At 40.4% G+C, this 72089-nt stretch overlaps 5 protein-coding genes and 1 long non-coding RNA gene across 6 annotated transcripts in view; 5 read left to right on the forward strand and 1 right to left on the reverse strand.

Annotated features, from left to right (window-relative positions):
* Positions 1–671: 671 nt before the first annotated feature.
* On the forward strand, positions 672–22846 carry LOC112199624 (protein DETOXIFICATION 29-like). Its single transcript, XM_040518807.1, has 8 exons — positions 672–1357; positions 9875–9893; positions 11092–11198; positions 14342–14458; positions 14598–14654; positions 21835–22192; positions 22277–22363; positions 22475–22846. Exons 1-8 carry the CDS (start codon positions 672–674, stop codon positions 22559–22561), a joined length of 1518 nt encoding a protein of 505 aa, XP_040374741.1. The 3' UTR covers positions 22562–22846.
* A 7153-nt stretch (positions 22847–29999) lies between these two features.
* On the forward strand, positions 30000–31911 carry LOC112199625. The gene is made up of 5 exons (XM_024340606.1): positions 30000–30222; positions 30382–30692; positions 30847–30978; positions 31111–31170; positions 31237–31911. Exons 1-5 carry the CDS (start codon positions 30000–30002, stop codon positions 31909–31911), a joined length of 1401 nt encoding a protein of 466 aa, XP_024196374.1.
* Positions 31912–32279: 368 nt separating this feature from the next.
* LOC112199626 lies at positions 32280–32807 on the forward strand. The gene has a single exon (XM_024340607.1). It carries the CDS (start codon positions 32280–32282, stop codon positions 32805–32807), a length of 528 nt encoding a protein of 175 aa, XP_024196375.1.
* A 10621-nt stretch (positions 32808–43428) lies between these two features.
* Positions 43429–46260, forward strand: LOC112199627. The gene is made up of 4 exons (XM_024340608.1): positions 43429–43486; positions 43850–43934; positions 44323–45269; positions 46124–46260. The coding sequence occupies exons 1-4, from the start codon at positions 43429–43431 to the stop codon at positions 46258–46260; spliced, it is 1227 nt and encodes a 408-aa protein (XP_024196376.1).
* Positions 46261–58950: 12690 nt separating this feature from the next.
* The window catches only part of LOC112196693 (protein DETOXIFICATION 29), a 21593-nt gene continuing 8454 nt past the window's right edge, over positions 58951–72089 (forward strand). Inside the window, exons 1-2 of the mRNA XM_024337112.2 lie at positions 58951–59422; positions 59583–60124. Of these exons, the coding sequence (XP_024192880.1) occupies positions 59051–59422; positions 59583–60124 (914 nt within the window). The 5' untranslated portion in view covers positions 58951–59050. The remainder of the gene's footprint in view (positions 59423–59582; positions 60125–72089) is intronic.
* LOC112196695 lies at positions 63035–66412 on the reverse strand. Its single transcript, XR_005809696.1, has 5 exons — positions 66001–66412; positions 65844–65889; positions 65651–65738; positions 64506–65060; positions 63035–64315 (listed from the first exon to the last, which is right to left on the reverse strand). It is a non-coding gene; the product is annotated as an uncharacterized LOC112196695 (long non-coding RNA).

Consider the following 72089-nt stretch of genomic DNA (forward strand, 5'->3'; position numbering starts at 1 on the left):
CCAAATTTCTCCCATACTATTACACCTGTTAGTTTTTGTATTTCACTCAACACTCCCAAATATCGAAAATCATTACTTTTTTGGCCGCAGAATATTTGGTTGGTGCTATTTTGTTTTCTTTCCTCGTCTTTTTTATTTGTTTTTGGAGAAAATTTTACAAACAGTACCAGAACTAAGGCCAACTCCTAACTTCAGTACCCGACTATGCAAAACTATCACTTTGGTACCCCAAGTTTGAAGCTCGACCCAAGAATGGTACACTTCGTCCATCACAAAGTTAAGTCTTTGCTACGTGGCGAATCATGAGGGCCCCCAAAATATGCCACGTGGTTAGCTAGTTAACGCCGTGATGGACGGCGTGTACCATTCTTGGGTCGGACTTCAAACTTGGGGTACCTCAAAAAAAAAAAAGTGATAGTTTTGCATAGTCGGGTACTAAAGTTAAGAATGAGCCTTAGTTCGGGTACTGTTTGTAACATTTTCTCTTATTTTTCATTTGTTTTCATTTAATACTATTCAATAAAATTCCAAAATGGACCGTTAAGACACTTCTCATTATAGGATATATATATATATATATATATATACACACACACTCGCACACATACATATATATCAATCTCAACCGATGCAAGCAGCAATCCATATTCCAATACTAATCCGATCATAAAATGGAGGAGAACAAACAGCCACTGCTGTCGCTAAGAGACGAGGTGGTGGGAGTTCCACAACATCATCAACCGATGCATGACAACCTAGATTCCATCCCTGCTCCCGCAAACCCTTCTTTCATTTCCAGCACTGCTTTCAATCCCGAATCTGACGACATCCCACCCATCAATGGAGTACGCGACTTCTTCCGAGAGTTCAACCGAGAATCCAAGAAGCTCTGGTTTCTTTCCGGCCCCGCCATCTTTACTTCACTATGCCACTACTCTCTCGGCGCCATCACTCAAGTCTTCGCCGGTCATGTCAGCACCCTCGACCTCGCCACCATCTCCGTCGAGAACTCGGTCATCGCTCGAATTCTGCTTTGGCGCTTTGGTATTCATATTTTATCCAATTTCATCAAATATGTAGAGAAAGCACAACACTATGTAGTGTTGTGCTTTCTCTACATATTTGCTCAGCAAATTCTGTACGGAATAGGACAGACGGTGGCGATATCCAAGGCGGCGGGGGTTTTCTCCATATACATGATACCTCAGCTGTTCGCGTACGCCATGGTTTTTCCGTTAGTCAAGTTTTTGCAGTCGCAGAGCAAGATGATGGTGATGGCGGTGATCACGGCTGTGACACTGATACTGCACACTGTGTTCTGCTGGCTACTGATGTTGAAGCTCGGGTGGGGCTTGGTGCGCACGGTGGTTGACAAGACCCACCCCGAATTCCACCATGGAATCCGAAGTGGCCCTGCGGGACCCACCTTTAAAGGAGATTTGCCAAAAATTTCGGCATAACCTCCCTTAAAAATGGATAACCCAAAATCCTGCGGAAAACAAAATTCACTTCTAATAATCCAACCACAACTCCTGGAGCCACCCTGCTCCCAAATTCCACCAATCCCATCTCAAAGCTAACAACATCAAACATAATCTCCAAAAGGTACAAGTTACTACAATCACCAAAGTTAGGTCATAGACCTCAAATATAATTCATACAAGTTTGGGTCACACATCCCTTAGTAATCAGAGCATTCTAGGAATATAAGTTTAACATAGAGTACAGTAGGCTAAATAAATAACCTACAAAATATGATGACGGAAGCGGATGCGGTCACTATGGCTCACTTCAGAACGCCGAGCAGCAACACTGAAAATTGGGCATTTGAAACTGAAGGGCCCAGGGGAAAGTACATAAAAACGTTAGTGTGAGTGGACAAAAATAAAAGATTTTTAAACCAAATGGATTTTATACTTTCCCATATTTATTTCTTTAAAATTCCCGATGCATGCAATGATTAACGAAAATAAAACAAAAGGAGTCCCACTCATGAAAGCCGACTAGCCCCGCTAGTCACAAACGAATAAAAGAAAAGGTTGAAACTCCAATACTCAAAGAAATAGAACCAGCCCCGCTGGCTAAAATAAATCGGACTAGCCCCGCTAGTCGAAAATAGTATAAAGAGTAGGGGAAGATGATAGCCATACGAGTGAGCCACCTAGGCTCGGGTGATAGCCTCCCAGGCTAAAGTACTCCCAGTACTCCCGTAATATACCCTTACGCCACTATGTGTAGCGATAGGATACCGGGCTTTAGAATTACTGTCACCAAGACAGTAACCAGCGCCACAAAGGCGGAGGGCTTCGGTGATCCCATCACCTCGCCACAAAGGCGGAAGATCAATGCTAGCAATGATAGTAGTCACCCTAAGTAATGCATAAGAAACCCGAAAACCAAGTAAAACCACAAATACATAAAGCTTCCCCATATCCCGTAAAAGAATTTCCCATGACTTGTCCCACACGCCAAGATAATCTAAAGTTCGAAATAAACAGGAGATAAATAAGTATAAAGATTTACTCCATCGAAATCTCATTAAAAATCACAAATCACCGAGTATAAATAAAATATAAATAGTATAAATCCGGAAATCCCATCGGAGATAAATAAATAAAGGAAAATAAGCATAATCCAATGACGTGACCCCGCACGCCATAAAACCTTCAAATATTCAAATAACCAAACCCTTCCTGAAATTAACCATATACTCGGAAATTAATACTATAAACAAATTATAACCTCGGAATCAATTAAATAAATGCATGCATCATTCTTTGAAAAATAAAAGTCCACTCACAATATATGCTCAATCCTGACGTCGCTCGGTATTTTCCTCGTACGAAGACTCCTCTCGTCCTGTACGAATAGCACTCTTAAAAATACATTTATAGGACGACAATTAACTCTACGATAATTAGAAATTGAAATTCATAACGTCCCCCCCCCCCCTCCAAATCCAACTCCTTAATTCACAATAAATCCATCCACAATAATCCATCAATATCCATTCATCGATTAATAAATTCTAGAGTGAATTCGAAAGAATTCCGACGATCGAATTCACGTAAATCGTTAATTAATCAATTAAACTCAATTCGTAATTCCTCCGATTTCCACCAAACTTCATGTATAAACTTCTACAATCGTTAAGGGATTTATGGAGCCAAAATAGAAAATAAATTGCAGCTCCACGCGCCACCCACAGTGGTCGCGCGTGGGGCCCACGCGCCACCGGCCAACCACCACCAATGGCCACCAAATTTTGGCAGCACCTCCTACTCAACATGCCTAATCTCTTTCTCAACTACAACAAGTGCCAATTTTACCTGGAAGAGCTCCAATTAAGCCGGTGAAAATTTTCCAGAAAAATTCAAGAACCCTAGGATCGGGTTCGATCGATTCGACATCCACACTGCAAATTGAGAAGCAAGACCTTAGGGGAAAACATCTCCAGCAAAAACCCGACCTTCGACGCCGGTCTGGTGACTGGAGAAGGCCGGAATCGCCGGAAATCGGCAAAAATCGCAAACTGAAACCATTACCTTCCCGGCGCGAAATCAAGCTTCTCTGGCCAAATCTTCACAAAACACCACCGCCAATGTGTCAAGGGGGAGGAGACGAGCCTGGGGGTAGCCGGATTCCGTCGTGGGTCGGCCGGAGGAGGGAGAAATTGGAGGTAAACCAGTTCGGGCCGAAAGGGGAAGGGGTCGGGGGAGAAGAGAGAGGGAGAGTTACCGGGTTTCCGAAAATGGAAACCTACAGTGGTAACTTTCCATATTTATATTTTTGTTACCATAAACAGTAACTTTCACATTTTAAGCTATAACTTTCACATACGAACTCCGATTTTTACGTACCACATATGCACGCGCTCGGTTTAACGTCCTCTACGACTTTCATGAAGGAAATTTTCTCAAATTATTAACTCATAAAAAGTCAATTTTTAACCACCCCCTAAACGTTAAAATTATAACCGCGAACGGTAACCATAAAGAATTTCATGTAACTCAGTAAAAAGGGTATATCAGATGTTTTTTTTGTCTTCATTTTATAATATTTTGTATATTATTGTAATTTCATGGTAAAAGATAATAACAAATTATTCATATAATTTACTGCTGGGTCTACTAAGAAATTTGTTGGGTATATTTAGAAAGACCCTTTAATTTTATAGTTTTTTTCCAACGTCTTAAGGAATCAGCCAATCAGGGTGGATGTCGTCCTCGATCAAACAGTATAGTCTGGTAAAACAAAAAAAGGTTTTTGTCCATTTATCCCAATTTTAGGGATTTTATTTTTCACTTATCCCATTAATTTTTTTTTAATTTCTCCTTACCCAAAATACTCTAAGGAGGTATTCTCTAATACCCCATTAAGTTTTTATTTTATTTCATTTTATTTTATTTTATTTTATTTTATTTTTTAGACTATTTTACCCTCACTCCTTTGTTACATAAAGAGAGAGAGAGAGAGAGAGAGAGAGAGAGAGAGAGAAAATGGAAGAGAGAGAAGCCATAGGAGACTTCGCTGGATTCCCGTCACCGACCTCCTAATTCAGGCCAACTGTTGCAGGATTCAGGTCACAGCTGTCGCCTACCGGACTTCTCTGAAAACCCCGCCGGAGGTCCCCAAAGAGGTTTTCGGAGATTTCATAGGTCACAGGAAAGGTTTATTGCCCTCAAATAGACCTGTATTTCCCCTAATAAACCTCTATTGCCTTCCAATAAAGGGGCAATAAACCTCTATTGCCCCCAATAGAACTTTCGGTCGCCGGATGGGAACTAATCTCGCTAAAATTAGACAAATAAAACTTTGATTAAAGAAAAAAAAAACGAGGAGGTTACATCAATTCAAGATCCCCAATAGACCTTTAACAGACCTCTATTGGCCCCTAATAGAATATATATATATTTTTTCCAATTTTTTTTCCTTCTAGGCCTTCTGCCCCCATTTTACCCAAAAAAAAAAAAAACGAAACAAAGAAATTGATTTGGGCACCTAGAAAAAGCTCTGGGCACCAAATCATCGTTCTCCTCTGCCATTGGCGCGCCAGATCATTGTTCAAATTGGAAATAGCCATGGAGGGGAGAGAGAGAGAACTAGAAACGAACTCACCAGCGGTGACGTTGGGCCGGAGATTCGAATAGCGTCAGAGATGAGGTGGCTGTTAATCTGGCTTTGAGGCGACGCTGAGGGACTGAAAATGAACTCGACCAACTTGGAAGCAAACGACAAAGGCCAGATCACCGAGAGTATGATGGCGTAGGAGAGAGAGAGAGAGAGAGAGAGAGAGAGAGAGAGACAGAGACGGCGCCGTCGCGAAAGTCGAACTGGTGGCCGGAGAGAAGCGGGCATTGATGACTTCGAAAGTAGCCGGAGAGAAGCGGGCGGTGAGGTCGAGGAAGGGCGGCGGCGTCGTCTACAAGCGTGGATGCCGTTACTACGCCAGATATGGAGATCAGAGAGAGAGAGATCTGCAGGAGGGATGAGAGAGATATAGAGTGGCATTATGTAATTTCTTAATTAGATTAAGGATAAAATAGTCATTTGCTGTTAAATTATATAGGTGGGAACAAAAAAAATCTGTTGTTAGAGTAAGTGAGATAATTTTGGCTCATTTTGGTGCTTTGGGTCAAAGACCTAAAAGAAGAAAAAAAAAAGATTTAGGTTCAATCTCATAATTTTTAAATCTAAAAAGTTTATCAAAAATTGCATACATTTCATGCAAATGACAAAAATCTTATATAAATTGAAATATATTCTTTACTTATTTTGTTGTGTCTATAATGAATATTTTTGGTTTCTTTCTATAACTCAGTGTAGATGGTAAAATTTTGTCCTTGGAATTGAAATATTTTATTTATTTTTTGAAACCTTAGCCTAGGGTATCGTGCAAATCGGTGGCATTTCACCGTGGTTAGTCACCAGTATAGGAAGGACGCGACTGGTTCCTAGGCACCCCCATCGGTGCGTGGAGCGAGATCGAGTTTTCTAGGTTGTTTTGGATATTTTCGCCGATGATAGCGGGTTTGATTTGGTTGTTTCGCCGTCTTAAGTCCTTTAGTCGGCGAGGATAGAGCGCAGCGGAGTGATATATTCTGTGGCTTGGCGTCTATGCGGTAACAGGCTTTGGTGGCGGGGACTTGAACCTAGCAACAAAGTCGGGATCGTTCAAAGGGTTCTGGAGGTGCTGGTGGGTTTTTGGCTGGTGTGATTTTCCTGACTAGTGATTGGCTGAAGGGAGGCGGCGTCAACGATCTGATGTCCAGCTGGAAGTGTCGACTGCTGGAAAGTTGGCCAGCAGCGGCGATGACATGGCAGAGGACCATTAGGGCTTCTGCCTACTTTGCTTGGGTTTGGGTTTGGGCTTGGGCCTGGGGTGCTGGGCTCTGCGATCTGGGCCTTCAAGGAGGGTGCCTTGCCACCCTCATTTATCACTTGATAATGAGGGTGGGCCTAGCCTGAGATGTGACCTATTTGGACTATTTGGGCTTTTCTATTGTTTTTAAAGTGTTAGTCGTAATTCAAATCATGATTTTATAGAATTAGTAATTATCTTGAATTGGATTGGAGGAAGCTGCTTATATATGAGGAATTGACTCCTATTTGTTTGATGGGAAGTAACTTTATTTTCGTACCATAATTGTGTGTCTGGCGGATGGAGGGTTAGAAGATGATTTTCCCTCAGAAGACACGGAGTTGTTTTTTGTTTACGGGTTCGCTTCAATAGCAGGCTCAACTTGACTTGTAATGAGTTTGCATTGCTTAGATAGGAACTTGTTGTTCTATCTTTAAGTGTTTGTAGATTCTGACTTTTTAGCTGGTCATCTAATGCAATAAATCTTTTCTTCAAAAAACAAAAACAAAAACAAAACAAAGCAAAATTATCTTTGTAGAAATTGATACGAGTATGTCTAAATTTACCCATTATTGTGGTCTTGTCAGAAATCTTGTTCAGGAGAATTAAAAGTGATAATATTTATAAATTACACTGAAAAAAAAAAAATAGAACAAAACTTCATATAAATGAATGAATGATTAGACTCAATGAATCATTCGTTCATTCATTTAAGTCTAGTGAATCTATTAATTTAGATTCCTTAAATTCCAAAATGGGTTGATTGAGTCAATTCCTCTTATTACCTGGGTCAAAATCAGGGCCAGTCCTGAGGTTCTTAATACCCAGGGTGAATTTTTTTTTTGGGTGCCTAGGGCCGGTTCAGAGATTTTTTTTTATGACAATTCTGAAATTAATTTGGCTCTGAAAAGTTATGAAAACAAGTTTTTAGAATAATCAATTGAATCACAAACAACAAGCAACATAACTTCTAATATTCATAATTTCAAAATTAAAGAACATCCAATAACTATTTTGATATATAGCTCAACCTGCATCATGAAATGTCAAAAAAAATTGTCTAATCACCGTAGAAGAACTGAAAATAGAGAGGAGAAAGATTGGGAGATGAAAAACAGATAGGAGAATGATTGGAGGGACAGATGATGAAAATGAATTGAGGGATTGAATAACCATTGGAACCACAAATTTGAATAGAAATTTGTTTAATTTCAATGTTATGGAGAGATTGAGAGACTTTGCTATAATGATGCCTGACTTTTTGCAGTTCTTGATGACTTGAAGAGTTGAAGAAGAAAGACCTCAGAAATTTCTCTCTTCCTTGAGAGAAACCCTAAAAACCTAAACACCGGTTTTTCTTCCGTGAGCATTCGACCTCGTTCTGCTGCGACCGACGGGTGCTGGTGTAATGTCCCGTATCTTAATTTACCCATTTACTAGTCATTTGGACAGTAAACGACAACTACTTTCACTTTTACCGTCGTTTCGATACTTTTAGTGGCCCTAAATTGTTGACTTTTTGTTCGGGTCAAAATTTGAGAAAGTTTCTTTCATGAAAGTTGTAGAGGACGTTAAATCGAGCGCGTGCATATGTGGTACATACAAATCGGAGTTCGTATGCAAAAGTTATAAGCGAAAGATTAAAGTTACTATTCACGGTAACTTTCTACAAATAGCCGAGTTATTGTGGTAAGTTTCCATTTTTGGAAACCTACCCGGCTTTTCTCTCTCTTCTCCCCCGACCCTTTCTTCCTCTTTGGACGATTTCTTCTTCCTCTGAATTCTTCCTTCTCCGGCCGACCCACGACGGAATCCGGGCACCGACAGGTTCGTGTCCTCTTCCTTGTCATGCCTGGGGTGGTGTTTTGCGGTGGCTCGGCCGGAGGAGCTCGGAATTGAGCCGCGAAGTTTACTGTAGCCGAACGGAGGTTTCGTCGATTTTCGGCGATTTCGGCCGTTTCCTGCCACCAAACCACCGTCGAGGGTGAGGTTTTTGCCAAGGATCATTTTGCCCCTAGCCTTGAGCCACGATTTGCAGTGTAGAGGGAGAATCGATCAGAACCCGATCTTAGAGTTCTTGGATTTTCTGGGTTTTCTTCACCAGCCGATTTCGAGCACTTAAAGGTAAAATTGGAACATGTTGTAGTTATGAAAATTGTTGGGTCTGTTGAGTAGGTGGTGTTGCCAAAATTTGGTGGCCATCGGCGCGTGGGGCCCACGCGCTGTCACTGTGGGTGGCTCATGGAGGCGTGTAGGGTTGGTTTTTAATTCCTGTTTTAGCCTAATTAAATCCTATAAATGTTGTAGAGCTTGTATGTGAAGTTTGGTGATTTTTGGAGGAGTTTGGAATTGTTTGTGATTTTCCGAAGTTCGGAGTTTTGTGATTGAATTGTGGGAAATCTGGCGGCCGGATTTCCCTCGTTTTCATTGTGGAATATGTAAATCGAGGAATTGGTGTTATGGGTGTGATGTGGGTTGAATCCGAAAAGAATTGGAGAGATGATTTATGAGGATTCGATTTTGAGAATCGTATTTAATTAGAATAGTTATTCACGGATTATATTTATGTACAGGGCGTCGTACCGAGCTATTGCTCGACGAAGGAACTCGTACGCGTGATCGTTGGAATAGTACTGTGAGTGGACTTTTGTTTTCAATAATATTTATTTTGAAATTATTGATTTATTTAATTATCGTTTTATTTATCGAGCATGATATTTTGTCTTGGATTATAATTTGACATTGATTTTTTTTCATGAATTTCGGATATGAACTTATTATGCTCGAATTTGGATTTAGGATTTATTTTTGAGAATATGAATTGATTTCAGGGATTGATTATTATTTGAAATTATGATTATGTGATTTTCAATGAATTATTTTCCGAGGTGATTTTCCGGAAGTATACTATTTAATTATATTTCTATTCGTCGATTTGAGATTTTTAAAGGATTTTCGAAATGGGATTTCGATGGAGTTATATTTCTTATTTATTTATCGACTTTCGATTTTGGCATTGGGAATGCCTTGATGATGATCTTGGAATTAGTTTTGTTTCGATTTATGGAGATTATGTTTTATTATTATTTTCTCTCCTATATATTTATGAACTTGAGATTATCTTGGCGTGTGGGACACGTCATTGGAAATTCATTTGCGAGAGTTGGGGAAGCTTTATGGATTTATGTGGTTTTCGGATTTTCTTTTGCATACTTTGGGTGACTATCATCATTGCTAGCATTGATATGTCCGCCTTTGTGGCGAGGTGATGGGATCACCGAAGTCCGTCCGCCTTTGTGGCGCTGGTTACTGTCTTTGTGACAGTAATGCTGAAGCCCAGTATCCTAATTGCTACACTTAGTGGCGTGTGGGTATATAACGGGAGTATATGGGAGTACTTTAGCCTGGGAGGCTATCACCCAAGCCTGGGAGGCTCATTCGTATGGCTATCTTCTTCCCCTACTTTTATATTATTACTCGACTAGCGGGGCTAGTCAGATTTCTCTTAACCAGCGGGGCTAGTCCGATTTCTCTTAACCAGCGGGGCTGGTATGTTTTTCACGAGTTTTTGAGTTTAAAGAAATACGTTTTTTTTTTAAACGTTGCATGCATCGCGGTTTTATAAATTTAAATCAGTGGGAAAGTAAGACAACCTCATTTCTTTTAAATTATTTATTTGGTTGTTTATTTTTGTCCACTCACGCTGACGTGTTTTTCAATTACTTTCCCCTGGGCCATTCGGTTTCAAATGCCTAGTTTGCAGGCGAAATTAGTTGAGGTCGGGCGTACATGGAGTTGAGGCATAGTCAACAGCATGGCTTCCGCGTTTTCCTTTGAATTAGGTTTTCCTTGTTTATCCTTTTTATTAGAATTGCTCTGATTACCTGTGGGATTAATGTTATTCAAATTGCATTTTGTGTTTTGTGAATTGGGGAGTGGTGTAATTTGGGGAGCAGGGTGGCTCCAGGAGAATAAGGATGGATAATTTAGAAGTGTAAATGTTTTCTGCAGGTTTTGGGTAGTCCATTTTTAGGGGAAGTTCTGCCAAATTTTTGGTAGAATTTCTTCTAAGGTGGGCCCCGCAGGGCCTCTTCGGATTTCGAGGTGTTAATGCTCAAGTCCGGCGGTAGCCGGTTCCTTGTTTAACGCGGGTCCGGTGGGCGGACAGCTACTCCAAGGATTAGATGACTTCCGTTTACTGCAACACGAGAGACAGGGCCAGAGGAAGACCGCGTTGGGCGGTCTTCACTTCTCCGATGCCTAAGTCAGTCACTGTATATGGGTAGCATAACAATAAATGAGTAGTAATTGCGTAATTAATGAGGAGAGAGGAGATGACCTTTTATAGGTAAGGAAGAGGTTGATCCTCTTCTTGCTTCCGATGTGGGACTGATGTGCTTCGATTCCCAGCGTCTGGAGCTTCTGATGCTATCTTGACCCGGCGCGTCAGCGGTGATATGGGGGCGGTCCAGGGCTTGAGCGGTAGGCCGCCTGGCCGTGCCTTCGCAGGTCACCTCCTTGGTGGGAGTCGGTACCTCTGGCGGTACCATGAGCGTGGCTCATTATAGCTAATTATGCTCGTTCCGGCACATGTAGGTACACGGGGTGAAATTCGGGGCTGGTCCTGTCAGCTGGCCTCCGGCCTCACCGATGTCTTAGGGTCTACTGTCGGACGGCTATTCAATTCAATATGGTTAAGGGGTTTCCTTGGATGGTTGCGCTCGACGTAGACGTCGCAGAAGCCTGGGCTTGGTTTTTTTGGTCTCATCTCGACTGGCTACGTGATTGTGCTATGCAAGGTCGACAGCATGGGTTCTGCTTCGATGGTGGGCAGAGGGTGAGGAGGTGGATCGGCGTGGTTTAGGTCGGCGTTTGTTGTGGTGCGGTTTGGGTCGAAGGGTGGCAATAAGGCGGAGCAGAGCGGGTAGGGCAAAGCAGAGCGGGCTGGGTGGAGCCGCTGGGCTTGTGTGTATGACATGTCGTCTGGGGAGGATGGGCTGAGATCAGGTGGGCTTGATGGGCTTTGGAGTTGGACTACTCTTTGGATGCTCTTGGGCTGACTATTTAGGGCTAGGGTTTTTGCCCTGGGCCTTTACTATATTTTAGCTTGTCTTTTACAATAATTTTCTTGTTTTTAGGAACCTAAGCACTGATGTACACCCATTATCTCTCTAGCGTCTGTGAAGCAGTACCGAAGGAGGATATCCGCTAGCTCTACGTATTTGAATGCATAATGAGTTGGACTATATGTACGTACCACTTATGGGTACTACCACTAGCTTCTTGTCTGTCTATGCCCTTAAATGACAGCGGAAGGGTATTTAACGGCCTATTCTGGCTTGTGATGAATATACTTTTCTTTAACTCAAAAAAAAAAAAAAAATTGAAGAAGAAGAAAAAAACACGTAGCTAGTGTGTCTAGAATTGAGAATATACATATATATATATATATATATATTTTTTTTTTTACATTCCACAACATATTATTGTAAATTATATATAATTAAGATTAATTTAAGTTTACCCCCCTGAGGTTTGGGGTGTCATCATTTCACCCCCTCTATTCACAATTTTGAATTTTTACCCTCCAAGCTTTCCAATTTCAGTTAGGCGTGTCCAATTTCTCAGATTCCGTCCAAATTGAACTTTAACTTTGACGATCGGACTCACTTCAAGGGCTAAAATAGTCATTTCAAGACAAAAAAAAAACCACGACAAAAAAAAAATTCTTCTTTTTCTTCCTTGATCCTCCTCTTACAAATCTCTCCACTTGAAATATCTCTTCCTTGAAGCAGAGCACTACTCTCATTCCTAACCCTCTTCACTCTCCTACTCACCAATTTATAGATATGAAATTCAAATTTTCAAAAATTTATAGTAAAGATATAGGTAACAAACCATCAGGATGATAATTTCTCCAACCTAACCTTATTCGACCTTAGCAACAACAACTTCACCGGCCCGTCCCCTCCGATCTCGGCAATGCCACTAAACTCCAATACCCAGAATCTTCTCCACACACTACTTCCATCAAACATTTGGCCCGCAACAAATCTTCATGTATTCTTCTCCATTTCCAGCAACCTCACGGGAAAAATCCCCGATTTCATCAGCTGCAAGAGCCTCTACAAGATCGAATTACAACGAAACAACTTCACTGGCAACATTCCCTGGGACACTAGCAATTGTGAGAAACTTTTGATCTTGACCCTGAGCCTGAACTCACTCGTCATTAGCATCCAACTCAAATTTTGTGTTTTGAAAAAAAAAAAAAATCAAAACGCAAAACACTAAAAATGTCAAAAATTCCAAAATCAAAGCTTGAAACATTAAGATGAAGAAGGATTCAATTACCAAGAGTTACGTAGAGATACTTGGGGTGGGTCCAATTTGACGCCCTAGCCATGGATCTTCTTTGGTTTAGTCGGAACCATGATTCGCGTCGATTCAATCTCGTAAAATCCGACGACACAGGGAAAAGGCTACGTAATCCCTCCGACAGCTTCGGTTAGTTGGTCCTTGCAGTCGGTGACGTAAGTCTTGAGCAGAGCCCGCCGACAGTTCTAAGAGGCTTGCTGGTGTCATATCTGAGAGAGAGAGAGAGAGAGAGAGAGAGAGAGAAGGTTTTTTTTTTGTCGTGGGTTTTCTTTTGTCTTGAAATGACACTTTTAGCCCTTGAAGTGGGCCCCATCGTCGAAGTTAATGGACGAAATTTGAGAAATTGGACACGACTGATTGAACTTCGAAAGCAGGGGGGGTAAAAATTTAAAATTGAGAATAAAGGGGATGTAATGATGACACCTCCAAACTTCAAGGAGGTGAACTGAAATTAATCAATATAATTATATATGAAAATAGTGCCCCACCTTCCCTTGGGCCTCAGCTGTTGCCAAGGCTGCCCTTGGGCAAGGCCGGACCTAGTCAAAATTATGCCAAAACATACACCTTGAGCTTTTCAGAATGATAATTAAAGGGTTAATTTTTAGAATGTTATATTGTGAGTGAACATAAGAAGTTCTGAAGTTCAAATATAAATCAATCAATGGCTTTGATGAGAAATTAAGAGGGGTCAGCTGACCCTTTTCGACCCATGTTGCAAATATCAACTAATCAATTACTTTGATGAGAAATTGAGAGGAGTCGGCTGACTCTTCTCGACCCATGTTGCCTACACTAGTACACCCCTTGTGTTAATGATGATATGGATCCTAATTAGCAATGAATGATAATGATGATATGGACGCATGGAACCGATTAGCATTAATGAAAGTTAGTGATGAATCCATATCATCATTAATTAACATTCATTGCAAATTGGTTAATTTAGAGAAGAAAAAAGAACATAGAATTGTCCCTTTATTTTGTCCTAAAAATTTTTAAGTAATATAAGATTTTGGGTAAAAATCACAAATAGTACATGAACTATACCTCAATCTTATCGATGGTACCTAAACTTTATTTCTTGTCACAACCAGTACCTGAACTATTCGGGTTCTTTTGTAATGGTACTTAGAGCCACATTCGGTCACTATTCTGACTAAAAATGGCATATGAGGCAATAATAGTGATGATCTTTGGTGATTTCAAAGGCTGCGATCATAGTGAAGATCTTTTTGGTAATAGACTTGCCTTAAACTTATTTTTTTCTTTTTCTGGATTTGGCTTTTTTGGCTGGAATAGTGACCATTTAAAATGAAATCAAAAAGTTCGGGTACTGGTTGTGATCAAAATTGAAGTTCATGTACCATGGATAAGATAGATGATAAGTTCAGGTACCATTTGTGATAATAACCATAAAATTTTTGAGTGGAGAAGCAGTGATACGTGACTTAGCACGTCCGACTTATCAATTTGATAAGAACATGAATTATATGAGGAATTTTTAATTCCACTACAAAAGAGGCTGGTAATTGACAATGAGTTGTCAAAATGAAAATATTGATCGGTAGAATAGTGACAACGTCTATTTTGTAAAACTAGTTTGTCTATTATATATCAATTCTTGTGCAGTTTGGAAGTTTGGTATTTTATGGCGTTGATTCTCTTTGCTGGATATCTAAAGAATGCAGAAGTTTCTGTGGATTGCCTATCCATATGGTGAGTACTCTCTTCTTCTGCTACATTTGTTGATACAGCTTCAGAGTACCCATGGAAATTCAAACATTGTTCGAAAAGTGAGTAATATTGGATAAATTGGTAACCGAGTAATATGTATATGCCTCGTCGAATTTTGCAGCATGAACATATTGGGATGGACAGTCATGATGTCTTGTGGCATGAATGCAGCAATAAGGTCTGTCATGTTAAATCTACATGATGCAACAACCAACACATCAAACACAAGATCATATCATACAACACATATACAATATCAATTAAACCAACTGCACAACATCCACACAGAAACTGCAGACTACTAGGACTCCACCTGGATCATTGACGCTCTGGATCCCTGCAGAAACAACTTGACCAAAGTTAGACATCTTGAGCAACTGGAACTGAGAATGAATAGCAATAGAACTAGAGCAGAAAGCCTTCTGTATGTCAACACCAAAAGCTTCAGAATGGGGCTGAACAATATGCTTAACAACGGGTGATGAATACAGGGACTTTGCTCCCTTTATATATTGGCCAAAACCACGAGTTAGACTCATCCCATAAGGAGTCCAACACTTCTTCATGTTTATCGAGATAGGAGACTTAGAGTTTATCACAAACACTTAATGTAATTCAGGTTGATTACAAATGAGTTCCCTACTTCTACCAGGAGATATACACCCACGTAGATAACTGGAATTAGAGTTATATTCATGTACTTCTTGTTATTTACATAGGATTAAATCAGCTGGTTTTATCTCAATGTGATTAAGATAATGTTAAGTCCACATATTCTAACATTCTCCCACTTGGACTAACATTGTCTGTACACAACACAACTGAACTAATAACCCCATATAGACAACAAACTGAAGTGTGCACTGAAATACACAAAAACTCATAGCTCATTTAGCTTGGTCAATTTGCAGAAAATAACGCAGAACCTCAAACCAATTTTGATTAAATAACCAGATTGATTAAAGATCACTAACATCAAATATTGCAATCACATAAGCTCAAAGTGATAATAAGAGCAAAATTTGGATAAGTATATCTACCTGCAAAAATCCAATGCTCATAGTCCAACAGAATGATTTTGACAACTCAAAATCTTAACAGCAAAACTGAAAACACTAGTGAACTGATATTTGCTTAACTGAAAACTGAAACTGAAGCTGCAAAATTACTCAATGCAGAAAAGTTCACTTGATAACACACACTGATATTTTAAAGTTCAAAAAACTGTAATTTGCAAGACTGCAGAAAATAAAATAATGCTGAAACCAAAAGAAACACATATATGAAATACCTCATTTTATTCAAAAACTGCAGTATCAAAATTACAAGCAAAAACAAAAACGACAATAACTGGAGCAAGAATCCTATTACACAAAATAAAATTCTAAAAAATTAAAATTGGCTCCCACTGAACTCAAGCCTCCAATTCAGATAGAATTCCCATGTTCTTGGTGTGCTTCTGAAAACTTGAAACTGATAACGCTTTAGTGAAGGGATCTGCTAGCTGTGACTCTGTATTTATGTTCAAGACATTTATCTCACCATGCTTCACTATTTCTCTAACACTGTAGAATTTTAAATCTATGTGTTTAGAGTTGTTGGACCTCTTACTGTTTTTACCAAAAAATACTGCAGCCTCATTATCACAAAATATTTTCAATGCATCTGAAATAATTGAACTTAATACTTTAGTATGCAATAGAAAATTTTTGATCCACAAGCCTTCACAGACTCCTTCATAAATGGCTATGAACTCAGCCTGCATAGTGGAGGTTGAAATCAATGACTGTTTCATGGTTTTCCATGCAACAGCCACTCCTGCAAGCATGAAGACATAACCAGATGTGGACTTTTTAGAATCCGGATAATGGCCTGCAAAGTCTGAATCAGTATAGCCAACTAGTTCAAACTTCTTAACTTGTCTGTAAACTAACATGTGAGATTTGGTTTTCTGCAGATATCTAAGTACTTTCTTTCCTGCAACCCAGTGTTCATGGGTAGGATTAGACTGAAACCTAGATAAAATTCCAACTGCAAATGACAAATTAGGTCTAGTGCAGACATGTGCATACATTAGGCTACCAATTAACCTAGCATAAGGTTTGCTTTCCATATCAGACATCTTCCCCCATTTTTACAATTTTGTTTTTGGACAGTTTGTCACCCTTTGTCATAGGTGCATCACTTGAAGCACAAGATTCCATACCAAATCTCTTCAACACTTTTGTGATGTAATTGTGTTGAGATAAGCTTAATAAGCCTTGTGACCTATCTCTCTTAATTTCAATTCCTAAAACATAGGATGCCTCACCCAAATCTTTCATGTCGAAATTTTTAGACAGAAAAGCTTTGGTATCTCTAAGCAATTTAAAGTCAGTACTAGCTAAGAGAATATCATCCACATACAGTATAAGAAAAATAAAATTACTTCCAACTGTCTTAATGTATACACATTCATCCACAATATTTTCTGAAAAACCAAAAGATGAAATTACTGAATCAAACTTCTTATACCATTGTCTAGAAGCCTGCTTAAGTCCATAAATTGATCTTTTCAGTTTGCATACATGGTCTTCTTTTCCTGTTTTCACAAAACCTTCAGGTTGTTTCATATAGATGATCTCATCTAATTCCCCATTCAAAAAGGCTGTTTTCACATCCATTTGATGCAGCTCCATGTTATAATGAGCTACTAGAGCCATTATAATCCTAAATGAGTCTTTAGTTGAAACTAGAGAGAATGTTTCTGTATAGTCTATCCCTTCCTTTTGTGTGAAACCCTTAGCTACTAGCCTGGATTTATGTCTTTCTACATTTCCATTTGTATCGCCTTAAACACCCACTTGCAGCCTATTGGTTTTTGGCTTGGGTTTGGTTTAACCAATTCCCAAACTGAATTCTGCTGCATTGACTCAATCTCAGCCTTCATAGCCTTCTGCCATTCTTCAACTTCATGGCTCTCAACAGCTTGCTTGAAGCTTGAAGGATCATTATCTTCACTTAGAATATCAGTTTCTTGCAGGTACACTACAAAATCACTATCTTCCCCATATACTGGTCTTCTCTCTCTTTGGGATCTCCTAGGCTGAGGTGGATTTTGTTCTTCTACAGGGTTATTTTCTAAAATGGACATTATCCGTAGGTTCATCTATATGAGGTTCTAAGCCTATTGGTTCTTCTAAAGCTTGATTTTGGCTTGGAGTTTCTGTATCTGCATTATCTGCATTGTTTGACTGAATTAAAGGTAAGATATTCTGTAAATTTCGGTTTTCAGTAATTTCTTCTAACTCCAAGGACAAGTCTTCAAAGTTAGTATTACTAAATCCTTCATCCAGAAATTTTGCTTGATGAGTTTCAAAAGTTCTGGTAAAATTTTGAGCTGCATAGAACCTATAGCCTTTAGATTTCTCACAGTAGCCAATAAAATGGCAACTGACTGTTTTGGATTCAAGTTTCTGTGTCTGTGCATTTGGCAATTTTGCCTCAGCCTTGCATCCCCACACATGACAATGATGCAAGCTAGGTTGCCTTCCACACCACAACTCAAAAGGTGTTTTGTCTACTGATTTACTAGGTTATCTGTTGCAAATATAATTTGCAGTCTTAAGAGCCTCACCCCATAAAAATATAGGTAGACCTGTAGTGCACATCATACTTCTCACCATGTTTAATAAAGTCCTATTTTTTCTTTCTGCTACTCCATTTTGTGTAGGATTATAGGGAGTTGTGTACTGAGCCTTAATGCCATTTTCCTGTAAATATAGTGCAAAAGGACCCTTCTGCTGGCCTGCTTCAGTGTGTTTCCCATAGAACTCCCCTCCCCTATCAGATCTCACTAGCTTAATTTTCTTCTCTAGTTGCAATTCAACTTCAGTTTTATAAATTTTGAATGCATCTAGAGCTTGTGATTTTTCTGACAGTAAATAGATATAGCAGTACCTGGAAAAATCGTCTATGAATGTGATGAAGTAAAAATTTCCACAGATAGTTTTGTTTTTAAATGGACCACATATGTCTGTATGTATTAGTTCTAATAGGTTTTGACTTCTTAAGGCCTTTTTCTTTCTGTAGTTTGTCAATTTCCCTTTAAAACACTCAATGCAGTCATTTAAATCTGTATAATCCAATGCAGGTAAAATTTTATTTTTCTCGAGTGTTTTCAGTCTTTCTTTGGATATATAGCCTAATCTTCTATGCCATATATTTGCAGACTTATTATTGAACAATGTTCTCTTTGTACCTGTGACAGTGTTATTCTTTATAATGTTTTGATTATTTTCAATCAACATAATTTCCTGTTGAGCAACAGAACAATCTAATTTCAAATAATCATGCATAAACACACCACAGCAAAGATAATTTGAACCCTGAAATAACTTTATTCCACTGAAATCAATAATGAGTTTGCAACCAATCTTAACTAAAAGACCTACTGAAATCAAATTCCTTTTCAAGGAAGGAATATAATAAACACTATCTAGAAAAAGAAAATTTCCTAAGCCTAAATCAATCTTCAGAGTCCCAATGGCCTTAACTGCTACTCTCGAACCATTTCCCACACAAACTTGGACCTCACTTTTCTTTGGTGTCCTCCTGTTTGTTAAACCCCTTCTTTATCATCCAAGCCTTGAAACCACTGCAGTCTCTCTTCATGTGCCCTATTTTCTTGCAAAAATAGCACTTAAACTTAAAAGGTTTGTCAGATTTATGTTCTGCAGGTTTGCCAGGTACTTTAGTGGTGGTAGTCTTCTTGGCCTTAAGTATGTTCTGTTTCTTCCACTTAGGCTTCTCAACTAGGTTGACTGTAGTAGCTGGTCTGCCTTCCTTCCTGATTCTCTCTTCCTCTACTACACAGATAGAAATTAACTTGTTCAAGTCCCAGTTAGACTCTTGGGCATGGTAGGAGGTTCTCAGGTTACTGTAGGTGTTAGGCAATGACTGAAGTGCCACATGCACTACCTGAGAGTCTTTAACTCCCATGTCTAAATCCCTCAACCTTGAGTTGAGGTCAATTAGCTCCATAATGTGCTCCCTCACACTTCCTTTTCCTGAAAACTCCAGCTCATTAAATCTTTTGGATAGCCTAGCAACCTCAGCTTTGTCACTCTCCTGATATTTATCTCCTATGGCTTCTAGAAAATCCATGGCAAGCTCTGGCTCAATGATCGAGCCCCTAACTGTGTCAGACATAGAGGTTCTTATCACATTTTTGGCTTTCCTATTGGCGCTATACCACTCCTTATAGTATTTTCTATCTTCTTCTGTGCTCTCAGTGTCTAGCTCTAATGGTTGTTCCTCAATCAAGCAAAGATCCATATTTTGATGCATAGACAGATAAAATTCAACTTGGTTTCTCCACTTCTTATAATTCCATCCATTAAGCAACTGAATTTGGCCTATAGTGACCACATTTAGACCTAAAAACACAGAAAAATAAAGAAAATAAGATTTCTGCAGTAAAAGATTTTATCTGTGTGTTAATCTTTAAAACAAAATCATGTATTTGAATAACACAAGAAAAAGACATAAAATTTAAAAGCAGTCATGAGCTTTAAAATTTTAGCAGATACATGATTAGTTTTCCATAAAACCCCATAACTAAAATAACATCAAGTAACACCTTTATGGCATAAAACTCAACATTCTAAAGTTCTAAATCACCATACTGTATTTAACAAAAATCAGTCATTCCTTGAACCAGTCAAAGTCTTTGGATAAGAAAAGCTTCAAGGTATCTAAATAGATAGTTGTGATTACATATGATGCTGTTCTGCATTCAGAATTACACAGTGAACAACTTCTTTGGAAGACAAAATATAAGTGCAATTTTAAATGCAGAAACACAAGTTCCAGTTTTGTTAAAACTTAAAATCCTTGAAGAGTGATAATGAAAACTTGCTTTGTGCAAAATGACCAATACAATCTTTCAAGAATATCAAAACTAGAATTAATAACCATATGCTCAGTTTCTATATGAACTTATTAATTTTATGCCATGAAAATAACAATACTGCAGATTTTATGTTGGGAGATATATTCCTAATTGTTAGCTAAAAACCATAGCATACTTAAAACAACCAATACTCAATCAAAATCATCAAATCATACCATCACAGTAATCATATAGTTCTCAAAACCAAAACTTCATATCACACGATTACAGTAAGTCATTCAACCATATATGCAGAATTCCTTCAATATGCATGATCAAGCATTCCAAATATGATTATGACAACCCTTTCCATATGCAGAAATTGAAATACAAGTTATGGGATTCCCAATGAACATACCTTGGCCTCTGCTACAGCGCTGCAACAAAAATTTTATAGCGGAAGCAAAAGAAAACAAGCAGCAAATTTCAACCTTTCCACATGATCCAATCAATTCTAAAGAGGGGTCTTGAATCCCATAACCGAGAATTTATCTCAGTGAGCCCTAACTCAATCCGATCCCTAAAGCAAAAGTGACCGTTATGTTCCAACGATAATATTCTTAAATTTATATATTAATTTTGGACTCGGGTTTGGGCTTATTTGCTTAATGAATTGGATTAGTATTAAAGCCGGGTTAAAACCACTTAAGGCCTGCTTTTAGTCTAAACAGAAAATAGTTTTCACAATATGAATTTTCTGAACCAAAACAAAAAACGCATGATATGTGTTTTATGAAGTTCCTAAGCTCTGATACCAATTGTTAAATCTACATGATGCAACAACCAACACATCAAACACAAGATCATATCATACAACACATATACAATATCAATTAAACCAGCTGCACAACATCCACACAGAAACTGCAGAATAGCTTTTCTAGTGGTACTAGGACTCCACCTGGATCATTGACGCTCTGGATCCCTGCAGAAACAACTTGACCAAAGTTAGACATCTTGAGCAACTGGAACTGAGAATGAATAGCAATAGAACTAGAGCAGAAAGCCTTCTGTATGTCAACACCAAAAGCTTCAGAATGGGGCTGAACAATATGCTTAACAACGGGTGATGAATACAGGGACTTTGCTCCCTTTATATATTGGCCAAAACCACGAGTTAGACTCATCCCATAAGGAGTCCAACACTTCTTCATGTTTATCGAGATAGGAGACTTAGAGTTTATCACAAACACTTAATGTAATTCAGGTTGATTACAAATGAGTTCCCTACTTCTACCAGGAGATATACACCCACGTAGATAACTGGAATTAGAGTTATATTCATGTACTTCTTGTTATTTACATAGGATTAAATCAGCTGGTTTTATCTCAATGTGATTAAGATAATGTTAAGTCCACATATTCTAACATGTCAATCTCCCAGCGTACACTTGTTCAACCTGAAATGATGTTAAATATTCTGCAGTGTGAGAGTGTCGAATGAACTAGGAGCAGGACATCCAAGAACAGCAAAGTTCTCGCTAGTATTGGCCGTAATAACTTCATTTTTCATTGGTGTTCTCCTCTCACTCGTCCTCATACTCAGCAGAAACGAATATCCAGCCTTGTTTCCAAGTGATTCAGATGTTCAAGCGCTCGTGGTGCAGCTCACTCCCTTGCTGGCAACCTGCATTGTCATCAATAACATTCAACCTGTACTCTCTGGTGATGCAATTGGAGCAGGATGGCAAGCTTTTGTGGCTTATGTCAACATAGGCTGTTACCATATAGTTGGGGTACCATTCGGTTTACTCTTTGGGTACAAATTTGACTGGGGTGTTACGGTAAGTGTATCTGTCTGCACAATCTTGTAGTGAATAGCCCGGTATAAAAACTGACCGAGTAGACGTATTCGATCATTTTTGTAGGGGATTTGGACTGGAATGCTGTTAGGGACAGTTCTTCAGACTTGTGTCCTTTTCTATTTGGTTTATAAGACCAACTGGAACAAAGAGGTTAGGGATTTGAACATTATTTGTGTTTCTCTGTACAACTCACAAGAACTTTACTAATACTGAACCAAGTCGGATACACGATAAACTGAGGTATTGTCTCACGAAATGCAGGCTTCTATAGCTGAAGACAGGATACGGAAATGGGGAGGCCAATCAAACAATCCCAAAGACTCGGAGAATAATGGCGCAACGATATAGAAAGTTTCAAGTAAAAAGATTGAACAACGCAATGCAACTACGGCAGCACAAATGCAATTTTTATTTTTCAATTATAGGGCCATCTTCTGCAATGATTGGAATGCAAAGAGCTGGAGGTCCTAAGTTCGGATCCTCCCCCTTCAGATTATTAAAAAACAATAGGGAATAAGACAGTCCCCAATAGTTTTGACATATCCGCATCAGAAGATGATTTTGGGGCTTACTGTATGAAAATCATAGTAAAACCATTATTCTATTTGTAGTTTTATTATTACTGTAGTTTATGCCGACTACCATTGCAAAGAAGGGAAAAAAAATCAGATAAACACTAGTGCACTACAGAAATACGATCAAATAGCCATTCTGAAATGCCATGTCAGCCATTTAGATCCCTTTTAAACATAGAAGTCAATGTAGTTTAAAAAGCACATTTGTTTCGCAAAACAACATACAAACAGCTGAAGCAGCTGCTCAATGGAAGAAGAAATGATTCTGTGTATTCTGCAGCATCCCAATCTAAAACTCTAATATTACACTTCTAACATATGACGCCTATGAAAACAAGTTCACCAATGCAATTGCTATAAGACTATCCAATATGATGGGTATAAAAAACCAAAACCAAAGGTCAATGAGTTTAAAACTTACAGACCACAACACAATACAAGTAGGCAAGAACATCAGGCTAATCCTGTCCTTTTGACTGGCAAGATAGAGTAAATCATATCCAAAACCACACCTAGAAACAAAGACAAGTGAAGAAATATTGCTAAAGAAATGATCTACTCAGCACCCAGGTAGAACAAATATCCAACAATTGAATGATACTATTTTGTTTTCACCAACACAATCAGAAAAAAAAAACACAATGAACTCTAGCAAAATTAACCCAATCATGATGGAACCACAGAAAATTTCTTGATTAAATACTAGTAGGTCCATTTGGGTTTTTATTGAGGAACAAGATTCAGTGGTACCAGCTAAGAAAAGAATTCTTCAGTTTACCATTTTCACATGGTATTAGAGCAACCATCTGAAACCTAAGAGTGAAACAATCCCACCACAACCAAATTCTTAGAATCACATTATAAGCCTTCATGCCAGGGGACGAAGAAACAAAGGTTGTTCAACACGACAACTCTTCGACTACGCTGAAGATGTCAAAACCTTGGGAAAATCCCAATCACCCTTTGTTCATCCATCATTCTAATCAGCCTGGAGTGGTCCTTGTTGCACAGCCTTTGGGGAAGACAATTATACCACCTGGGCTCAGTCTATGAACATGGCCCTAACAATCAAAAACAAAAAGGGATTTATTGATGGCACAAACGAAAGATCAACCCAGAGAGTTGAAGAGCAGATGCAATGGGACCAGTGCAATACCTTGGTTAAAACCTGGTTGCTCGGGTCTATGTCCAAAGAGATATCCAGCAGCGTCATTCACTGCAAGACTGCAAAAAGCATGTGGAAGGAGCTGAAAGAAAGGTTTTCTCACACTAATACGGTGCAATTATTCCATATTGAGAATGCTATACATGATTGTGAACAGGGTGTTGGCTCTGTGACTACCTTCTTTACCAAACTCAAAGGCTTTGTTTGAGCCCAAAAGTAATTTTGGCAAGATCCTTTAGTGTATTTAGCATAGCGGGCCGATACCTGCGGCCCAAAAATAAGCCTACTTGGGTTTGGGTTATAACTTCACCCATTCCGTAATCCATAAGGAAAATGAGCCCTTATTGGAATCGAGTAGCGGAGATTGAATAAGAGACTTCAATCAATAGTCTTTCTATGGCAAGGAACAGTCGAAACCCTAGGTATAAATACCAGGTTTCAAGGATGAATTAAACACAACTCTCAAATCAACTAATCGCACAGATTATCAAAGCCTCCCCGGAGCAAACCTTCAACCTAGTTGAAACCCGGCGACCGTACTCCTAGTCCTAGTCTCTCCAAGAGCCGACTATTAGTGCTACTGCCACCGATACAACCAGCGAAGCAAGGGTAACGCCCTCGCAACCCAGCGAAGCTAAAGTCACGCTTTAGCAAAACCCGTGCTTTCTTAGAACTTCCCAGTGATTGCGCTGCTCAACCTACAACGTTGAGTATCGATTCGGTGACGCGAAGAGATCACAACCAAAGTCCTTACCAGTAAGGCGAGAAGTCATTTTCGGAAAGGCAAGAAAAGAACCTTGTGACAAGGTTGGTGCTCTCCTTGTCCACAGCGTTTGATTCAAGAAGTCAGGTCAAGGGACTCCCTGACGACTGTACCCTACGGTGCTGGCACGCCTGCTCAATCACATCAGCAAAAGAGACAGTTTGCACCCATACTGGTTTTCGGAGCCAAACATTTTGGCACGCCCAGTGGGACTTGTGCATAGCGTTTCTTCGTGAACGTAACCATTGGGAAGCCGAGTGAAAACCCTTACCAAAAGGGTTATGCTAACTGCTCAAAGCAGAAGACCTCCAGTTACAGACCGCATTCTCGCGCGGACTGTCGTGGTCTTTCTGAAGAACAAGTGACTCAAAGGTTTTCTCACTCCCAATCATCCGACATGTCGACTGAACAGGGAGAAAATCACCCGCCCGCTACGGAGGGGCAGAATGTCACTACTAACCAGGAAAGTGAGCCTGTTAACCCTACCGTTATCTCCAGTGTTGCAGAAAATGAAGAAAGAGAGGCTTTCATTCTGAAGCCTATTCCAGAAGGAGCGACTTTCGAGGAAAAGCTCGTGATCATCATGGAGAATAACGAGACACATCGTAAAAAGGTGGCTGCTGACTTTGACAGGGAAATCGCGAGGACAGACTAACTCATACGCAAACTAGATCAGCGCATTGCCCAATGTGCTGAAGATAGTAAGCAACAAATCGCACGATAAGAGAATGCAGTACGGGCCCACGCCAGAGGTATCGCCGATGAGCAGGGTCAGCGCCAGAAGGAAGTTATGGAAGCTATTGTGAGCCAAGCCAAGCAGACTGCATTAGATTTGGCAGGTCTTCGTAAGGATGGATCTAACCTTGCAACAGAAGTCGCCATGCAGAGAGCCGAATTGAACCAGGCTAAAGAGGTATTGAACAAAGCTTTAGGGGATCCTAATGCCATCCTTGGGTCACTTGGCCAGCCCTCTGGTTCTGGCCAACCTTCTGGTTCTGGTAAATATATACCACCAAATGTTCGGGAGAAAGTGAACAGCAGTACAGCTACTCCATTGAAAACGGCTACTACCGCATCAACCAAGAATAAGGAAAGAGCCTTGGTGATCGGCGGTAACAAGGCCACTCCACCGGCCCCGCAAAAGGATAAGATTCAGAAAACCGGTGATGGTACTCTTGACGATCCTGTTGTTTTTACTTAGTACGACAGCGATGGGGTGGAGAACGTCTATCATGAACTCCCAGACAATTTACTATGGCATTGATCAGACAGGCAACCTGGTCAAGATAACAGCTCTGGTAAAAGATGCACCCATGCCAGCGGTCACTCTTCAGCAATCTGCTAATCCTCAGACCATTTGCCTCGGAGAAGGAATAGCGCCTACCAGCCAGACCGTACCATTGCAAACTGCCAGCCAGACTATGGCGATGCCTCCTCTCCCTCCCGGACCAGATTACGTGAGACGCGAAGAGGTTGAGGAGATGATCAAGTTGGCTTATCCTAGGGCAGCTCGATGGAGTTTATGAGGGGCCTTTCCCACCGCATATTATGCTTGCGCCTTTTCCCAGAGGCTACAAAAATATCATATTTTCAACTTTTTCAGGGGAAGACATGGAGAATGTGGCAACTCATCTGGCCAGGTTTAGGGTACAATGCGGCCAGTATCAAAATGATGAAATCCTCAAGTGCAGGATCTTTGGCATTTCTCTTTCTGGAACTGCTTTCAGATGGTTTTCTAAGCTCCGCCCAGGATCAGTGGCTGATTGGCCAACAATGGAAAGGCTCTTCCGAGATACTTTTGGATCCATAGAGCCTGAAGTTGACCTGGCTTCTCTCACTCAAATGGCTCAGCAGCCCATCGAATCTACCGTAGCATATCTCCAACACTTCCAGATTCAGAAAGCCAAATTGAATATGGTGTTACCAAAGAAAGAACTATTGAAGTTGGCCATCAAAGGCTTAGAGCCTCACCAGTGAAAGAAGCAACATGGCAGCATGATCCAGTCAATGGGAGAACTCATCACATAGGTGGGCAGCTTTGAACATCTTCTCAGAGAGACTGAAGCGAGGAAGAATGCGTCCAGAGGGACATATGTCCGAGGCAAACACCGTACAATAGCGGCGTTGAACTATCAGCCAACTACTTATGATCCTTACTACCACCGTCATAATGAAGAAATTTTCCAGGATACGGAAGAGGAGAATGAGGAGAATGATGTCTCTGCTTTTAAGCTGACAGGAAGGAAGAACACAGCCTTGAAACAACTGAAGATATCTAAGGAGTCTGTCAAACTCAAATCTGTGGCCTTCACCAAATCCGAATTCGCGACATATACATATGATGCCAATAAGGCACATGAGATTTTAGATGAGATGATCGCCGCGAAGATGGTGAAGACAGACTTTAGACCTTTTCCTCGTCCAGATCAGCTAAAAGGTAAAAAGTACTGCAAATTCCACAACCTGTGGAATCATAACACAGCTGATTGTGTGAGCTGAAGGATCAAATTCAGGTATGGCTCAATAATGGTAGTTTGCAGGTGGAAGCTCCAGTGATCGCGGCAGCCCTTGTAGATCTTAACCCTTTTCTTGACACCAGTGTCAACATGGTCGATGTGAACTGGCCCAAGAAGAAGAACCAGAGAAGGCCAACTTTGGATCTGACCACAAAGGGCCAGGAAGAGAGGATAGAAGGGGAAGAGACCTCTGTGAATAAGAAAGCTAAAGCTGTTAGCGAAGCCTCACTAGTAGTCCTTTGTTCGCGATGCAAGGAAGAATGTGGCATCCAAATGTCACACAAAGAGAACGAGCAAACATTTCGCTTTGGTTCTTTCCCGCTAATCAAGTGGACTACGCCATCACAAAATTATCAACCTGCGAGCCCCAGAGCAAGAGACAAAATCGTGTCACCGTCATCCCCAAGGGACTCCAACTTGTTCACAAAACTAAAGGCAGCTGCAGCAGGTCAGAAGCAAAATGACAAGGCTAGGGATGAACATAAGGATGTCTTGACAAAACCCTACATCCCACCTGTTCCAACCTCCACCATCAAGGAAGGCAATTGGTACACCAGGGAAAAGGGGAAAGCAGTGGAAATCAGTCCTTCCAAGAAAAGAAAGCTACATCGTAGGTTTGGAGAAGCCAAGCGAACGCTAGAGGCTCTGGATCAGGGTTTGATCAAACCCTCGCAACTTGTCAAATCTCCTGAGCAATATCAGAGGGAGATGGAAGCATTAGCTGCTAAGCCTTTGGTGGCTCCCCGCAGTTTTCAAAAGCAAGCACGCTCGGAAGCAGGGGCCTCTAAGCCTAATGTCTTCTGCAGGATCACTAAAGAGCGAACACCTCCTCCAGCTAGGAAGGAAAGCTCACCAACTAAGCGGCCATATGTCAAGTGCAAATTGTTTCGCGAGGAACCAGATATCAAATCCTCGGTCTTTGAGAGAATGGGGGGCAAGGACAACACTGCAGAAGCTTTACAGTGGAGACCTAAAAAAGTCAAAAGTGTAGTGGTCGCGCCCCCAAAACAAAGTACAGTAGGGGAGGTGGTGCAGGAACACAAGCAGTGTGAAATAAAAGGCCTTATGGAAGAGTCATTGGTAGACCGTTTGGCTAAGCAGTTCAACACCGACATCCCGCCTAATGAGCCCAAGCTCAACCTTGAAGAGGACATGGTCGAGACAGATACAGTTGATACCTCTTGCAACATGGTTTACGTGCTTGCGGCAAAATACACACTGCCAGTCGCCGCGCAAGAATGTATTGAAACTGAGGAGAACAGTGAACCTCCTCTACAAATTACTTCAGCGGCAACGACACCTATAGAGGAGGCTATGTTACTGGAAATAGAGGACGCCAACGACAAGGAGTTCTTCATGAGCTTTACAAGGCCAACCCTAGCCATGGTTCAACACATGAGGCCTCTGTACATCACAGCGGAGATTTTTGGTACCAAGGTTGGGAAAATCATGGTTGATACTGGTGCAGCAGTCAATGTCATCACAACAAGAACCATGCATTTACTTGGGATTAAGAAAGAAAAGATCCAGTCTACATCTCTCACGCTCAAGAACTTCGCGGGGACTGTAACGAAAACATTGGGTTTATTGTTCCTGCGCGTCAAGGTAGGCCCCGCAGAGGGCGTTTACGCTTTCTTCGTAACAGACTGCTACGCGGCTTACAGTGCCATTCTAGGTAGGGACTGGATACATCGGAATTACTGTGTTCCGTCAACTCTTCATCAGGAACTGATTATGTGGAACAGGGTAACAGACAAAGCTGAGGTGGTTAAAGTGGATCCTCGCCCGTTCTCTGTTTCCACGAATTATGTAGATGCCAGGTACTACTTGGAGCCTATTACTCTATTGCAAGTCAGTGGCATCGATGACAAAGGCCGCCCCATAGGGGTTACGACCTCTGAATTGGCACAGTGGGGGCTCACGCTGGCAAAGGAAGGCTTGGAAAGGCCTGGCCACGCTTGCCCAAACCCTTCAACGATTGATGGATCAAGACCTTCCAGAGGAAGGCATAGAGGCATTCCACTCGTTGTACGAAAGACTCTCCTCGTACGTGGTGGAAAAAGAGGCCTATGATTGAATCGCGACCTTAGAAATTGTCAACGAAGAGTTCTCAGACCAAGAATAAGAAGATGAAGAAGAGATTCAGCTAGCTCTGGCAGCGCTAGATGATACTCCTCCTAAGGTCAGAGATCCTACCGAGAAGGTCAATCTTGGAACAGTAGATGAGCCTATGGAAGTGGCTATCAGCGCCTATTTAGAGCCTAGCGAAAAACAGAGGCTTATTGACTTACAACTGGAATTCAAAGACTGCTTCGCGGAGAAATATGAGGACATGCCAGGCCTGTCACCGGATTTGGTATGCCATCAGCTACCTACACTCCCTGACAAGAGGCCTGTGAAGCAAGAGCCGCGAAGAATGAACTCTGAGATCCAAGTCCTGGTCAAAGAGGAAGTTGAGAAGATGCACAAGTCAGGCATCATCAGGGTAGCCAAATACAATAAGTGGCTATCCAACACAGTGCCAGTCCGCAAGAAGAATGGCAAGATGAGGGTCTGTGTGGACTACAGAGACCTTAATGTCGCTACACCTAAAGACGTCTACCCCATGCCGGTCGCGGATATGTTGGTAGACGCAGTAGGGGAACACGAACTGTTGTCCTTCATGGACGAAACTGCAGGGTATCACTAGATTCCAGTCGCAGAGGAAGACAGACACAAGACTGCGTTCCGTTGCCCAGGGTTCGAGGGTGTTTTTGAATACGTGGTCATGCCTTTTGGATTGAAGAATGCGGGGGCAACATATCAGAGAGCCATGAACCTGATTTTCCATGATATATTGGGGAAGATTTTGGAGGTTTATATCGATGACGTGGTGGTGAAATTGCAGAAGAGAGGAGACCATATCGTGGATCTTAGAAAGGTCTTCGAGAGAATGCGGCAACACAAGCTCAAGATGAACCCCGCCAAAGGCGTCTTCGGAGTTCAGGCAGGTGACTTTCTAGGATTTATAGTCCACCATAGAGGAATTGAGATTCCTAAGGATAAGGCAAGCACAGTCATCAACGCGTCTCCCCCGCGAACAAAGAAGGAGCTACATTGATTGCTGGGTAAGATCAATTTTCTGAGGCGCTTCATTTCTAACTTTGCAGGTAAGATCCAGCCCTTTTCCCCACTACTGAAGTTGCAGGGACAAAACGAGTTTGTATGGGAGTCTATACATCAAGAGGCTTTTGATAAAATTAAGGCCTATTTGGCGAGCCCGCTAGTACTTGTTCCACCTAGAGCTGGATTCCCATTGAAGCTGTATATATCAACAGCTGAGGCTTCCATTGGAAGTCTACTCGCTCAAGATGACGAGGAAGGCGTCGAACATGCCATCTTTTACCTCAGTAGGACACTTACAGATTGCGAAACAAGGTATACTCCAATGGAGAAGCTGTGTCTTACACTATATTTCTCAGCATGCAAGTTACGGCACTACATGTTATCCTTTTACTTGCATCATTGCTCAAACCGACCTGGTTAAATATATGCTGTCGCCACCTATTCTGAGAGGTCGCATTGGCAAGTGGGTGCTGGCCTTATCCTAATTCTCACTACAATACGTTCCACAGAAAGCTGTGAAGGGACAGGCCATTGCAGACTTCTTAGCGCATCACCCTACGTTGGATGTCCCCACAGTGAAAGAATTAGAGATAGCGACTACCACCACTCGACCAGATTTGGCGCGCATTCCAGAATATGCTGTATGGTATCAAGGCACAGTCTCCCTTCAACCCTAGATATTGTTTTTTGATGGCTCATGCACAGAAACCCTAGCAGGGGCAGGAGTGGTTCTGGAAAACCCAGCAGGTGATCGTTTTTCCTATTCTTTCCAGTTGGAGTTTAAGTGCACCAATAACCAAGCAGAATACGAGGCCCTTATTATTGGCCTGGAGGTATTATTGGAACTAGGGGTGAGAGACATCTAGGTTCGTGGTGACTCTTTGCTCGTGATCAATCAGCTTCAAGAGAAGTTCAGGTGTGTCAGTTGCTTGCTCGTACCATACTTGAATCGCGCTGTTGAGCTCCTGGACCAATTTGATGACGTGGGTTTAGAGCACATTCCTCGCGAGCGCAACTTCGCGGCTAATGAACTCGCTCAACTGGCTACAGGAATTACATTGAAATACGGGGTCTGCGAGCGCATTCTGAAGGTTGAACGATGCACGCTACCTTCGTGGCTTATGCGACCTGACCGGCCTGACAAACCGGTCATCGCGGTCCTGGAACCTATTAACGTAGATTGGCGCATCCCTTTGATAGATTACCTCAAGCAGCCAGACCCCATCGCAGACAGGAAGATCCGTTTCCTTGCTTTAAATTACTTCCTCAGAGGAGAAGAGCTACGTCAACGCGGTGAAGATGGCATCGATTTCAAGTGTGTCTATGGTCGCGAAGCAAAACGATTAATGCAAGAAGTGCATGAAGGCGTGTGTGGGGCCCATCAAGCGGGTCCAAAGCTGCGTTGGCTTATCAGGAGACATGGCTATTATTGGCCCAGTATTTTACAGACTGTATCGCATTTGCGAAAGGATGCCAAGATTGCCAGGCACATGGACCAGTCCAGCACATCCCCAATGTTCCCATGTAGCCCATCATTAAACCTTGGCCTGCGCGGGGCTGGGCTTTGGACTTGATCGGAATGATTCACCCACATTCTTCTCTCCAGCACAAGTTCATCATTGTCGCTACCGATTTCTTTACTAAGTGGGTGGAAGCAGAGCCTTTGAAGGAGGCTTCTGGTGCCACCATTCGCCAATTCATCTTTCGCAATATTATTTGCCGGTTTGGCATCCCGGAGGTTTTGGTGTCTGACAGAGGGGCAGCGTTCATGGGCGATGATGTCGAGAAGCTTGTCAATGAATATGGCATCCAATTTGTCCATAGCACGCCTTATTACGCTCAATCCAATGGTCAAGCGTAGGCTAGTAACAAAATCATCATTACTCTACTGAAAAAGTTGCTTATAGAGAACCCTCGCCAATTGCATAACACATTATATGAGATGTTATGGGCTTATCGTACTTCTAAGCGGAACCCTACGGCCACCACCCCCTATGCGTTAATGTTCGGCCACGACGCGGTTCTCCCTTTGGAGATCAATGTTCAATCTCTGCGCGTCCAGGATCAACAGCATTTGATTGGTGAAGATTATGTCCAGACTATGTGGCAAGAGCATGAAGACCTTAGCGAGAAGCGCTTAGAGGCTTTGGACACCTTGGTCATGGAAAAGCAGCGGATCGCTCGCGCCTACAATAAGAGGACGCGTGGTCGCAGTTACAAGGAGGGTGAGCTTGTTTGGAAAGCAGTCCTGCCGTTTGGCGAAAAGTTGACTGGCCGCGGTAAATGGACTCCTCGTTGGGAAGGACCTTTTGTTATTCACCGAATTCTGGAATGCAGGGTTTTCACCTCAGACGGCGACCTCCACCGCAATCCCATTAACGGCAGGTTCCTCAAGAAGTATTACCCCAGTGTTTGGGAATTTGAAGACCCACCGGACCCAGCTGTTCCTGAGATTAGGGGGCAATCCTAGTGTTCCTTGACTTGCTTCATCCTTTCCATTTAGGCCAATTTGTGGCCTCATCCTCATGTATTCGCTCTACCTAGAAATACTAGGGGGCCAACACTCTATGCATCTAGGCCATTAGATTGTGGCCATTACATTATATTATATCATAATTCTCAGTTCTATCATAATTTTCAGTTCTTTTCTTTGAAGACTTTTCTTTCAATTTTCTTGACAATATGTGTTAGGAATATATGTAAGGGCCTATACCAGAGGCCATATCATTTTTTTTTTTTCAGAAAATGATAAAAATTCAGAAAATTTCATGCATAAAGTGGCTTTGTTACCAAAAGCAATACAATGTGTTCAAAAATTACATTTGCAGTTTACAAAGCCAAAAAGTGGCTAAACATCATGAGGATTTCAGATCTTCTAAGAGTTTCTGGATCTTGCGGCAGGGAGAGGCAGTGAGATTGACAGGACCCGCCCCGGATTTCACCCTGAAATCTGAAGTGGACCTGCGGGGCCCACCTTAGAAGAAATTTTGCCAAAAATTTGGCAGAACTTCCCCTAAAGTGGACAACCCAAAACCTGTAGAAAGAAAATTTACACTTCTAAATCACCCATCCTTACTCTCCTGAAGCCACCCTGCTCCCCCAAACAACATCAACCAAAATCAAATGACACAAAACACAACTTAAATAACATTAATTTCCTCAGGTAATCAGAGCAAATCTAATAGCAAGGGTGATCAAGGAAAACCTAAATCAAATAAAAACGCGGAAGCAACGCTGTTGTCTATGCCTCAACTCCAATGTACGCCCGACCTCAACTAATTTCGCCTGCAAACTGGGCATTTGAAACCTAAGGGCCCAGGGGAAAGTAATTGAAAAACACGTTAGCGTTAGTGGACAAAATAAATAATTTAATATGAAAAAAAAAACAAAATAAAACTTCATACTTTCCCACATTTTTCGATATATATAAAATCCGGATGCATGCAACATTTATAAAACACTTAAGAAAATAATCCGAAAAACATTGAACTCCAGAAAACCGACTAGCCCCGCTAGCCACAACAACAGAGTAAAAGATTGAAATTTCAATACTCGAAAATATAAGACCAGCCCCGCTGGTTAAGAAAACTCAGACTAGTCCCCGCTAGTCAAAAATAGTATAAGTAGGGGAAGATGATAGCCATACGAATGAGCCTCCCAGGCTCGGGTGATAGCCTCCCAGGCTAAAGTACTCCCATATACTCCCGTTATATATCCACACGCCACTAAGTGTAGCGATTAGGATACTAGGCTTCAGCATTACTGTCACAAAGACAGTAACCAGCGCCACAAAGGCGGACGGGCTTCGGTGATCCCATCACCTCGCCACAAAGGTGGACGATCAATGCTAGCAATGATAATAGTCACCCAAAGTATGGCAAAAGGGTAATCCGTAACCATATAAATCCATAAATACATAAGGCTTCCCCAACTCTCGTACAAGAATTTCCAATGACGTGTCCCACACGCCAAGATAATCTCAAGTTCAAAAATAAATAGGAGAGAATAATAATAAAACATAATCTCCATAAATCGAAACAAAACCAATTCCAAGAGCATCATGAAGGCATTCCCAATGCCAAATCCGAAAGTCGATAAATAAATAAGAAAATATAAATAAACCAACGGCGTGTCCCACACGCCAAAAATATTCTCGGGTCAATGATGAATAAGCAAGGAAGTTCAATAATGAACTAATATTTCATTTTGGAAAATACCATGGAAAATACTTTGTTGAAAAACAACATAATTCAAAGTTTCGAATCCGGGCATAACAAAATTAATAACCAAAAATCACAACCGGAATAATTCATAATCACTTCATGAAACTCATCAATGAAAGTAATTCCTCGTGATAAATCGAAATCAAAAATCCGAAAACAATTATATGCTCAAAATGTAATATGATAAATAACTAGAGCATTACTTTAAGAAATAAATGCATGCATCATTATTTAAAAACAAAAGTCCACTCACAGTACTATTCAGGCGATCACGCATACGAGTTCATTCGTCGAGCAATAGCTCGGTACATCGCCCTGTACACAATTATATTCAACAAATTAATACGATTCCTAAATCAATTCCTCATAATTACATCTCCACTTCTCCTCGGATGCAACCCAAATTATACCACTAATACCAATTCGTTTATTTAAAAGTTCCAAGGCAGAACGAGATATATCCGACGGTCGGATTCTCGTAAATCGATAATCGAAATCCTAAATTTTTAGAAATTCATAATCGATTAAAAACTTCTCCAATTCCAACCAAATTCACATATTCAACCTCTACAAAAATTATAGGATTTAACTAGCTAAAAAAAATAGAATTTAAATTACTGTTTAAACGCCACTACTGTTCACGCACCGCACTATTCACGATTGACACTGTTCATGCGGCAGCCAACTCCTCCTCTGGCCACCAAATTTCAACCACATAATCATCTCAACATTCTAAGCATTTTTCATAACTGTGACCAAGTGAGAAAATACCTTGAAGTGCTCCGATTTTGCCGATGAACACAAACCCGGAAATCTCCAAACCCACCAATTTGGAAATCCTTCAAATTCACCTTCCAAACGTGGAAATTTCAGCTAGAAGTCTTGAGGGAAGATGATCAGTGACTCGAGGCGCTTCTAATATAGCCGATTTCCCCGCCAGAGATAGCCGAAAACTGGAGAATTTCACCGGAGAAGCAAATTGCTACAATAACAATGATTGCATAAATTCGGGGTTTTCCGGCCAAATCACCGATACCCACTGATACCATCGTATGGAGGAGGAAGAGACGGTCCAAGGACAACTGGAATCACGTCAATCGGACGCCGGACGGTGAAGAAATCGGAAAAAGAAAAAGGGAGGGCGACGCGGGGGAAGAGGGAGAGGAGAGAGAGAGGGTCGGGGTAAGTTCTGAAAATGGGAACTTACCTCGGTAAGTTTCCTTATATATAGAGAGTTACCATGAACAGTAAATTCACCTTTTCACTTATAACTTTCACATACGAACTCCGATTTTTACGTACCACATATGCACGCGCTCAGTTTAATGTCCTCTACAACTTTCATGAAGGAAATTTTCTCAAATTTTGACCCGAACAAAAAGTCAACTTTTAGGGCCACTAAAAGTATTGAAACGATAGTAAAAGTGAAAATAGTTGTCGTTTACAGTCCAAATGACTAGTAAACGGGTAAATTAAGATACGGGACGTTACAGAGATGATCATTCTTACTCTTCCTCTCTTCACCCACATCTCTTGACTCTGGGCTGCAGCTGCTATCATTTGTACTGGAAGAAGAGGGAAGGAAATAATCCATCGCGGCCCTTCCAGTTGGCTATCCTCCGGGATGGAGATAGAATCAGCGCGTCAGTACAACCCAGTTGCCTCATCTACCTCCAGGGGAAAAACAGAAGTTAGTGCGTCCGACCCCAGAGGTAAACTACGGAAGAAGAACAGTCGGCCTCAAGTGGCCTTCCGCCCTTCTTCGTTTTGCTCTGTGCAGGGAAATCTAAGGAGAGGGAATCCCCAGAATATGGTATCCCGCGCTAGGAGCCCCTCGTGTTCTTCAGTCTAGGTGGAACGGGAGAATCCCATCTGGAACTGCAGCGACCAAAAACATGAGGTTGAACCTGAGATTAGGCTATAAGGCCTACACAGGCATTGAGATTAAGCCATAAAGCCTAAAAATTAGAGGCTAAGAGTGAGAGCATGAGGAGAAGATTTCAGAAACAGAAGGAAAAGGAGCAGGACTTGCAGAATTATTTCTGGGTTAGCCATGTTTGTGTATGTGTTCGCTTCTCCAAAGTGTGACTATTTATAGGGCCAACCTCAGTGGCTTCAACCTTTCGATGGGCAGTTGAAACAATTCAACACCATCAATACCGATTGAATTGAATGCTATGATCTCGGAAAGGAATGAAATTTGAAGATGCATGGGAAACGGAGCAGTCTTCGAGGAGGTAACTGCTCTATTTCGAGGTCATCTTTTCAAACGGTTTTAATAGGCAATAAAGGCAAAGTTGAGCGCTTAACTGCATGTAATTCCAAAATATTTGGGCAAAGAAATGTGGGCTGAATATTTCACCAAACCATAAATAATGATATTAATATTAATATTGTTCATTCAAAAATAATGGGCCTAATATTAGAGGCCTAAAGCCCTCGGCCTGCATAAGTTAGGCGGAGGAAATGTTCATCCAGGCGAAAGCTGGCATCAGCAGCAGCTTGAGCGGCTTGTTGGGTTGCCAGGCGAGCTCGAGTCAGTTCTTGAGACAGCACCTCAAAAGCGCTAAGGGTTGCTCCAGTTGGGCTTCCTCATGGGCGAGCCTGGCCGTGACAGCTGTTAATTGAGCCTGAAGATCTTGAATCTGGGTTTTGAGATGGTTCCTTGTAACCATTAAATCCCTGATAAGAGTGCTCCAGTCGCCTAAGAAATCGCGCGAGGTATCTGCTTGTTGAGTAAGGGTCAGATAGTGGGCTTGGGTTTGCCTGGCCTGCGCAGTCGCGGCCTCCTTCTCATTGAGCCACTGGGGGAGATCTTGCAGCAGTTGATCAATATCGAGGAACTGGGCTTCAGTGATGGCTCCCTCGCGGAGAAGTACCCTCAGATACTCCAAAACTCTCGTGGGCGGACCGGGCGTCAGAATATCGGGCCCCAGAAGAAGACGTAGGCCTTCTCTAGCATCATCTATAACTCCAGGAGGAGTCACTTCAAGTACGCGAGCCAGCCTTTCCAGTCTAGAGGGAGGTGCAGGCAGCGGATTTGGGGCAACAGCAACAGGAGCCTTGAGAGGCTCCACGATAGGAACTACTTCCAGCGCCGGCTCAGGGTTCACTTCATCTTCTACTTCAGGTGCTTGGGGGGCATCAGGGATGGGTTCTTGGTTGTCCGCATCCGCGCCATCTGGCTCAGCAGGATTTTCACCAAGCACCTCTACGACGGTCGCAACCACTTCCTCATCAACGACAGGATTCTGTTTTCCAGTAAATGGTTAAAGCATCAAAAGATTAAAGCAGGAATAAGAATATAGGACAAGCAAGAAGATATACCTCTGGGGCAGGCGGCTCGTGGAGAATTTCTATTGGCATTGGTTATTGATTGGCCTCGCCAGAAGCTGGAACCAAATCAAGCTCTACCTGTTCCAGGATAAGGACTGCGGTTGGTTGCTCGCGAGGGGTGTCCGGAAGCGATACCCTTTCCTCAACCTCAGGCGAGCTGTCGTGGATAACTTGAACTGGCACTAGAGCCAATTGCATATTCGCAGCATTGGTTAGAGGTGGAGGATTGTTAGAACTAGTCGGCGCGGGGGCCTGTGAAGTAGACACATCTTCGCCAACTACAGAGGATCCTTCCCCAGCTTGTCTGGAGGACCTACGACGAACCTGTAAAAGAGGAGTGTTATACGGTCATACATAATGAGACAAAGATGCCAGTGCTCGCTTTAAGTGTATTACCAGTCGATCAGCGATTGGTTCATCTTCTGCCCACGGATCAGTTCGAGGGTCAACGCGACTGCGTTTTCGGGCCAAAGCGGCTGCAATCTGTTGGGATTTGAAGATTAGACTTGGAAAGAAAATGTCAAGACCTCATAAGGGGAAGATCCTTACTGTTTGTGGGTCATCATCATCAGAAGAGGAGTCTTCGACTTCAGGTTCCGTCACTATGGCTTTCTGCTTCGCGGCCTGGCCAGCAGCAGGAGAAGCATTAACTGTGCGGCTGCCAGAAGGTGGCACATTTCCCTGATGCAACAATGTTTAAGTTAAAAGGGGAAAAACGGACAGTAAGAACAAAGAACAATCTAAGACAATTACCTCTTGAGGGGGCTCGCATATTAAAATCCCAGCCTGGACCGGGTGTGAAGCAGTTCTCGCGGGTCGCTGAGCAGGTTCAAGAGGCGGGGGTTGTGCCTCGGCTTTAGGAAAGCGAGCAAGCAACTCAGTATCAGCATCGTAGGGGTATCTCAGTTCTGCAAAGATGGTCGCAAAGAGTTCATCATCCCTTTGCCCTCAGCAGTTGACAGAGAATTTTGACCACCATTGCTCGTATTCTTCAGCGTTCCCATCCGCGGGAATGATGTCATGGGCCCAGTCGGGGAGATCAACTAGTGCAAGCATGCTTTGTGCCGGTGGAGGTCTAGTAGTGGGGCCAATTCTGCGCTAAGAAGTGTTGTAGTTCTAGGCATCATAGAGGGGGAATGGTACTAATTGGGCGAGGCCAAATTGGCGAGCAAAATGGTTGGGCGCATAAAGCTCATAGCTAAGTTCATCAGCAGCAAGCCTAATGTCTGAACAGGAGATCGCGCCGCGTAAAGCCAAGCGCGCGCGATCATTGTAGCCAGGAGCCCTGGGAAGGAACCCATTTTCAAGTGGAGGTGGGAATGTTCTACCAAGCACTAGGTCGCAGTACGGCATTTCATGCAGAAGGTACAGATATGTGAAGCACTCAGAATAAGGAGGGGATGTTTACCTTTCCTCCCGGCTAAGCCATTAGCCCAAGAGTTGATCAGTGGAAGCAGTGGGATATCGTCGCGGCGGAAATATGGAAAGTAAGTTTGAATCCAGAAGTCAAGGATCCAAAAAGGGCCAGAGATGCTAGTCTCAAAAGGATGCATGGAGGCCTGGTACAGAGTGCGGTAGAGGGCACCCAACACTGGTTGTCCCAATCCTACATGGAGGCCATTATAGAGGGTTGTTGCTAGAGAAGTCCAAGGACCAGTGGGTTTGTTGGCAGAGGTGCAGAAGATGAACTTGCAGAGCCAGTACTCCAGAAAGGCAATTCCACCTGTCGCATTGTGTTCTCTACGGTAATAGGCCAGCCACAGCGGATAGGAGCTGCTATGAGTGCTGCGACCGGTTTGGGCCATGGTGGAAGGAAAGTTGGCAGAGTCGAATTGGCCTTGCAGATAGGGCTCGCCATCGATGGACAATCCAGTAATGGTGAGGATATCTAGCAAGGTGATGCTCATTTGGCCAAATCGGAAATCAAAGGTGTTGGTGGCGGTATTCCAAAAGCAGAGAAAGGCGGCGAGCGGTGAGCGATTGCCACCCCGCTGGAGACGAAAGCATAAATCAATAGTATAGGTAATACCTGCCGCGTCCCAGAGAGCCAGATCTCGCGCTCGCGCTTCGCGATACCAGGAGAGCTCTGCTGTGCTGATGGAGGATGGCCAGTGCCCTATTTTCGCTCGATGTTTTTGTGCACCCCAACTGCTGAAGTCTCCAGAGGTCCTTCGGAGGACTGGAATGGGTCGACGGATGGGTAGGTCGTAAAGGGCAATAGTGTTGTTGGGGATAGAATCTCGCGGCGCCGGACCTAGTCCGACGTTATGATTTGGAAGCCTGAGAAGCATAGGTCTCTGGATAGTAGTGTGGATGTGACAGCGGGCGCCGATGCTGGTTCCCCAAGTATGGGCGATCTTCTCATTGAGTTCCTCCTCTTGATCAATGACTATTTTCTTAGGAGGAGCCATTTCTGGGTTTCTGAGGAAGAAGATGTTTGGAATGAGAGGGTTTCTGGGTTTAGGAGACTAAAGAGTTTCTGATGTGACAGGTTCGAAATGGCTGCTGGATGTAAATAAGAGATTTTGTGAGGGAAACGATACGACGAAAAGCCGTTTTGCAAAGCGAATGGACGTAACCCTCATTAATGACCTCGTTTCGGTCGCAAGGCGTGTCGTTTTAACCCGCTTCAATCAGTTACATTTTCGCGGGCCTGATTTCGGGGCCTGAGGGGTTATGTTTGAGCCCAAAAGTAATTTTGGCAAGATCTTTTAGTGGATTTAACTTAGAGGGCCGATACCTGCGGCCCAAAAATAAGCCTACTTGGGTTTGGGTTACAGCTTCACCCATTCCGTAATCCATAAGGAAAACGTGCCCTTATTGGAATTGAGTAGCCGAGATTGAATAAGAGACTTCAATCAATAATCCTTCTATGGCAAGGAACAGTCGAAACCCTAGGTATAAATACCAGGTTTCAAGGACGAATTAAACACAAATCTCAAATCAACTAATCGCACAGATTATCAAAGCCTCCCCGGAGCAAACCTTTAACCTAGTTGAAACCCGGCGACCGTACTCCTAGTCCTAGTCTCTCCAAGACCCGACTATTAGTGCTACTGCCACCGTTACAACCAGCGAAGCAAGGGTAACGCCCTCGCAACCCAGCGAAGCTAAAGTCACGCTTTAGTAAAACCCATGCTTTCTCATAACTTCCCAGTGATTGCTCTGCTCAACCTACAACATTGAGTATCGATTCGGTGATGCGAAAAGATCACAACCAAAGTCCTTACCAGAAAGGCGAGAAGTCCTTTTCCAAAAGGTAAGAAAAGAACCTTGTGACGAGGTTGGTGCTCTCCTCGTCCACATCGTTTGATTCAAGAAGTTAGGTCAAGGGACTCCCCGACGACTGCACCCCATGGTGCTGGCACGCCTGCCCAATCACATCAGCAGAAGAGACAGTTTGCACCCATACTGGTTTTTAGAGCCAAACAGGCTTATGGGATGAGAAAGATGCCCTTTGCGAGATTCCTTCGTGCACCTGTGAAGCATCCAAGGAAATCAAGGATTATATGGATACACAGAAGACAATGAAATTTTTAATGGGGCTTAATGACAATTTTGGAACAATTCGCAGCAGTGTGGTGAACATGGAGCCCTTTCCTACCGTGAACAAAGCATATTCAATGACACTCCGCCCTGATAAACAAGTAGAGATGTCTAGTGGGAAGGCTTTAGCGCAACCAGAAGCAGTAGCATTTGCGGTGAAGCAGAGCAATCGTGATTTTGAAGCTATCGAAGGAGGAGTCAAATGTGAAAAATGTAACAAGACCAATCACTCCACTAAAAATTGTCGTGCTTACCTCAAATGCACTTTTTGCAATGGAAGGTACCATACCTTCGAGTATTGTCACAGAAGGAAAGCTCTCATGGGGGAAGGTCAAGGGAGCTCCAAAGGAAATTATGTGGTCTCATTGCAGGACAACAAAAACAATCACTACTAGAATAACTTAATCACACGATAGCCATCAGACGACACATGAGTTCTTGCTGTCTTCTGAGTTAGTCAGACGACATATTTTTAAAACCTGTCGTCTCATCTCTACTCATCCAACACATGATCCTTTGGTAAATTTGAGAGATTTCAGACAACACTAACAAGAATATCTGTTGTCTGAAAAACGGAAAAAAACAAACAATCATTAATTTATATTTATTTTTTTCTCACTCAAAACCTAGCAGCTGCCTTAGTGAAAAACCCGTGTTTCCCTCCCTTAGCTAAAAATTTAGGTCACTCTCCCTCCCAAATTGCTCTCGGCCTCCCTCTGACTCAGTATTGCGCTCACCCTCAATCCCCCTCACCATCGCTCTCACCCTTAATCTCCCTCACCCTCTCAACCTCATCGACCCTCTCAACCTCGCTCTCACTCTCAGCGGGTTTTTCTTACCTCGCTCTCACCCTCTCAACCTCGCTCTGATACAATAAGCCCAACATATAATTTGTAGAAGTAAGGAGAGAAACGAAGAAGGAAGAGATTGGCAAACTAATTGCAGACCCACTCAGGCAACGATTAAAGCAGAGAGAAGACTCTAGTGCATGTGAAATAGGAGCAACTGGAGTTCGAAAAAGTTGTCAAAGGCGCAAATCAAGGTCCAATTTCAACGCTTTAATTATCCAATTTCTGAAATTTCCAATTGGGTTTCGCGGTTTTGATTGTTATTGAAAAGCTAATTGCAGTTATGTTCATTGCTTCTGGAGACGACAATACGATTAAGTGCATTTTGGTGGGCTTAACTCACCTCTCCATTTTGTTGCAGCTAAAGGGCACAACGAGGTCGTTTTGGGTTTTCTTTTTTTCTTTTTCTGGGTTTGCTTCCCATTTGAAATTGATGACCGTTTGGTTTTTCTGATTTTGGTTCTTTTCTGGCTTTGATTCAGATTATTTCATTGCTTTTGGAGAATGGAGCTGATGTAAACTCCAGAAATTACTGTGGGCAGGTATGATACTTGGTGCTGTCCTAATCTAATTGTGAGTTTGTTTATTTGATTTTGAGCATTCCAGTCTCTGTTTGAGTTAATTCTGAGATGTTGGTAGTTAGAAAGATTGTAACAGTGTGGTTTGATGCATAAATTGGGACCTGGAGTTGAAAATTGAATATCATGATGGGATAATTGAGCTTATTATTTGATTGCAAATAAACTTTCCACATTTTATCTTGAATTTATTTTCTTTAGTTCTATAACACAGTTGCATAATTATAATGATGGGGCATAATTGTAATACGTGGGTATGTCAAGGCCATGATAATTGTATTTGAACTTAATTCTTACTGGACCCAAGGCTTTTGTGTGGACTCATTTTAGAATTGAGGTTGCTACAGCATTTATCATTTCCTAACAACAGAACACAAAATCTTTGATCCTAAGCTTGTAGCCTTTGTGATTTGCAATCCAAATGTACTAGTTTCATAGCTTAGTCACTCATTAGTTTGATATTGGATATTCAGTAATTTAGATATTTACTATTATCAATTTAGCCTAAAGTGGTAACATGAGAGAAAGAAGCTAGTGAAAACAGCAAGTTACAGGCTAACATGGCAAGCAATATTCCTAGTTCTCTTTCTAAAGCTTTTGCAGCTTTTGCTTCCTCTGGTTTGTGTGCTTTGGTATCTAGCATTTATTTTGTTGGGGACCTAGAATTTACACTTGGTCCGTTGGGTGTAGTATGTTAAGGATGATATGTGATGTATTGGTTATAAAGTTTAGTTTGGCCTTTTCTCTAGCAAATTGAAATTGCAAGTTTGCTTTTAGACTGGTGTTCATAATGCAGCAAAGTAGTTTTGCAAAAAAATAAAAAAATAAAAAAAATAAAAAAAACCAAAAATAAATAAATAAATAAATACCTGTTGTTGTGTCTGTGATTGTGTATATTACGTTTGGCATGAGATTTTAATATTCTCATATCCCACTCGTGCTAGAGTTGTTTTTTAATAGTTCATCTATTGCTCTTGATAGGGAAGGTTGGTTGGTATATAAAGATATTAGGGTTGAAGAAGGTCAGCTGGTGTTGCTGGGCTGAATTAAGTTTGCTTTCCTTAAGGTATGTCTCTTTGTTTCTTCTTTGAACATGACCTTATAAATTGGACTCATGCCTTGTAGTTTGCTGCTTGTGTTTGTGAGTTATGTGATGTATATACGCCTTGTGGTTTGCTGGTTGTGCTTTTGAGTTATGTGATGTATATATGCCACACATTAATGCTTAGGGATGTTAATTCTATAAATGGTTTACATTTAGACAGTGGGAGATAATATGTTTTATTCTGCTAATTAATGCAAGTTCTTTATGTTTTTCTAGAATATGAAAACATACTTAGAAGCTGTTACATATGATTTGAATTGGCTTCCTTCTTTTAAAGTAGCTGCATTGTGTTGATACATAGGAAAATGCTTTTCTAAGTTGTTTGAACTTGAATATATTTTGTTTTTAGAATGGATAAGTCTTGGATGCATGCTGATAGAAGATCACACGCATATCAGCTAGGTGTTGAGGAATTTCTTAGGTTTGCTGTAGAGAATTCTACTGATGTAAATAATATCAGTTGTCCCTGTGCAAAATGTGGGAGCATAGATGGGATGTTTTCGGCTAGGGTCATAAAAGATCATCTATATTTTAATGGTGTAGATGAGAGTTACAAAGATTGGGTATGGCACGGGGAACCATCTAGGGCAACTGTGAATGCTAATGAAGAGGTATCCAAAGCCACTGTAAATATGGTAGAAGATGGAGATGCAGCAGATAATATAGGGTTGGGAGATCAGGGAGAAAAGGGAGCTAGTGAGGATGAGGAGTTTTTTGTAAGTGGTGAGGATGAGCAGTATTCCGTAAAATTGAATGATTTCATGAGATTAGTCGAGGATGGAGATAAAGTTTTGTATCCCGGTTGTACCAAGTACACAAAATTAAATGCACTTATACAAAATTTTAACCTTAAAGTAAAACATGGACTGTCTGATGTGTGTTATTCTGACATGTTGATCATGATCGGAATGTTTCTCCCTGAAGGTAATGAGATACCTGGTTCGCATTATGAGGCCAAGAAGTCTTTGGCTACATTAGGAATGGACTATAAAAAGATTCATGCATGTCCTAATGACTGCATTTTATACAGAGGACAATATGCTGATGTTACTAGTTGTCCTACATATGGGGAGTCAAGGTGGAAATTAGGCAAAGATAACATCGAGAAGCAAGGGGTACTCGGGAAGGTGTTGTGGTATTTTCCCCCAATCCCACGTTTCAAACGCATGTTTCAATCTACAAAAACTTCTAAAAACCTAACTTGGCATGCGAATGAAAGGAGGAAGGATGAGTTTATGCGTCATCCGGCTGATGCCCCCACTTGGAAGTTAGTGGACCAAAAATGGCCAGAATTCGGTAATGACCGTAGGAACCTCAGACTTGCACTTTCATCTAATTATTTTAATCCTCACAGCTCTTTGAGTAGTAGATATTCATGCTGGCCAGTTATACTAGTTACGTATAACCTTCCTCCATGGCTATGTGTACCTACATGTGCCGGAACGAGCATAATTAGCCACGCTCATGGTACCGCCAGAGGTACCGACTCCCACCAAGGAGGTGACCTACGAAGGCACAGCCAGGCGGCCTACCGCTCAAGCCCTGGACCCCCCCCCCATATCACCTCTGACGCGCCGCCACGCGCCGCGTCAAGATAGCATCAGAAGCTCCAGACGCTGGGAATTGAAGCACATCAGTCCCACATCGGAAACAAGAAGAGGATCAACCTCTTCCTTACCTATAAAAGGTCATCTCCTCTCTCCTTATTAATTACGCAATTACTACTCATTTATTGTTATGCTGCCCATATACAATGACTGACTTAGGCATCGCAGAAGTGAAGACCGCCCAACGCGGTCTCCCTCTGACGCCCTGTCTCTCGTGTTGCAGTAAATGGAAGTCATCTAATCCTCGGAGTAGCGATCCGCCCACCGGACCCACGTTAAACAAGGAACCGGCTACCGCCGGACTTGAGCATTAACACTATGTATGAAAAGGAAGTTTATGATGTTAATATTATTGATTTCCGGACCTAAGCAACCCGGAAATGACATTGATGTGTACTTGCATCCTTGAATTGATGATTTAAAAGCTTTGTGAGATGGGATAGATGGAGTGTATGATGCATTTAGATGAGAGTACTTTAAACTGAAAGCTGTTTTATTTTGGCCAATTAATGACTTTCCCGCTTATGGGAATTTATCGGGCAGTGTTACTAAGGGATACAATGGCTGTCCTATCTATTGTGAGAATACTAAACCGCATCGACTATGTCATGGACAAAAAATGGGCCATATTGGTCACAGGAGATGGTTACCGCGCCATCATCCTTATCGAAGTTGACTAAGGAGTTCAATAACCTACAAGAGTTCGAAACTGCCCCAGAACTTTTAAGTGGAGAAGAGGTCTTGAAAAGGGTTGAGAGCATGAACTGGCCTTTCGGTAAAAAGAACCATCCTCCAATGTATAAAGGTTTGGAAGATCAAGCCAGACCTTTTTGGAAGAAGAAGTCCATATTCTTTGAACTTGAATATTGGAAATTTCTTCCGGTTCAACATAATCTCAATATCATGCACATTGAGAAGAATGTATGTGATAGTATTACCAGTACATTATTCAACATTCCTGAGAAAACAAAAGATGGAGTCGCTGCTAGGTTGGATATGGTCGATATGGGCATAAGGACTGGTTTGGGACCAATACCAGGGCCAAAAAAAGACAAATTGCCTTTGGCAAGTTGGAATCTACTGTTAGAAGAGAAGAGAGCAATGTGCATGTCTTTTTTCAACATGAAGGGGCCTTACGGTATTTCATCAAATATAAGGAACCTTGTTTCCTTAGATGACCTACGGCTAGTTGGTCTAAAATCACATGACTGTCATATGGTGATGCAGCAACTATTGCCAATTGTGATACGTTCAAGTTTAGAGAAACCTGTCCGGTTTGCAATCATTCGGTTTTGTCTCTTCTTTAAGGCGATATGCAGTAAAGTGATAGATGTTAGAGAGCTAAAGAAAATGCAAGAAGATCTAGTTCTGACAGTTTGTGAGCTTGAGAAGTACTTTCCACCTTCCTTCTTTGATATCATGATTCATCTCACAGTTCATCTCGTTAGAGAAGTAGAGCTTTGTGGACCAGTATTCTTTAGGTGGATGTACCCTTTTGAAAGGTACATGAAAACCCTCAAAGGTTATGTAAGAAATCGAAACCATCCAGATGGTTGCATTGTCAAGTCATATATTGCTGAAGAAGCAGTGGAATTTGTATCAGAACGTATGCTTTCTGGTGAGAATATAGTTGGCATCCCATCAGTAGGCATATTTGATGAAAGCTGCAGCAAACCCTTATCTGGTGCTACTGTTGTGTCCATCTATGGGAAGGAGTTGGAGCAAGCACATCTCTGCGTATTACAAAATACAGAGGAAGCAAGACCATACTTCAAGTAAGTTTGTGTTACAATTTTGATCTAATGTTTACAGTTTGTTTGTTTAGTTATTTATGTTAATATGTACTAATCACATATCTTATTTTTGTAGTGAACATATGGAGATTTTGAAGCATACCTATCCTAGGTTAAAAAAAAAATGAGAATTGGCTAACCAATAAGCAAAATCAAACTTTTGCTGCATGGATATAGGACCGGGTAAGTAACAAAAGTACCATTTAGTTGAATGTGATTTTCATCATTTTTTTTTTTTTTTGAATAATAGGCTATGCAGTAATTTATTTATGTGTTTTCACAGGTTCTTCAAGAATTGGGCGATCCTAATAATGATATTTCTGAAACTTTAAGGTGGATTACTGATGGAGCAAATCCAGATGTACCCACATTTTCTAGTTATATGGTTAATGGCGTTCATTTCAATACCAAGGAACGTGACGATGACAGACAAGTGCTGAATAGCGGTGTTTATTTACATGCTCATGCTTTACAAGTGGCTAGTGCAAGGGATAGAAACCCGAAACTAGATGATATGCAATTTTATGGAGTGATTACAGCTATAAGGAAGATGGACTATCAAAAGTTTCGAATCCCTTTGTTCAAGTGCGATTGGGTTGAAAATGCCAAGGGCATAGTAGTAGATGAGTTTGGGTTTACGTTGGTAAACTTCAATAGGATAGGTCATGTGGCTGATCCTTTTGTCTTAGGTAAGTATGTGAAACAAGTATGGTATGTAGATGACCCTCTTGATGATGATTGGTCAGTCGTTATAACATGTCCTGATAGAGATTATGCCCATGATCATGATCAAGAAGAAGAGCTTGGAAATCTGGAAGTTGAGCAGCAACCATTTATAGCAACAATGCCAGCAATTGAGACATGTGACAATACACTCGATGTTCAGCAGAACCACTACATGCGAGAAGGGAATGAAGGGATATGGGTTGATAGATGTAGTGAATTTAGGGTCTGTTTATATAGGAACTTAATTCTTTTGCACATTTGTCTTTGTATTGTTATGATTTTCATGATCAATTATAATGCTTTGATGTTTGAATTCTCATTTATTTATCGCAGCAATTTAATGTATGGACTGCTAAATGTATTTGGTTTGTGTTTGTAGATAATGGCACATTCGACGCTAAAAGCTTCCTCTCAAGCACTAGCAATGGCAAAAGAATGAGGGAAATCCAGCTAAGAAGGACAAGGAAATCTACTAATACTAAGCAATCAAATGGATCATCATCAAGGGGAACAAAGGCTTCAAAAAAAACTGCATCAAAGTTGTCATTGAAACGACGAAGTAAATCTTCAACAATTGCAAGAAGAGCAGGACTAAGATTTCTTAAACAAGGCTGTGTAACAATGTGTCGCATTGTTAGGCGGAAAATTATTGGAAAGAGAATGACAGTACAGTTTAACCAGAAAGGGCAACCCATAGGAAAAGCCGAAAAAGAGATGCAGTCATATATTGGAGTTTTAGCTAGCAAGAAGATTCCAATCTCGATACCATCATGGAAAGATGTGTTAATGGAAGACAAAAACAAAATATGGGAAGGTATAAAGGTATAAGATCTGGCTTTCTTTGTTCTTTTGGTTTTTGTTATGTTGAATATCATATATGCATGCTAAAAGTTTCATGTGCTTATATGTTGATTTCTGCTGTATGTAGTTGGCATTTTTGTTGTATCCGGAGCATAAACAGATGGTGTTAACCTCAGCAGGAGCAAAATGGAGAGAATTCAAGAGCCATTTAACCACCCGCTACATTCTCCCATATAGAGATAACCCAGAAGCAATCGAGTCTCGTCCGGAAGACTATCTTTTCATTAATCAACTTGACTGGGAGATTTTTGTAAAAGATAGGCTATCTGACAAATTCTTGGTAAGATAACTAATAACTTGTGTCTACATGTATTGTTTCTTTGCATTGATAGTTTGAAGTTAAGCATGCACTGAAATGATTATGTTATGTAGGAGCTGCATGAGAAACAAAAAGGAAAAAGGGCTTTAAATAAGTATCCTCATCGGATGTCGCATAAAGGATATGCTGGATTGGAGGAAGAATTGGTAAGCATTGAACTTTAATTTTCTAGGTTTCAGCACATCTGATTTGTATATGTAAATATAGATTGGTTTACATATTGACTTAATTAATTTCTGTAGTATGCAACAATGGAAGAATCTTCTCTTGATCATGCAACGATGTGGATCAAAGCACGTCAAGATAAGAATGGTAGTTTTAAATATCCTTCAATAGAGGAGAAGGCACAAAAAATTGTAAGTTTGCACTTGATTTATCGCAGCATTTTTAATGTAACTTTACAACATCACTACCTCTATCTATCTATCCCTCACTCACAGATAATATGTTTTAGGCTGATTTGAAGAAAAAAAAGGCTAAGGGAGAGTTAAGCACTTGTGGTGCAGTTGATGTGCTGACTTTGGCATTAGGGAATCCAAAACATGCTGGAAAAATAAGAGGAGTAGGAGCAAATGTGAAGCAAGCTACATACTTCCACCTCCCTAAACGCCGAAAGGAAAGTGTTCAAGCAACTGTGAGGTTGAGCGTTCAGAAGATAATGGAACAAGAGAGGGAGAAAATATTGGCAGAAGAACGGGCTATTTGGGAGGCAAGGCTTAGGAAGATAGAAGCAAAGCTCAACGGGAAGGTTGTGGAAAATGATTCCCCCAAAGTTTCCACTGTTGACAAGCAAGTTGGTTCTGGACAAGGAAGTTGTTCAAATATGCTAGATAAGAGTGTCAAGTGTAATGAAAACTTGATTAATATATAGCAATGTTAGAAAATCTTTGAATTTAGAGCATGTGGAGCATGTTCAGCATGTTGAGGGTTATGGGAAAGATGTGAATACTGTTGATGAAGTCAACTTGAAAGCAGAAGAGAAGAATAAGCAAAATGTAGAAGTACCAGTGGTTGAAGATTTGGAGATCCAAAAGGGTGAATGTCAGGTAATTCCCACAGTTTCTACATTGAAATGATAATGGTTTTTGAGGTAAATTGTGTGTTTTGTTGCTTATAAACTGAAACATATTATTAAACATTGGAAATCTTTTAGTGTCTCACGTTGACATATATATTCTGCCATTTTTTAGGCACAGCCAATTGGGAAACAGTGTAAATTGGCTTTAGGTTTAATTGATAATGTTTTAGCAATTGCAACAATTGTAGAAGTCAATGAGGAGTGCAAAAGCCAGCTGATCCATGGTGTTCCGTTGGGTGAGGGGAACATGCGTGTGTCAATTCTATGCTCGGTAGTGGATTCAGCTTTGCTTCCATTCCCAATCAAAGATGAAATCTTGACTGTTCGTGATGCTATTGGGACATATGTAGCTTGGACTAAAGACTTGATAATTTTTCCGACAAATAAGGTAACAAATGATAATCCTAATAATGCTTTTAACTTCATTTAAATGTACCTTAACTCTATTAAAGAACATGGTATTAGCAGGCCATTATTTTTACCATTTATTTTATTACATAACTAGATGGCAGCAAAGAGTACAACAATGAAGAAGAGAAAAATGGCAGAAGAAAATGATGATGATGATGAGGAAGATCTGGACATTGATTCATTGCCACCAAATATCCCTGCATCCCTTAAAATGGTATGCATGTGGGTCAAAGAAACGCTTAAAAATCGGAAGACCATTGTCTGCAGCTTTGATGAAAAGATTTTCGAACATCCGTTCAAAACTTTTGTTACTAAGAACAATGATTATAACTTTACCACCATGAAGGAAGTATCGGGTAGCTGCGTATCCATCTATATGAGGTAATCTCCTTCTCTCGGATTTAGTTGGAATTTAAGTAGATTGTGATAGTAAATGGTTTAAAATTTGCATTCCTTGATTTGTAGCTACCTGCGGTGTGTTGAAAAAATCAAAGATGGTCGATATGGTCGGATTTGTTAGCCCCACAGATATTGGCGCCATTGGCTGTGGCAATCCAATCGAACGTTCCCGTGCAATAGCTGATAGGATGAGAAAAGGAAAGCATGGCCATATTTTCTTCTTGCCATATAACTCAAGGTATGTGATATTGATACAATATGCATTCTGACATTGATTTGCTGCCTGCCATCTGATATTGAATGTGAATGTTGTTGTTTTCTGCTTTGCAAGTTGTCATTGGATGCTGACTGTGATTAACGTTGAAGAAGACACTGTCTACTTCATGGATCCATTAAAGAGAAGATTGATTACCGGAGAGTGGAAGAACATTGTGGACAAGTAAGTGATTGTTTTTCTGAACAAGTAAGTTTTGTATAATGTTTTTAGCAGCATATATTCTGATCTTTAACACAAATTTTCTGTTAATATTAAAGCGGCATCAAAATATATAATGCTCATGTCAAAAGGCAAGGTCGAAAAACAACTACCTAGAAAAACTGTGCGGTATGTTTTATGAAACATTATTTTATTAATTTTGAATTGTTCATCTATATATATTGAGGACTATTTCCTCTATTTATACAACTAAAGCAACTATGCAGTTCTTATGTACCGCTTTTACTGTTTTTCCTCATTCATCTCACAGGTTTCCTCTTATACTGTTTTTAGGGTATTCTGGAGTAACATACTGATAAAGACTGTGGCTATTTCATAATGAGATATATGAAGGACATAGCGGAGGATAAGAACTTAGATTTTTTCAGCAAGGTAACTAAAACTGTGTGTTTAATTATTGCTTAATGCATTAGATTGGACTATTGTCATATGGTATTGTGGATTTTTCACCAACTTAAACTGGTTTGCTGGAATATTGTCATCTGATATTGCTCTCTGAAAATATGCCACATGAAATTGTGGTTGCTAGATAGCTTAAGTGTTTTGGACTACTTTTCATGTTTTGATCAGTTCATATATTTTGGATAGTTTTCTCAATACTAAGTGCAACCCAATTTATTTCAGTGAGAGAGAAGAGGGAAGGCAGCATATACGCAGCAGCATATTGATGTAGTCAGAACAGAGTGGGCCAAATTTGTTGTTAAAACATATATGTAACCAGTATCGCATCTAGCTGGTTAACACTTGGGTTTAGGGACTTATTTTGGTAACCTTGATATATGATAGACTTGCTATATTGAAGTTGCTTTTGGTTTGGATTGCTGTAAGATCTGGATATGAATTTGCACTTTTGTAAATTTGTTGGATATGGCAATGTATGAAACAGATGGCAGTAATCTATGACAATGTGGTATTTTGGATATGTTTTGGACATGAAATTTCATATTTGCAATGAATTGAGCAAAGCCAATTCAGACGTCAAATATAGGTCAAGTTTCTATTATCTGAGATTCACTCAGACAACACATACTTAATGCAGCAAATAAGTCATGTTGTCTGAACATGCATTCAAACAACAGATATAACAAAACCCATGTTGTCTAAACTTACATTCACACAGCTGATACAACAAAACCCATGTTGTCTGAACTTTCATTCACACAACAGATATATCAAAAGTCAAGTTGTCTGAACGTCGATTCACATAACAGATATAACAAAACCAATGTCATCTGAGAACATTTCACTCATCAGGTATAACAAGAAACTATTGAATGAGGTTCATAAAATGCAACTGAAAAAATAAAATGTGTCGTCTGAGTGTTCTATGAGATGACGTATTCTATTTTGGCACCGTTATTGTTAATGCATCTGGTACAACTGAGAAAAATGACACTGTTATCCAAGATGCACTCGGGACCATAGATTCTTAAACATTCTGATGTCTGAGTTTCACTAAACACGACAGAAACAAAATTGGCAATTGTTGGAGATTCATTTCAGACAACAGAGGTATCCCAACAGTGTGGTCTGAAATATCTCACAGATATCATGTAGTCATGTTCCTGTCGTCTGAGATTCATTATGCACAACATAGTTCCTTAAAAGTGTTGGGGTAATATAATGTTTCTCAACAATCATTAAACGAACTGTTGTCTGAATGTCTAATAGACAATAGTTTATCCAAATCAAAATAGTTTGGTAATTTTCAGACGACAGTTTTGAGCTTATATATGTCGTCTGAGTGTAACACAGATAATAGTTTTGAACTGTCGTCTGAACGAAGTCAATCAAACCACAGGCTACTAGACAACATCACATTTTTCACTCAGACGACAGTTCCGGAACTGTCGTCTGATTAACTTTGTGGTGTTGTGAATGCCATCAACTTTCCTTTCTCTCAAGAGGACTGCCAGAAATTCTTAGGACTCATTAAAGATAAGGCCACTACTACCACTGTCAATCAAGTTGGTAACATCCCAAACTATGAAGAGCTTTCAGGTAAAACTTATCACATTAGTCAAAATGGTAAAGAAATCATATGGATTCTAGATAGTGGAGCTAGTGATCACATAGTTTGTCATTCAAATCTTCTCACTTCATTAAAGCTTGTAGTCAATCGCCTTGTTAAATTTTCGGATGGCACCACTGCTCAAGTCACACATATTGGCAAAGTTGTCTTCTCACCTCATTTCATTCTTCATAATGTCCTTTGTGTCCCGTTCTTCTATTTGAACCTGATCTCCATTAGCAAATTAGCTTTCGATTCCTTTTATATAACAATATTTCTCAGACAAAATTGTTTTATACATGACCTACAATCGGGGAAGATGATTGGGATGGGAACTGAGAGGGAAGGACTGTACTATCTTTACCTGATCAAGAAAGGAACATGCAATGTTGCCCATGGTCGCATTCAAAACTTTTGGCATTAAATGCTCGGTCATCCTTCGAGCAAAGTGTCTTTATTATTTCCATTTCCAGCAAATAAAGCTTGTAACACAAGTGATTGTTCTGTATGTCCTCTGGCTAAAAAAACAAGAAAATCATTTCCTTTACATGTTAATTCTAGTGAGTGTCCTTTTGACTTAATTCATGTTGACATTTGGGGTGGATATCATGTTCCTTCACTCACTAGTGCACAATATTTCCTCACTATAGTTGATAATCATACTAGGTGCACTTGGGTGTATTTAATGAAGCACAAATCCGAAGCACGCAACCTCCTAGTTAGCTTCATTCATCTAGTTGAAAATCAGTTTGATAAAAGAGTAAAAATTGTGCGTAGTGACAATGGTCCTAAGTTTAAACGCACAGCTTTCTATTCGTCAAAAGGGATAATTCATCAAACCAGTTATGTCAATACACCGCAAAAAAATGGTGTAGCAGAGCGCAAGCATAGGCACTTGCTTAATGTCGCAAGAGCCCTTCTTTTCCAAGCCCATTTACCTAAGCAATTTTGGGGGGATGCCATTCTCACTTCTGCATACTTGATTAATAGGACACCAACACCAATTCTCGAGGGTAAGACACCTTTTTAAAAATTGTTTCATAAAGTTCCAACTTACTCACATCTTTGGGTTTTTGGTTGCTTGTGTTTTGGTTGCTTGGTTGCGGTCTTCTAAGTGTATTTTCCTGGGCTACCCCCAAGGTCAAAAGGGAAACAAGGTTTATGATATTGCAAAAGGTAAAATTCTGGTTTCATGTGATGTTGAGTTTTTTGAGGATTGCTTTCCATATCAGTCCACTGTGCATTCAAACAATTCAAATAATTCACATCATGATCCTATTTTCATGCCACAAACAAATACACCGTATTTGAATAATGAAGAACCATCAACCACCCATGATATTACCCAAAATATCCCTCCTGAGAATCCTCCAATTGAACAAAGCGTTCCAGCTCATCCTTCCTCTAATATCGTTATCCCTTCATCACCAAAACAGAGTCCTTCATCATCGCCACCAAATCCAACCTCAAATCAAAATCCAAATCCATCTCTTCCTCCACCACGGCGCTCCACCAAGACAACCCAACAACCATCCTTTCCGCAAGATTTCCACATCGAGGCAGCTCTTCCCTCTCTACCTGCAACATCGTCTTCACCAGCCGAGGTCCGTCACCAAGGTACTCCTCATTCTCTCTCCCATGTTCTATCTTATGATAAGCTTTCCCCCTCTCATTGTGCTTTTGTCACTCAGCTCACTATTGAAAAAGAATCCAAGTCCTTTTCACAGGCAGTGCAACACCCCAAATGGAGATAGGCAATGCAAACAGAGATCAAGGCATTAGAGGCTATCTGGACCTGGACCTTGGTCCCAATTCCTTCACACAAACGACCCATTGGATGCAAATGGGTTTACAAGATTAAGCTCAATCCCGATGGTTCGATTGAACGGTATAAAGCACGATTGGTCGCCAAAGGCTATAGTCAGGTTGAAGGAGTGGATTATCGAGAGACATTTGCTCCCATTGCCAAGTTAACCACAGTCCGAGTCCTTCTCAGTCTTGCAGCTATAAAGGGATGGCATTTACATCAATTGGATGTAAACAATGCATTTTTGAATGGTGACTTTTATGAAGAGGTGTATATGCATCTACCTCCTGGTTTCGGACGAAAGGGGGAGACACGAGTTTGTAGGCTGCATAAGTCGATTTACGACCTGAAACAAGCCTCATGGCAGTGGTTTATCAAGCTTTCGAGTGCTCTCAAGTCAGCTAGATTTCAACAATCTTGGTCCGATTATTCATTATTCGTCCGAAACTGTCAAGGAAGATTCACGGCACTACTGGTATATGTGGATGATGTGATTCTGGTTGGGAATAGCTTGGAAGACCTTTTACAAACCAAACAATTCCTTTCTAACTGTTTCAAATTGAAAGATATGGGAAAGCTTAAGTATTTTTTGGGAATAGAAGTAGCAAGATCACATAAAGGAATTGTATTGTGCCAGAGAAAATATGCACTGGAGATTTTGGAAGACACATGATTCTTAGGTGCAAAGACTTCTCGGTTTCCTGTAGAGCAAGGTTTATCACTCACCCAATCTGATGGAAGCTTATTGGATGATCCTTCTCAATATCGCAGGTTAGTGGGGAGGCTCATATATCTCATCATTACGAGACCAGATATAGTTTATGTTGTTCACATATTAAGCCAGTTTATGGATAAGCCACGGCAGCCACATCTCGAGGCAGCACATAAGGTCTTAAGATACATTAAACAAGCTCCAGGGCAAGGGATTCTCTTGCCTTCAACATGCTCATTGGAGTTGAGAGCATTCTGTGACGCAGACTGGGCACGATGCAGAGACACAAGGAGATCGGTGTTAGGTTATTGTGTGCTTTTCGGCAATGCGCCTGTCTCATGGAAAACAAAAAAGCAGGGCACTGTAGCACGCTCAAGTGCGGAAGCCGAGTATCAGTCCATGGCCATGAGTTGTTGTGAGGTAACTTGGTTACGCAATATATTGCGTGATTAATTTGAATATACATCATAAAGAACCAGTTAAATTATACTGTGATAATCTTGCTGCAATTCACATATCCTCAAACCCTGTGTTTCATGAGCGCACAAAGCACATAGAAATTGACTACCATGTAGTGCGTGAAAAGGTGCAAAAAGGCGTGATTAAGACAGCTCACATTCGAACCAAAGATCAACCGGCCGACTTATTTACTAAACCAGTAAGTGCTGCGCAGTTCAATATGTTGCTTGGCAAGTTAGGTGTAATCAATATACACTCCAACTTGGGGGGGAGTATTGAGGAACAAGATTCAGTGGTACCAGCTAAGAAAAGAATTCTTTAGTTTACCATTTTCACAGTTTTCCTCTTTCTCTAGGTACAGGCTTTTCCTGGTTCTTCTTACCAAACCTACATTGACATATATGAATAGCAAACATGTACTAGTCTAAAGAAGCAAATTCCACCTCAAAATCTGAACCAAATCCTCTATCCAAATGACAACGAAATAAACTGAGACCCTTCAATTAAGCTCTCATTTTAAACAAAATCAATGAACTATAGCTCATGCTCATACACTTACAAAAGGCAGAATAGAGGATTAACCAAAAGCAACAAAAATATCAATACCAAAGATCGAAACACATCCAAATCTATCACTACCAAAAAATCGAACCACATCCATCATCATGGCACCACAAAAGATCGAAAATGCGATTTTTGTTTTTCAATGTTAGGGCCAAATCTTCTGCAAGAATATGAAGATAAATGGCACGAGACCTTCCCAGTCATTTCGGCATATTGGCAGTGAGAGATGATTTTGGAGCCAAGTAAGAGGATTTTTAATCAATGTATGACTATTCCAGTAGGCATAGAAAAACCATTGTTCCTAGATTAATTGATCATCTTTGTAGTTTATGCTCATTATCGAAGTTATTTATGCCCATTATGCACCATTACGAAAAATTCCAATGGCATCGTGATAAGTCCTCTATTCTACTTAAAGAAAGAACAAGATGGAATAACATACACCTTGATGCAGAAACCGCTGTATTATGTACACAATATAATTCTCGGAAGATGCAGCATCAAGAATACAACATATAGAAACTAAATGGTGGTGAATAGCTGGGTACTTTGGCTTGTATAAGCTTCTATCATAACCCTTACAAAAGTCTAGCTTACGCACCAGGAACAGGGGTAGAGAAAGCAATTCCTACCTGATAGCTCCCAAGGAAAATCCCGAATTGTATCTCAGATTGACGGTATACTGCATACATGTGTATAATCTTTCAGTCTAGGATAAATAATTGTACCTGCCACCACCTTTGTATACAAAACCTTTTTCCGCATGATTCAATTTTATAGAGTACGTTATCTACAAGGGGTTATATACAAAAACTTCTCACTACGAAAGAATTTGTCTGCCGTTGGCCTCACATTGCATCCTCTATGACAATATCAGAACACAACTCGTTGTTCTAAATGTGATATGCAGAATCAGATCCTACAACGAGTATTGCAGAATCAGATTCGGACTAGCTTGTTATTTGAAAGCTTAAACTCCTCCTGCCTCCCTATTATACTCATTGATCTCATAGTTGCATCCAATCTCAATCTATGACAGGAACACGACTCATATTGAACTAAATGTGATATGCGTAATCAGATTCTAGTAATTGTTATTGCATGTTTGGTGCTAATCTTCCAAATATAACCGATCTTTTATTTGCATTACATACTTCATTTTCTAAATCAACTATGAGCTATATACACAGGTCAAATAAATCTAGTACCAGATTCTGTGTAGTTGGTGACATTGACTACGCATCTAACTTTTCAGACATGACGACCGGCTAGCTGGCTAGCTCATCTAACTCTTCAGACATGACGACCGGCTAGCTAGCTAGCTCATAGTTTCAAGCAAACTTGCACAAATGCAAATAAATTGTACTCCCTAGTCCCTACCTCGATTTTCTCTCACATTTACAAATTTCACACGTAGCAACTAGTTAATGATACATGCAGTTTTTGCTCAGTCAGTCAGTCGAGTATTTGTGCCGTGTATGCATGTTCATACAGATTTGTTTCTTTGTATACCAGAAATCAGTAACAGTAACTTTCATGCCAAGTAGGCAAGTATGTTAGACTGTTAGTTGTAGCACTCTCCCATGCTATTACACCTGTTAGTTTGTATTTCACTCAACACTCCCAAATATCGAAATTCATTTCTTTTTTGGGTGCCGAATGTTTGGTTGGTGTTATTATGTTTTATTTCCTTGTCTTTTTTATTTGTTTTCATTTTATACTATATATTCAATAAAATTCCAAAAGACACTTATCATTATAGCATATATATATACGTATCAATCTCAACCGATGCAAGCACCAATCCATATTCCAATACTAATTCGATCATAAAATGGAGGAGAACAAACAGCCACTGCTGTCGCCAAGAGACGAGGTGGTGGGAGTTCCACAGCATCATCAACCGATGCACGACAACCTAGATTCCTTCCCTGCACCCGCAAACCCTTCTTTCATTTCCAGCACTACCTTCAATCCCGACTCCGGCGACATCCCACCCATCAATGGCGTCCGCGACTTCTTCCGAGAGTTCAACCGAGAATCGAAGAAGCTCTGGTTTCTCGCCGGCCCCGCCATCTTCACTTCACTATGCCAGTACTCTCTCGGCGCCGTCACTCAAGTCTTCGCCGGCCAGGTCAGCACCCTCGACCTCGCCGCCGTCTCCATCGAGAACTCGGTCATCGCTGGATTCTCCTTCGGCGCTTTGGTATTCATATTTTATCCAATTTCAGCAATGAATTTAATACTAATTTTGCTCATGCATTAATAGTCCACACTGATCCTCCAGCAACTTAACACCAGGTTTCATTGTACTTGAATGAATTATAACCAAAGCTAATCTAGTCTTATCCTCTCTGTCTATGAAGCTCGGCATGGGGAGTGCGCTTGAAACGCTGTGCGGCCAAGCGGTCGGAGCCGGACAGCTGGACATGTTAGGAATCTACATGCAGAGGTCGTGGGTGATCCTCAACGCCACCAGCGTAGTGTTGTGCTTTCTGTACATTTTTGCTCAGCAGATTCTGTACGGAATAGGACAGACGGCGGCGATTTCCAAGGCGGCGGGGGTGTTCGCCATATACATGATACCGCAGTTGTTCGCGTACGCCATGGTTTTTCCGTTGGCAAAGTTTCTGCAGTCGCAGAGCAAGATGATGGTGATGGCGGTGATCGCGGCGGTGACGCTGATATTGCACACGGTGTTCAGCTGGCTACTGATGTTGAAGCTCGGGTGGGGCCTGGTGGGAGCGGCGGTGGTGCTGAACGCGTCGTGGTGGATCATAGTGGTTTCTCAGATGGTGTACATTTTTTCCGGGACTTGTGGTCGGGCGTGGACTGGTTTCTCATGGAAGGCCTTCCATGGTCTGTGGTCGTTTGTTAAGTTGTCTCTTGCGTCGGCAGTCATGCTCTGGTAAGTCCATCATCACCTTCATTTTCACGAGCGTTTGTCACTACTTTTTTCACCAATCTGTTAATTTTATTTTTTATTTTTTTTGAGAAAAGAGAATTGCATTTACTAAGCAATTGAGATATTTACATCGGATATAAGTACTTCAGATAGCCAATGAGGTCCATCCTCTACCCAAGCCTGAAATGCAGGAAACAAAAGCGCTTTCCTAACTAAAATATGCGCTACCTGATTACAGTTTCTAGAGGTATAAGTACAAATAACCGAGGAGAAGAAGCAGAAAAAAATCTTCACTTCTTCTATAAGAACACCCTCCATAGACATGTTGTCTTCCTCTTCAGGTAAATCACGGATCACCTCCAATGCATCCATTTCCAACATCAAAGAAGATTGGAAACCTGCCTCAATACAAGCTTGTAGCCCCAATATTGCAGCAAATAATTCAGTGGCCTTGGGAGTGAACCGACCTTGCATTCCTTTAGAAACTGCCAGCATCATCTCACCTCTATCATTCCGTAACATTGCCCCCAAACCGCTTAAACCAGCCTTTAAATCAACCGCACCATCAACATTAAGTTTCAAGTAAGGAAAGAGAGGTTTAACCCAATGTTCAATAGAAGCAGCAGTAGATGTAGATGAACCAAGAGGGGGAGGTATACTTGCAACAACGAATTCTTGCACCAGATGTTGAACTTGGAAGTGGATTAACTGAGGGCTAATAAATTTACCTTGAAAGTACTCTTCATTATGGTTTTGCAATAATCGTCGACACATGATCACAATAAAAGACAACTCAGACATTGAAGAGAGAGATGTAGCATAAATGAATAACTCCAAAAAGGTTCCATTCTTCCAACTCCCAATAGCATTACGAAATGGAGAGAGATACCAAACCTGCTTGACTTTCTTACAAGACCAAAGAGTGTGGAGAGTGGTTTTTGGAGCCATGTTGCAGCGTGCACAGATGGGGGAAGAAAGCAAGTGTCTCCTGTGAAGGTTAACAGCAGTTGGTAATATATCATGAAGTGCTCTCCACAAAAACACCTTTGCACCGGCCAGGATTTTGAGCCTCTCCATACCAATCTCCAAATTGAGTCATCTTGGTGAGATGAACAACCCACATCTCCTTCCACTCTTGCACGAAGAGATTGGGTCAGTTGGTAACCACTTTTAACGGTGTACACACCTTGTTTAGTGTAATGCCAACACAACCTGTCAGGAAAAGGAAGTGAAGACACTGGAATGGAGAAAACAGCAGCACCTTCGACCTCCCAAAAAGAATTAGTTATTAGATCAAGATTCCAAGTACCCTCCAATGTGATCAGATCAGACACCATAGAATTGAGAGGTAAGTTTGCAGAGACAAAATATGAAAAGAGTGTTCAATTGGTATCCAAGCATCATGATAGATAGAGATTGATTTCCCATCCCCCACCCGCCACCGTAAACCTTGTACCAACAAATCTCGTCCCCATAACAGGGACCTCCAAATTAATGAACTTGATCTGCCAACTGGTGCTGAAAGTAGAGAAGTGTGAGGGTAATACCTTCCTTTGAAGACATGAGACACCAAAGAATTTGGCATAGAGAACAGACGCCAACATTGTTTTGCAAGAAGTGCCTAATTAAAGTCCATAAAGTCTCTAGAGCCCAGGCCACCCTTCAACTTGCTACGGCAAAGTGCAGACCAGCAGAGCCAATGAACACCTTTCTTTCCATGTTTTTTCCCCCACCAAAATTTGGCTATCATGCTAGAAAGTTCACTACTCATAAATAAAGGCAGTCTGAAAACACCCTTTGAATAAGAAGGAATGGCTTGAACCACTGATTTCAATAGCACTTCTTTCCCGGCCTGAGAAAGCAATTTCTCCTTCCACCCATTTAGTTTGTGCCACACTCTATCATAAACTGATTTGAAAAGTAGCTTTTTTCCAAACGTCTTAAAACAACGCCGCCCTCGATCAAACTAAAAAAAAAAATTAAGGTTCAATCTCAGATTTTTTAAATCTAAAAAATTTAACAAATGTACACAATTTTGCATGTAGATGACAAAAATATTATATATATATATAAATATTTTATTTTGTTGTGTCTATAATGAATATTTTCGGTTTCTTTCTATAACGCAGGGTAGATGGTAAATTTTTTTTTTTTTTCATATTATCATCATTGTAATTTGCATCTCTTTCCAAATTGAATGAATTCTATCTACCCAAAGCATTTCTATCCAACCCCAATAATTAAGCCTATGCCGACAGATGACCCGGTCAGCAAAGAGATTGTGACCATGGAAAATTGAATGGTCTCATGATCTCATATTTCTATTTAAGCGATTTGCAGCAACAAACATTCAAAGCTAGCCAAAACATCCAGTTCTTCTGTAAATGTAGAAAAAACATCCTCTTCACTTGTCCCAAAAAAAAAAAAAAAAATCCTCTATGATCCTTTTTTGAGAAAATTAGAAAGAAAAAAAAACTCAAAATATGAAGCTCCTATTAAGAAAAACCCATTCCTATATTTTCTTTTAATTTACACCCATTCACATAATTAAACCTTCTTTAATTAAGTTTTTTAAGTATATAATTAAGTTTTTTTAGTTTGACTATTTTACCCTTCTGATTGAATAAGGAAAATATTCCTCAAATATAGCTGTTTTTTTTTTTTTTTTGAATTTAAATATGGCATCAGTTATAAACATAAATTAGAATTACACACATTAGAATTTAATACAATCAATTTATTTTCCCTTACTTAAAAACAATTAATTGCCTTAATTATTGTATATCTCTTCCTTTCTGATTTGATCTATATATTTGTCATTTTTTAGTAGATATGTTTGTGTAGATATTCCTATTATTAGATATCTCAACGTGATTAATTGCCTTAATTATAGTATATAACTGATGCCATATTTTAGGAGATATGTTTGTGTAGATATTCCTATTAGATTTCGTAGATTTCTCAACGTGATTAAGCATCCTTTTGTGGAGATATTCCTATTATTAGATAGCACCTAAACTCTCGGTGGGAGTATTCACTACTACAAAAAGTTCATCAGACAATGGTGGATTTCTGTTGTCTGATGAAGAAGTCCACCGTTGTCTAAGTTAGTGTTGTGTGATTGAAGAATCACACAACGGTAATTCCACCGTTGTCTGATAGTAGTTGGCTCAACAGAATAGCTATTTTTCCGTTGTGTGAATTCTGCGCAGCAGGTGCCTGTCATGGCATGTGCAGGGATGTGCTCGCCATTCAGACAACAGAAGATAATTTCTGCTGTCGTCTGAGATTCATAACACACAATAGCTATAATTCTTTCTTTGTTGTGTGAGATTCATAAGACACAACAGCTATGATTCATTCTTTGTTGTTTGAGATCAATAACACACAACAGCTATAATTCAATCTTTGTTGCCTGAGACACATAACACACAACAGCTATGATTCATTCTTTGTTGTTTGAGATCAATAACACACAACAGCTATAATTATCTCTTTGTTGTCTGAGACACATAACATACAACAATTATAACTCATTAATTGTTGTCTGAGATTCATAACACACAACAACTATAACTCTTTCTTTGTTGTCTGAGACTCAAAACACACAACAGATATAACTCATTCTTTGTTGTCTGAGATAAGTAACAGACAACCAAAGTGAAATTATCTCCCTTGTTTGTTATTGCATTCAGACAATAGAGACAATTTTATTTCTGTTGTGTGTTATCAATCTCACACGACAGAATTTTGTTTATTTTGTTGTTGGTTGTTAGTTCACACAACAGCTACATTTGGTTAGCTATGGTGTGAATATTGTAATCAAATTTGCTAACAGCCAATGACTGTTATAGGAGAAGCCTTAATTTTGAACTCTTTTGCAGTCATACAACACATTGTTTTGTATTGTGTTGTATGACTGAATATTGGATAGTAGTTACCACAAAAATAATAATCTAATCCATATAATTCAATTACCATTTTTCAAACATCCATACATTCAAGTAACTAGATAATGTACCAAACAAGAAATCATTCCTAGCTAGCTACAGTTGAATCAAAAGCTGATATAAAACCATATTCCTAGATATCATTCCAACTGCTGTTCCATTGACAATTACTTTGCCACCTGATCTGCAACTGCTTTGATGAGCTCCTCAATATCAGCCTCTTCATTTTTTGCATCATTTTCTGCTATAAGATGCCAAAATAATATGGAATAAGCCACTTTGATACATCAAACAAACTTCAATTGATTCACCATATACAATTTTATAAACATTGAAACAAACTTCAAGTGATTCATTGTATTCTTGTTACAAAATCGAAATCACAAATCAAGACATAAAAAAAAGTGAGGAAACCAGCAAGCAATTTTAGGTACCTTCCATCCATGCCAATGATCATGATGGTATTCTTCTGCTTGCCAAAGGCAACAATATGCTGCAGACCTTCCTGCAAGTGAAATTTGGCCACTGACCATTCTGAGCTAAAATACCTTGGGAGCACACCTGCAAAAGATAAAACCCAGAAAAAGGATAAGAAACCAGAATTGTGATCCACAACTAATATTATTCACTTACAAACTGTGAACAAGTTTCCATGCCACCTATGCAGTAGACATCAAATAGGCATACTAATTAACTATAAGTTGAAAGGTGTAAAGCAAGCTTTGGCTAAGTAAATAGACATTAAATAGACATATGAAACCAAAGTTTCTCTTACCATACTACAAGTTTGTTATTTGAGAGATGCTAAATATCTTCAAGACCAGTTGATGTACGAGCAGTAGTATAAAGTATAATGTAGATTCCATACCTCAGAAATTTCTCTTTCTGACCTCCAATAAACTGCGACTTGTACATTTTGTACAATCGGTCACATAGATACCAGACTAGGATGGGAGAACCGGCAGGCAAGTCCCAAATCGCATCATCCGCTGAGTGACATAACAAAGAAAGTTCAATCAATACAAATTAATCCATCAAATTACAAAAAATGAAAATGCTGCAATGGCAGACATTAAATAGCAGAAAATTAAAAACTGTATTTTCAAGTCTCAGAACTTGTATTGCAGGGCTGCTCGATGTTAATTTGTATTTTAGACAGGAAACTAAAAGAAAGTAGGAGAATTGATGTTGTTGCTTATGTATAACCTAATACAAGAACATGATTACTTATATATCTCCTGAAAAGCCATAGTGTTTAGGATGTTTGAGTTAATTTGATCACAATAGAAATTTGAAATGGATTCTCAAAGCATCTCGTTATATAAGTTTATGGTAACACATTCTTCGTTCCAGAAGATGAAAGTTTGAATTGTGTTCTTCTTCTCTTCCGTTTTCTATATATGACCCAAGTAGTTGGCATTGCTATTGATTGTATATACTGTTAAGAATTTAATTGTATGAAACAAAATAGCACAAACATTAATCAATAACCTCTCCTAAGAACTTAATTCCTTGTTAGGAGAAATAATATAGTATCAATGACATGGTAAAGTGAAGATCATATATGTAAGTTATTTACCTTTGGATAAATCCCATGAGGGTTCTTAGGACAGCCCTTGCTCAGGTGACCAGTCTCGTTACAGATGAATCACTTGGCAAATTTAGTTCTGCTTGCATCACCAGATGAACAAATATGAGAAGGAATATATTTTGTTTGAATATAGTGACTACATTGATATAGAAAAGACAGAGAGATAGATAAAGAGGCTAACTTGCTTTTTCGCTCTCTTCAGCAACTCTATTGGATCTCCTGCAAACCTAAATGAGAAGGAACATAAGCGAGTCCAATAGATTATCAAACTCAACATAATAAATGCATAGCAAGAACTACAGCTAAACCCTTCCAATTTGCATTAATTTGGGACTTACGAGGCAACCAGCAACATTGAAGAAACACCATGTAACTAAAGCATTTTCCGATTGCTTTATACTTTCTGCAGATTTAGGATCATGAGGAATGAGATCAACTTTTTTCATTGCACACAAGGCCCCAGTTTCTCTGCAATATATTTAGAAGAAGTAATCAGCAGAAGAAAATAACAACAAAACTGCAAGCAACAAATACCAAACAGAATTGCAAGCAACAAAATCAAAACTGAGAATTGCCTTAATTACTAACCAAAAACTTAGAACGTCTTGTTCTGGATACTGTGCAAGTAAATTAACCCCATTACATTTTAGGAAAAAAGAGAAATTACCCGAATCCGAGATTGAGAGGGTCGAGAGGCAAGTACTATGGAGCTCTAAACTCATAGTTCATATGTTGAAAGCAGAGCCTCAAGGCAACCTGAAGCGAAAGCAAGGCAGAGAAGTTCATGAAAACAATGATAAAAGATATGAGACACCAAAGTAAAGAAATTTACACAAGTAACATATAATATTTTTTTTATCTACACTCAAATGAGACCTAGCAGAGCTTCTCTGCTAGGGTTGGGAGTTTGCCTCCTCTGGCCTAGCTTCTCAAGAATTGTCCCTCATCCTTGATGGGGCTCGTTTTCGTTACCATCATTGGGATCGGATGATTTGTCTTTGTTGTCTGGCAGTGCCATGCGACAAGGGCTGTTTGGTGGTCAAGAGATCGGAATCTGTGGATTGCGATCGAGCTTTGGCCAAGGATTGAAGGAGCCTTCTAAGATCGGCCAGATCAGAACTTTGGCTGAACGCCTGAAACCTTTTCTGAAGGGTATGGTACCCGGCGATACGCATATTGCGGCGACAAATTGGATAATGTGCTGGTTGTCGATTCAACGTCCAGGCGGATTGCTGGCAGTGGAGTGCAGTGGAGGATTAGAGAGGCCACAACAGGGGCGGCTTAAAGATGGGGCCGATCAGTCCGACTTTGCGCCGGAGGAACTTTCCCGGCGAGGGATGGTAGGTTGTCAGTTTGGAGGCATCAGTTGCGCAACGATCAGAAGTGTAGGTGATGGCTATGGGCGTCAAGCTGATGGTGTCGGATTGGACCTTTGCCGGGGAAATGATAGGGCCAGGATGACTCTTCTCCGATGAAGGGCAACGATGCAGCGGCCGGGCACAAGGTCGGGGATGGCCTGGGTGCGAAGAAAGATTTTGGGTGCCCAAAGTTGGGCCTGGGCCTCTGCTCTATTGGATTGCTCTAGCAGGGTTTGGGGTTGGGCCTGCCTACTTGGGTTCCTGCGAATGGTGTTTGAGCCAGATGCTTTTAGGGTTCGTATCTGGGACCCGGGAGACTTTTTATGGGCCCTACATTCTTCTGCATTTTGGATTGGCTTCTTTGGTTACTTAAGTAGAAGATTGCTCTCTATTCAGTGCATTTTTTTGAGTGGAGTAGGCAAGGTCGGTCACACTACCAGCGGTTACCTTGATAGAAGATTACCCTCTATTCGACGTATATCTTTGTGTGGAAGTATGGTCGACCATACTATTGGTACTGCTTTACATAGCCCAGACTCTGTCTGGTGCCTCATCAAATGCTTAATTACATCTCTTCGTATCCTTGCTAGGTTTTATTTCCGATGCTTTATTGCATCTAGTATTTCTCTTGTTATTTTATATTTTGATGTAGTTTCTACATCTATAAGTTGTAATTTTTCTTATGTTTATTATTAATAAAATGGTTGACTATTACTCTCAAAAAAAAAAAAAAAAAGTAAAGAAATTTGCTGTGGACACCCAATTAATGAGAAATAATTCCCAAAAAAAAAAAAAAACTAGGCTAACTTGTTGAACTTATAAATTAACTCACAATAATTAAGAACACAATGACTCGACATTCTCCAAGGAACCAAAAAATAATAAAAATAATAACAGTAAGATAATGGTAGGAGCCAAGATAGAGTTTGAAGCAAATGCAGCATCAGTTTACCATCCAATATAATTACCACCAAGAGATAAACAACTAGTAAACAGGTCATTGACAATGACGAAATTTGGATGATAAAAATAAGCTTGAAAATAGTAATGTCGTCCAAAACTACATACATACAGCTATTAATTTCCATACTGGTGTATATCTGACCAAAAAGATACACACTAGATGTGATCTAACTACTAGTTTTGTGAGATATCTACCACAAGGTTAATAAAAAGTAATCTAAATATAACATCACATTCATCAAGTCATGTAATTGTTTAAAAAAACAGAATAATGGAACGATTTATGAATTTTGCCTACGACCTAAATAAATGAGCACTAGCCCCACTACTTCATAGTAAACCATGAAAGTGAGAATCAATAACAAAAACTTCTGGCAAGTTAGGAGAAAGCATAATTCATGGAAAACAAATGTACCTCAGAAACACAAAAATATGGTCACGACCACCAGATCGCCTGAAATATGGCATTTGACTCAACACCAGATCGCATAACATAACAACCTATTGCTTTATAAGCAAAACACTGGATGCAAAGGAAGATCAACAAACACCCAAGACCTATAGTTCAAACAAAACCGCAACGACTTTACCTTCACATATATATATATATATATGTGTGTGTGTGTGTGTGTGTGTGTGTCTATATATATATATATATATATATATATATATGTCTAGTTAATCTCTTTATCATTAAGACCACCCAACATTCGAACACATTCTGTATAAGTCGGCACAAAAAATAGTTCTGCTTCTTCTCCACTGAGCTTGCCATTTCCACTTTCACCTACCCAATTCCAATAAAATCAAACACAAAAAAACAATGAAAAACTTCATAACAAAATAAAAAAACAATAAGAAACTCAACAGATTCATAAGCATCAATGGGAGAGATTGGGGACTTGCTGAAGAAATCAAGCCTGGTCGTGCCCTTGTCTTTGGCTTTGGCTCCTCCACTGATACAAAGCTTCCATTAAAGCTTCTTGGAGAGCAAGGTGGACATAATCGGGGTCTTGGAGCTTTCGCCAAGGAGTTCTTCGGCAAGGGCACCGTGCAGGGAGGTTGGAGTCTTGTTCCTGGTCGAGAACTTGAAGCAGTAATTGGGGACGATGCCGGAGCGGTCGGGATTGGCTTTCTGGTTGGTCGAGACCTAACCTAGCATTCATGGACGCCACAGCAATTACTGACACGAATATTGGAGGAGGAGGCTAGGTTTTGGGCCAAGTAGCCGGAAAACCCTCCGGAGACCCGGATCGTCATGAGAGCAAATTGAAATAGGAAGGTGAAGATTTTGGTACAGTGCGGTCTCAGAGACGAAGAAAGACAACCTAGAAAAGGGTAACAACAGCCAGGGAATGCCATTTTGGTAGCAAAAAATGGTGAACTGGAGATGGTAGAGTTGAATTGAAGGTTGAGATTCAAATTGGGGAAGCAATTGGCTAGATGAGATGAAGATTATGGGAATTGAATTTTGAGGGATTTGGATGAGAGGATTAAGGGAAAGCTTTGAGCTTTTGGCTCAGAGGACTGAGAGGGTTCGAGAGAGAGGGCTTGGTGTCGAGAGGGTCGAGAGGACTGCTGGATTTTGTTTTTTTTTTTTTCTTCTTTTGGACACTATGTGGCAATTAAACCTTGTAAAAAATTCTCAAAGTTACTCCCACAACAGAAACTTAAACAAACTGTCTTATGAGTGCACTACATAAAATCAAAATACCAAAACATGGAGGGAAATCTACCGCCTGCTGCATTTTCACTCAAAATGCTGCTGCCTATATTCCCACTTCACACAACAGAAAAGTATAACTTCTGTTGTCCAATTTCTACAGCTTGCACTAGGTTTACCTAGTGGAAGACATTCAAGCAAGCTTCCTCAAAATTTGGCATCTAGTTTTCAATCACACAACGGAAAATATCAAGCACCGTTGTACTAAGTACCCCAAATTTCAGATTTCAAGAGGCAACCAAGACTCGAGAGTGGAGGGAAATCTGCTGCTAAATTTATAAAACTCATACAACGGACAATACTTAATTGTGTTGTGCAATGTAGTCCTGAAAAAAAAGTTATCACTTTGTTGACATTCACACAACAGAACATTACTAATACCGTTGTACAATAGATTTTACTTAAACACACAACAGAAGATTTCTATTCCGTTGTGTGATTAGTGTTGTGTGATTAACTTTTTGTAGTAGTGATTCTTTAGCCATCAAGAACTTGTAGAATCTATTGAGAAACAATAAGAGGAAAAAGAAACATGCAATCAAGAACTTGTAGAGTCTATTATACCTATTCAATAGCATAAACCCTGAAAACTCACAAAACAAATACCTCTTCGTCAGGAAGACACACACCTATTGAATAGGTAACAAACACAATGCTCATCAACCATGCCAATAGGATTAAAGTGATATGCAGTTGAACAAAGGCAACCCACCAACCTCTGATTGTGTGATCCATTTATATCACAATCACAATTTGAAATCAAAAACATAATCGCATGATTGTGGAGATATTGACACCGGCTTTGAATGTAGATATTAGGCTTCTGAATGTGGAGATTACATAACCTCCAACCCAGGGGAGAGTTTTCAATTGTTGGAATCAAGGGTTGAGTAATTCCATCGGCAACAAGACTAAAATCCAATCCAATTTAATAGGTGAATGGGGAATTTGATAGTGGCAGTTTTAGTAATTCTTAACAACATTGAGTTTTAATATTTATCCCATTTAATAGGTTTTGTTATTTTGAATAAACCTAATTAATTGGTTTGGGTGTATATTAAAACACTCTTATGGATGGGTTTATTCTAAAAGGGGTGTGTGAATTTGGGTGTAGAATCAAATTCCCCTCCTTTTTTTCCCCTAATATGAAAAGTTGAGCAATTCTCTTTTGTGTTAAGATTAAGATTCCATATGAAAAGTGTTGCTTGGTCCCGTATAAGAGACAAGACGTCGGCCTACGTCCATCAGCTTATGTGAGTTGTGTTTTTTTTTTTTTTTGGAGTGATGACATGAACTGATTAATTCCATACCCCATGTAGCTTCTTTAGAACATGCCATAGTAATCAATGGGAATGAAAACTAGAATGATTAACAGGATATGTCCTTGTAGAAATTGATTCGAATATGTCTAAATTAATCTATTACAAGCTAGAAATTTTATTTATGAGAGTTAAGATTGAAAATATTTATTACATTGGAAAAAAAAATGGTGGAACAAAACTTTATATAATAAATTGAATGAATAGTTAGACATAAGGAATCATGCCTTTGAGTCTACTGAGTCTATTAATTTTGATTCCTTAAATCCCACAATGGTTGATCGAGTCAATTTCTCTAACATGGGGAACATAGGCCGGAAGCTTTTTAGTATAATACTTAAGGGTTAATTCTTAAAATATTATATTTGTTTAAGGAAAAATGAATTGGGAGAGAGTTGTGCTTTCATTGATAATAGGGGCCTCTTTATATAGAGGATTACAAGACATAGAATCAGAGTTGTACAAGGAAAGATAATCGTACAATTAATCGGATATCTATGAATATCTCTGAGAATATCTCTAATTCTAAACCCTATTACAACTAGGTCAAGTAACTAGAGTTTGGGCCAGACACATACTCTGTATTTACTTGAACACTCCCCCTTATGTAGCCCAAACGTGGTGCTCCTCTCGTTGCCTCATTAAAAACCTTGCCAAGTAACAAAAACCCTGTGGGACAAAAATAACCTCGGTCGAAGGGGAAAAAGAGCACAACACACCCTTCACGTTTCGAGACCATACATGTAGACATCTCCCCCTGATGTCTGCATCTCCCCCTGATGACTACAGTCATGGGTGTTCGGATAACTTCCGCAAACAATGCTACCAACATGTTTCTCGAAAGTGGAATTTAGGCAATGACTTAGTCAGCAAGCTTGCCACACTGTCCTCAAATCAAACCTAGTTCATTTTGATCTTGAGGAGAGTTCGTTGTTACTGATTATGCTTGGTGTTGTCGCTTTTGATGTAGCCTTGCTTCATTTGTTCAAAACAAGCAGCATTATCCTAAATGCTCGTAGGCTCATCTGTGGTAGACTTCAAACCACAATTTTTCGAACATGCGT

The sequence above is a fragment of the Rosa chinensis genome, chromosome 4 (assembly GCF_002994745.2).
Source record: "Rosa chinensis cultivar Old Blush chromosome 4, RchiOBHm-V2, whole genome shotgun sequence".
NCBI lineage: Eukaryota > Viridiplantae > Streptophyta > Magnoliopsida > Rosales > Rosaceae > Rosa > Rosa chinensis.

Coding starts and splice junctions, on each gene's coding strand:
- LOC112199624 (XM_040518807.1), top strand. CDS start 672: ATGGAGGAGAACAAACAGCCACTGCTGTCGCTAAGAGACGAGGTGGTG. Junction 14,459..14,597: donor GTGGATTGCCTATCCATATG/GTGAGTACTCTC, acceptor CGAATTTTGCAG/CATGAACATATTGGGATGGA. Junction 22,364..22,474: donor AGACCAACTGGAACAAAGAG/GTTAGGGATTTG, acceptor CACGAAATGCAG/GCTTCTATAGCTGAAGACAG.
- LOC112199626 (XM_024340607.1), top strand. CDS start 32,280: ATGTTATGGGCTTATCGTACTTCTAAGCGGAACCCTACGGCCACCACC.
- LOC112199625 (XM_024340606.1), top strand. CDS start 30,000: ATGCCTTTTGGATTGAAGAATGCGGGGGCAACATATCAGAGAGCCATG. Junction 30,979..31,110: donor CGCGCATTCCAGAATATGCT/GTATGGTATCAA, acceptor TATTCTTTCCAG/TTGGAGTTTAAGTGCACCAA. Junction 31,171..31,236: donor CCCTTATTATTGGCCTGGAG/GTATTATTGGAA, acceptor GTGATCAATCAG/CTTCAAGAGAAGTTCAGGTG.
- LOC112199627 (XM_024340608.1), top strand. CDS start 43,429: ATGGCAAGCAATATTCCTAGTTCTCTTTCTAAAGCTTTTGCAGCTTTT. Junction 43,487..43,849: donor TGCAGCTTTTGCTTCCTCTG/GTTTGTGTGCTT, acceptor TGCTCTTGATAG/GGAAGGTTGGTTGGTATATA. Junction 45,270..46,123: donor CCAAAAATGGCCAGAATTCG/GTAATGACCGTA, acceptor TTTATCGGGCAG/TGTTACTAAGGGATACAATG.